The sequence below is a fragment of the Rutidosis leptorrhynchoides genome, chromosome 10, assembly GCF_046630445.1.
Source record: "Rutidosis leptorrhynchoides isolate AG116_Rl617_1_P2 chromosome 10, CSIRO_AGI_Rlap_v1, whole genome shotgun sequence".
Taxonomy (NCBI): Eukaryota; Viridiplantae; Streptophyta; class Magnoliopsida; order Asterales; family Asteraceae; genus Rutidosis; species Rutidosis leptorrhynchoides.
In genome coordinates, this window is record NC_092342.1 from 61,605,859 (window position 1) to 61,677,947 (window position 72,089).

Genomic DNA, 72,089 nt, shown 5'->3' on the forward strand with positions numbered 1-72,089 from the left:
ATTTATCTGTATGTTGCCATGATAGAAGTTTGGGTTAGCGTAATTATGTTAATTTAGTACGATTACTGTTATAATACTGAACTAGGAAGTCTGATAGATTTGTATGCTAGCATCTTAAGGATTGACCAACTTAGGTTGTGATCAGGACTTGTCCACCTATATGAAATTAGCTACTTCATATGATTAAGACCCCTGGTTATACTGTATCTGAAGATTCTATTAACTCGGTATGGCCGGAGTTCCCGAGAGGCCTCTAATGCACTTTTAGGACACGAAACCTAGGAATTGAGACATGAATGACCTAGTATGCCTATTGACTGTTTCGAAGAGACCTCTTAGGAGCTGTTAAGATCTAGTTAGTGCCTTTACTATATGACCCAAGCCTATTGCATGTTCTTGTCTGATTGTTGCCCTAGGTCTTAGTCATATCAACTGTTTAGGTATTCATTAGGTTTCTATCTGCTTTACTATCAGTATGTTAACTGTAATGCTGTATAATGTTTGATTTGTTGTGATCTCATTAGTATGATGGAATGGTTGTTAGTTTTCATTTAAGGTTTTGCCAACTTAAACCGACGGACTCCTTCGGTTTGTGATCAGTGTTCAATCAACACGACATGTTATTATTCAGTTACCTAAACTGATAACGAGGTTTAGGATTGGAGCTTAAATCACTAATAAACCTAGTACTCTACTGAGGATAACCTCTGAGGTATTGTTACACTTCAGTTATACGACCAAGTGACATACTTCTCACTGCTCAAAGAGAACTCCGAGAGTTCAGAGTTAAGTAGGTCTGTGTAATTGGCTCATCCAACCAGATCTACATCATTCCAAGCATAGTCTTAACATAAGCATGATTACCTTTACCTAACCCAACTCTGATATCTTGGTCAACATTTCCCTAATCTGCATACTCCGGATATCCTTCCACTTTATTTACTTTTCTGCATTTAGGACCTTTAGCTAAAATCAACTACTATCTTTAATCTAGGTAATTTAACTAAAAGACAGTTATTCACTTGATCTTCAATTCGTTAATCAGCATAAAATTCGACACTAGGTTAACTTACACCTTCTACACTTTAGAAAGTAAAAGTAAATTTAGGCCCCGCAAAATATAAATTAAAAGAAAATCTCTGCATGCTATACCGAATCTGACGCCCTGCGACCTAACGACACCGCACGAATAAAACCGTCCATTTTGGCTATATCAGAAAGACTTCTTCTTCTTTGGCACCACTGCTGGGGAATTCGAATATTTTGATAGAGAAAGATTTTAAACAGACAAAGTATTGTTTGGTGGTGTCTAAGAAAGACAATTATACACGGACTTGGTTATTGGATTTTTTGAACAGTCTCCAATTATATTGGAACCAAAAGGATCCTGCCTCTCCGTAGTCGGCCTGGCCACCTCGATACGAGTAATATGTGAGAAGTCCTATCAGTTAAGATATCCGATCTGGTTAGCGACCGAATTTCAAGAATAATTGTTTTATTAAATTATCAATCCTTTTAGTAAATTAATATTTTCTAAAAGTTACTTTTAAGTCTTTTTAAACAGAAAATCTAAAAAAAAAAAAATGAACCAACAAGACACCCTTGCTTCTATGCATAAGTCATGCTTAGAGGAAAGAGGAGGACCAATCACCTTAGGAACCGAAGGAATTCCTGAAATCAGTTCACACATGATTAAATTAGTCAGTATGATCTGTAAATTTCAAGGATTACCGACTGATGATCCGAACTTTCATATAAACAAATTTATCAGTCTGGTTGACTCTTTTAAGAAGGAATCAAATGAGAAAAACATTTTAAAACTTCATCTTTTTCAATATTCACTTTCTGCACACGCTTCAGCATGGTTTGACGCACTTAACCCGAATTCAATCCATACATGGGAGGAATTAGCCACTAAATTTCTAAACAAATTTTATCCACCCTCCCTGCAAACCTGTTTAAGAAATGACATCACGAACTTTTCTCAAAAAGAAAATGAGTCATTGTGTTTAGCATGGAATAGAGTAAAGATGATGCTTAAAAGATGTCCGAAATCATTCGTTAAGTCGGGCAAACATAATCTGTACGCTTTACAATAGTTTGACCAAGGATGATAAGTCTCTCCTAGACATGGCCTCGCAAGGCAATTTCATGTCTCGAACAGCAGATGAAGCATGGGATCTCTTGGACACAATAGCTGCACAGCAGGAAGATTGGAACAATGAAACTGCTGAGAAGGATGACGTCTTCGCTCATACGGTAAAAATGCTGGAAACCAGGTTACAAGATCTCACCCTCACTCTTCAAAGTTCACCAATTCCTAAAAACTCTGATGCTACTAGAACCAATCTAAGGTATCCTTACCCTAGATGGGCACACAAACAGCAAAATAGCTCGAATCATAATATAGTGTTCCCATTGCACAAACCTACTCTCCACTCTAAGGAAATTTTAGCTGAATTTATGAAAAAGCAATATATGATAAACCTTCAAGTCATAGAATGCCAGAACAAATTTGATACTTTGATAAAGACTTTTGAAGAATTAATCACTAATTTTCAGCTTACGCTTAAACGATTAACCGCTAAAATTGATATAGAGTGTAGTGAGTTTGATGCCCTAGTAATCACTAGAGGAGGGAAGGAAACAACTGTTAATATACCCATACAAGATTTTTCCGATAAGGAACCTGTGCCAATTGACCCAGTTGTCAATCCACCGGAACCTATCTCTCCTAAGGCACCGGAAATTATTCCACGAGCCCGCATACCTTTCCCAGGTAGGCTTAGGAAGGAAAAACAAGAAGCACAATTTGCTAAGTATTGGGATATTATTAAGAATTTGCATTTGAATGTACGTCTAGTTGATGCTTTAGTAGAGATGCCAAACTGCGCTAAATTTTTCAAAGAACTACTTTCAAACAAAGAGAGATTAAGAGAGAAAGTTAGCTTGCCCTTAAGTGAAGAATGCTCGTTAGTGTTATAGCATGGAATTCCCCCTAAGTTAGAAGATACAGGAAGATTTACGGTACCTTGCTACCTGCAAGATGTCCAAATTAGCAATGCGTTAGCAGACTTAGGAGCCAGTGTAAATCTAATGCCTTATTCATTATTCAAGAAGCTAGGATTAAATGACTTAAGGTCAACCAGAATGACTATCCAACTCGCAGACAGATCAGTTAAGATTCCTCGGGGAATAGCTGAAGATGTCCTAGTTAGAGTGGATAAGTTCGCGTTTCCCATTGACTTCGTCATTATGGATATTGAGGAAGACACGAAGGTCCCACTCATTCTTGGCAGACCATTCCTAAATACTGCCAAGGCCGTAATTGACGTTCACGAGAAATCTCTGAAATTAAGGGTTGGAGGAGAAGAAATCACATTCAATGTTGATCGCCTCATGAACCATCCTAAGGAAGAATATGTGAATCTCTCTGATTCTTTTCAAGAACTCGTCAACGAATACCTGGAAGAGACTATGGCTATATGCAGTCAAGATCAAATTTCTAAGGATCTGTTCTTTACACCTCCTGAAGGAAATCTCGACAAACATTCCGCCATAGACCTTAGTCAACACATATCTCCCCTCTCTGAAAGTAACTTTCTTGGCAATACTGTTCAAATAGCACCACTAGGACAAGGCATTCCTTTACCTCTATTAAGGAGAAGACCGAATGAAGAAACAGACTTCATTCCAGTATATCAGGAACCCAGTCAAGGGAAGACTGTGAGGAGTTTTCCGAACCTACCTTCGAAACTAAGGAAGGCATTTCTGAAGAGGAAGCATTAAGAAGGACAATTTCCAGAAATGAAGAACAGATAGCATCAGTGACCGTTACTGAAGAATCAGAATTCCAGGAGAGGTACGACTCGTTAGACCGAAAGGAAATAGTTAGGATGAAGCCATCTATCGAGGAGCCTCCGGAATTAGAATTGAAGAAGTTACCCGACAATCTGGAGTATGCATTCTTAGAAGGAGAATCGCAACTCCATCTAATCATATCAAAAGACCTCACGCCACAAGAAAAGGCAAAATTGATTCAAGTTTTGAAATCACATAAGAAGGCAACTGCGTGGAAGATCTCCGACATTAAAGGGATCAGCCCCAACTATTGCACCCACAAGATTTTCATGGAAGATGATTTCAAACCATCAGTTCAGAGGCAAAGAAGGGTCAACCATATGATTCAAGAAGTCGTCAAGAAAGAAGTAATCAAACTTCTAGACGCTGGTATGATATATCCCATCTCTGATCACCATGGGTCAGTCCTGTTCAAGTGGTACCCAAAAAGGGAGGGACAACCGTAATTCAAAATGAGAATAATCAGCTTATTCCAACACGGGAAGTCACCGGTTGGAGGGTTTGCATAGACTATCGTAAACTAAACGATGCAACTTGGAAGGATCATTTTCCATTCCATTTTATCGATCAAATGTTGGAATGTCTATCAGGAAATGAATTCTATTGTTTCCTTGACGGTTTTTCTGGCTACTTTCAAATTCCCCTCGATCCAAAGGACCAAGAGAAAACAACCTTCACCTGTCCTTATGGAACATTTGCCTATCGACGCATGCCCTTTGGGTTATGCAAATGCACCGGAAACATTTCAGCGATGCATGGTGGCAATATTCCACGACATGATTGAGCGTTGTATGGAAGTCTTCATGGACGACTTCTCAGTCTTTAGTAGTACCTTTGATTCGTGCCTTTCAAACCTTGATAAGATGCTTACCTGGTGTGAAGAGTCAAATTTAGTTCTGAATTGGGAAAAATGTCACTTCATGGTAAAAGAAGGGATAGTTTTAGGACATAAGATTTCAAAAGCAGGAATAGAAGTTGATAAGGCTAAGATTGAGACCATTACTAAACTTCCAGAACCTACCACAGTAAGAGCGGTTAGGAGTTTCCTAGGACCCGCCGGTTTTTACCGACGCTTCATTAAGGAATTTTCAAAGGTCACACGACCTCTCACTCATCTCCTAGGAAAGGAAGTCCCGTTTGTCTTCAATGAAGAATGTCGAAAAGCATTCAACTATCTGAAAGAACAGCTAACACATACGCCCATCATGATATCTCCTGATTGGAGTCTACCCTTCGAAATCATGTGTGATGAGAGTGATTTCGCAGTTGGATCAGTGCTTGGACAATGGGTGGATAAACACTTTCATCCAATCTATTACGCAAGAAAAACCTTAACCGGAGCTCAAGAGAATTACACTACCATGGAAAAGGAGCTGCTAGCCATAGTATTCGCCTTCGACAAATTTCGTTCCTATCTCATCCTGTCCAAGACTATAGTCTATACAGATCATTCAGCCCTCAAATATCTATTCACTAAGCAAGACACAAAGCCAAGACTCCTACGATGGATCTTACTCTTTCAGGAATTCGATATTGAGATTAAAGATAAGAAAGGAGCAGAGAATGTTGCAGCAGATCATCTTAGTCGTTTGGAGAACCCAGCGATGGAAAAACTTGCTGAAAAAGATATCAGAGATAAATTTCTGGAAGAACAGATTATGAGTTTAGGACAAACTCACATAGGATCAAAATTTACTGACACTCCTTGGTATGCTGACATGGCCAACTACCTAGTTGCCGGAGTAGTACAAAAGGGAATGAGTACCTCCCAAAGAAGGAAGTTCTTCAGGGATGGCAAGTACTACTACTGGGAAGATCCTTACCTGTTTAGAATTTTCCCTGATCAGATAATCAGGAGGTGCATCGATGAAAAGCAAGCAGCAGGGATTCTTCACCAGTGTCACCATGGGCCAACTGGAGGTCATCATGGAGCAAATTTAACCGCTAGAAAAGTCTACGAATCAGGATTATACTGGCCGTTTATATTCCGAGATGCGCAAGAGCTTGTAAAGCGTTGCGACGCATGCCAAAGGCAAGGTATTATCTCTATGAAGAATGAGATGCCTCGGACTAATATCCAAGCTTGCGAGATCTTCGATATATGGGGATTAGTGAAATGTCTCGTTCTTATTGATTAAAAACGTTCCATATTAATTGATTTCGTTGCGAGGTTTTGACCTCTATATGAGACGTTTTTCAAAGACTGCATTCATTTTAAAACAAACCATAACCTTTATTTCATCAATAAAGGTTTAAAAAGCTTTACGTAGATTATCAAATAATGATAATCTAAAATATCCTGTTTACACACGACCATTACATAATGGTTTACAATACAAATATGTTACAACAAAATAAGTTTTTTGAATGCAGTTTTTACACAATATCATACAAGCATGGACTCCAAATCTCGTCCTTATTTAAGTATGTGACAGCGGAAGCTCTTAATAATCACCTGAGAATAAACATGCTTAAAACGTCAACAAAAATGTTGGTGAGTTATAGGTTTAACCTATATATATCAAATCATAATAATAGACCACAAGATTTCATATTTCAATACACATCCCATACATAGAGATAAAAATCATTCATATGGTGAACACCTGGTAACTGACATTAACAAGATGCATATATAAGAATATCCCCATCATTCCGGGACACCCTTCAGATATGATATAAATTTCGAAGTACTAAAGTATCCGGTACTTTGGATGGGGTTTGTTAGGCCCAATAGATCTATCTTTAGGATTCGCGTCAATTAGGGTGTCTGTTCCCTAATTCTTAGATTACCAGACTTAATAAAAAGGGGCATATTCGATTTCGATAATTCAACCATAGAATGTAGTTTCACGTACTTGTGTCTATTTTGTAAATCATTTATAAAACCTGCATGTATTCTCATCTCAAAAATATTAGATTTTAAAAGTGGGACTATAACTCACTTTCACAGATTTTTACTTCGTCGGGAAGTAAGACTTAGCCACTGGTTGATTCACGAACCTATAACAATATATACATATATATATCAAAGTATGTTCAAAATATATTTACAACACTTTTAATATATTTTGATGTTTTAAGTTTATTAAGTCAGCTGTCCTCGTTAGTAACCTACAACTAGTTGTCCACAGTTAGATGTACAGAAATAAATCGATAAATGTTATCTTGAATCAATCCACGACCCAGTGTATACGTATCTCAGTATTGATCACAACTCAAACTATATATATTTTGGAATCAACCTCAACCCTGTATAGCTAACTCCAACATTCACATATAGAGTGTCTATGGTTGTTCCGAAATATATATAGATGTGTCGACATGATAGGTCGAAACATTGTATACGTGTCTATGGTATCTCAAGATTACATAATATATAATACAAGTTGATTAAGTTATGGTTGGAATAGATTTGTTACCAATTTTCACGTAGCTAAAATGAGAAAAATTATCCAATCTTGTTTTACCCATAACTTCTTCATTTTAAATCCGTTTTGAGTGAATCAAATTGCTATGGTTTTATATTGAACTATATTTTATGAATCTAAACAGAAAAAGTATAGGTTTATAGTCAGAAAAATAAGTTACAAGTCGTTTTTGTAAAGGTAGTCATTTCAGTCGAAAGAACGACGTCTAGATGACCATTTTAGAAAACATACTTCCACTTTGAGTTTAACCATAATTATTGGATATAGTTTCATGTTCATAATAAAAATCATTTTCCCAGAATAACAACTTTTAAATCAAAGTTTATCATAGTTTTTAATTAACTAACCCAAAACAGCCCGCGGTGTTTCTACGACGGCGTAAATCCGGTTTTACGGTGTTTTTCGTGTTTCCAGGTTTTAAATCATTAAGTTAGCATATCATATAGATATAGAACATGTGTTTAGTTGATTTTAAAAGTCAAGTTAGAAGGATTAACTTTTATTTGCGAACAAGTTTAGAATTAACTAAACTATGTTCTAGTGATTACAAGTTTAAACCTTCGAATAAGATAGCTTTATATGTATGAATCGAATGATGTTATGAACATCATTACTACCTCAAGTTCCTTGGATAAACCTACTGGAAATGAGAAAAATAGATCTAGCTTCAAAGGATCCTTGGATGGCTTGAAAGTTCTTGAAGCAGAATCATGACACGAAAACAATTTCAAGTAAGATTTCCACTCGAAATAAGATTGTTATAGTTATAGAAATTGAATTAAAGTTTGAATATGATTATTACCTTGTATTAGAAAGATAACCTACTATAAGTAACAAAGGTTTCTTGATCTTGGATGATTACTTGGAATGGATTTAGAAAACTTGGAAGTAAACTTGCAATCTTGGAAGTATTCTTGATTTTATGAAACTAGAACTTTTGAAATTTATGAAGAACACTTAGAACTTGAAGATAGAACTTGAGAGAGATCAATTAGATGAATAAAATTGAAGAATGAAAGTGTTTGTAGGTGTTTTTGGTCGTTGGTGTATGGATTAGATATAAAAGATATGTAATTTTGTTTTCATGTAAATAAGTCATGAATGATTACTCATATTTTTGTAATTTTATGAGATATTTCATGCTAGTTGAAAAATGATGGTTCCCACATGTGTTAGGTGACTAACATGGGCTGCTAAGAGCTGATTATTGGAGTGTATATACCAATAGTACATACATCTAAAAGCTGTGTATTGTACGAGTACGAATACGGGTGCATACGAGTAGAATTGTTGATGAAACTGAACGAGGATGTAATTGTAAGCATTTTTGTTAAGTAGAAGTATTTTGATAAGTGTATTGAAGTCTTTCAAAAGTGTATAAATACATATTAAAACACTACATGTATATACATTTTAACTGAGTCGTTAAGTCATCGTTAGTCGTTACATGTAAATGTTGTTTTGAAACCTTTAGGTTAACGATCTTGTTGAATGTTGTTAACCCATTGTTTATTATAACAAATGAGATGTTAAATTGTTATATTATCATGATATTATGATATATAATATATCTTAATATGATATATATACAGTTAAATGTCGTTACAACGATAATCGTTACATATATGTCTCGTTTCGAAATCATTAAGTTAGTAGTCTTTTTTACATATGTATTTCATTGTTAATACACTTAATAATATATTTACTTATCATTTAACATAATTAACCAAGTGTATCAATATCTTAATATGATTCATATGTACCTAGTAAGACGTTGTTATAACGATAATCGTTATATATATCGTTTTCGAGTTTCTTAATTTAATAGTCTCATTTTTATGTATATAACTCATTGTTAAAATACCTAATGAGATACATACTTATAATAAAATCATGTTAACTATATATATAACCATATATATGTAATCGTATAGCTTTTACAAGTTTTAACGTTCGTTAATCACCGGTCAACTTGGGTGGTCAATTGTCTATATGAAACCTATTTCAATTAATCAAGTCTTAACAAGTTTGATTGCTTAACATGTTGGAAACACTTAATCATGTAAATAACAATTTCATTTAATATATATATAAACATGAAAAAGTTCGGGTCACTACAGTACCTACCCGTTAAATAAATTTCGTCCCGAAATTTTAAGCAGTTGGAGGTGTTGACGTATCTTCTGGAAATAAATGCGGGTATTTCTTCTTCATCTGATCTTCACGCTCCCAGGTGAACTCGGGTCCTCTACGAGCATTCTATCGAACCTTAACAATCGGTATCTTGTTTTGTTTAAGTCTCTTAACCTCACGATCCATTATTTCGACGGGTTCTTCAATGAATTGAAGTTTTTCATTGATTTGGATTTCGTCCAAAGGAATAGTGAGATCTTCTTTAGCAAAACATTTCTTCAAATTTGAGACGTGGAAAGTGTTATGTACAGCCACGAGTTGTTGAGGTAGCTCCAGTTGGTAAGCTACTGGTCCGACACGATCTATAATCTTGAATGGTCCAATGTACCTTGGATTTAGTTTTCCCCGTTTACCAAATCGAACAACGCCTTTCCAAGGTGAAACCTTAAGCATGCCCATTTCTCCAATTTCAAACTCTATATCTTTTCTTTTACTGTCCGCGTAGCTCTTTTGTCGACTCTGGGCGGTTTTCAATCTTTGTTGGATTTGGATGATTTTCTCGATAGTTTCTTGTATTATCTCCGGACCCGTAATCTGTCTATCCCCCACTTCACTCCAACAAATCGGAGACCTACACTTTCTACTATAAAGTGCTTCAAACGGCGCCATCTCAATGCTTGAATGGCAGCTGTTGTTGTAGGAAAATTCTGCTAACGGTAGATGTCGATCCCAACTGTTTCTGAAATAAATAACACATGCTCGTAGCATGTCTTCAAGCATTTGTATCGTCCTTTCGCTCTGCCCATCAGTTTGTGGATGATAGGCAGTACTCATGTCTAGACGAGTTCCTAATGCTTGCTGTAATGTCTGCTAGAATCTTGAAATAAATCTGCCATCCCTATCAGAGATAATAGAGATTGGTATTCTATGTCTGGAGACGACTTCCTTCAAATACAGTCGTGCTAACTTCTCCATCTTGTCATCTTCTCTTATTGGCAGGAAGTGTGCTGACTTGGTGAGACGATCAACTATTACCCAAATAGTATCATAACCACTTGCAGTCCTTGGCAATTTAGTAATGAAATCCATGGTAATGTTTTCCCATTTCCATTCCGGGATTTCAGGTTGTTGTAGTAGACCAGATGGTTTCTGATGTTCAACTTTGACCTTAGAACACGTCAAACATTCTCCTACATATTTAGCAATATCGGCTTTCATACCTGGCCACCAAAAATGTTTCTTAAGATCCTTGTACATCTTCCCCGTTCCAGGATGTATTGAATATCTGGTTTTATGAGCTTCTCTAAGTACCATTTCTCTCATATCTCCAAATTTTGGTACCCAAATTCTTTCAGCCCTATACCGGGTTCCATCTTCCCGAATATTAAGATGCTTCTCCGATCCTTTGGTATTTCATCCTTTAAATTTCCCTCTTTTAAAACTCCTTGTTGCGCCTCCTTTATTTGAGTAGTAAGGTTAGTGTGAATCATTATATTCATAGATTTTACTCGAATGGGTTCTCTGTCCTTTCTGCTCAAGGCGCCGGCTACCACATTTACCTTCCCCGGGTGGTAACAAATCTCAAAGTCATAATCATTCAACAATTCAATCCACCTACGCTGCCTCATATTCAGTTGTTTCTGATTAAATATGTGTTGAAGACTTTTGTGGTCGGTATATATAATACTTTTGACCCCATATAAGTAGTGCCTCCAAGTCTTTAATGCAAAAACAACCGCGCCTAATTCCAAATCATGCATCCTATAATTTTGCTCGTGAATCTTCAATTGTCTAGACGCATAAGCAATCACCTTCGTTCGTTGCATTAATACACAACCGAGACCTTGATTTGATACATCACAATAAATCACAAAATCATCACTCCCTTTAGGCAATGACAATATAGGTGCCGTAGTTAGCTTTTTCTTCAATAATTGAAATGTCTTCTGTTGTTCATCCTTCCATTCAAATTTCTTCACTTTATGCGTTAATGCAGTCAAGGGTTTTGCTATTTTGGAGAAATCTTGGATGAATCTTCTGTAGTAACCAGCCAATCCTAAAAATTGACGTATATGCTTCGGAGTTTTTGGGGTTTCCCACTTTTCAACAGTTTCGATCTTTGCCGGGTCCACCTGGATACCTTCTTTGTTCACTATGTGAACGAGGAATTGAACTTCTTCCAACCAAAATGCACACTTTGAAAACTTAGCGTACAGTTTTTCTTTCCTCAATACTTCTAGCACTTTTCTTAAATGTTCTTCGTGCTCTTGATCATTCTTTGAGTAAATAAGTATGTCATCGATGAAAACAATGACAAACTTGTCAAGATATGGCCCACACACTCGGTTCATAAGGTCCATGAACACAGCTGGTGCGTTAGTCAATCCAAACGGCATAACCATAAACTCGTAATGACCATAACGCGTCCTAAAAGCAGTTTTTGGAATATCATCCTCCTTTACTCGCATTTGATGATATCCAGAACGTAAATCGATCTTCGAATAAACCGACGAGCCTTGTAGTTGATCAAATAAGTCGTCAATTCTCGGCAGTGGATAACGGTTTTTGATGGTAAGTTTGTTCAACTCTCTATAGTCAATACACAACCTAAATGTACCATCCTTCTTTTTGACAAACAAAACAGGAGCTCCCCACGGTGATGTGCTTGGTCGAATGAAACCACGCTCTAAAAGTTCTTGTAATTGGCTTTGCAGTTCTTTCATCTCGCTGGGTGCAAGTCTGTAAGGAGCACGAGCTATTGGTGCAGCTCCTGGTACAAGATCTATTTGAAATTCAACGGATCGATGTGGGGGTAATCCCGGTAATTCTTTCGGAAATACATTGGGAAATTCTTTTGCGACGGGAACATCATTGATGCTCTTTTCTTCAGTTTGTACTTTCTCGACGTGTGCTAGAACAACATAGCAACCTTTTCTTATTAGTTTTTGTGCCTTCAAATTACTAATAAGATGTAGCTTCATGTTGCCCTTTTCTCTGTACACCATTAAGGATTCTCCTTCTTCTCGTACAATGCGAATTGCATTTTTATGACATACGATCTCTGCTTTCACCTTCTTCAGCCAGTCCATGCCAACTATTACATCAAAACTCCCTAACTCTACTGGTATCAAATCAATCTTAAATATTTCGCTACCCAGTTTAATTTCTCGATTCCGGCATATATTATCTGCTGAAATTAATTTACCGTTTGCTAATTCGAGTAAAAATTTACTATCCAACGGCATCAATGGACAACTTAATTTAGCACAAAAATCTCTACTCATATAGCTTCTATCCGCACCCGAATCAAATAAAACGTAAGAAGATTTATTGTCAATAAGAAACGTACCCGTAATAAGCTCCGGGTCTTCCTGTGCCTCTGCCGTATTAATATTGAAAACTCTTACGCGGCCTTGTCCATTCGTGTTCTCCTGGTTTGGGAAATTTCTAATAATGTGGCCCGGTTTTCCACATTTATAACAAACTACATTGGCATAACTTGCTCTGACACTACTTGCTCCACCATTACTCATTCCGACACCATTTGTTCCTTTCGTTCTGTTAACCCCTGGTCCGTAGACCTCACACTTCACCGCGCTATGACCATTTATTTTACACTTGTTGCAAAATTTGGTGCAGAACCCCGAGTGATACTTTTCACACCTTTGGCATAGCTGCTTCTGATTGTTGTTGTTATTGCGATTGTTATTGTTGTTGGAACGATTGTTGTAGTTGCTGTTGTTGTTGTTGTTGTTGTTGTTGTTGGGCCGTTTGTTGTAGTTGCAATTGATGTTGCGATTGTTGGGATAATTTTTGCGATTATTATTGTAATTGCTGTTGTTGTTGTATTGGTGATTCTTATCACCGTTTTCCTCCCACTTTCTTTTGACTTGCTTCACATTGGCCTCTTCAGCCGTCTGTTCTTTGATTCTTTCCTCAATCTAGTTCACTAGTTTGTGAGCCATTCTACATGCCTGTTGTATGGAGGTGGGCTCATGTGAACTTATATCTTCTTGGATTCTTTCCGGTAATCCTTTCACAAACGCGTCGATCTTCTCGTCCTCATCTTCGAACGCTCCGGGACACAATAGGCACAATTCTGTGAATCGTCTTTCGTACGTGGTAATATCAAATCCTTGGGTTCGTAACCCTCTAAGTTCTGTCTTGAGCTTATTGACCTCGGTTCTGGGACGGTACTTCTTGTTCATCAAGTGCTTTAATGCTGACCACGGTAGTGCGTACACATCGTCTTGTCCCACTTGCTCTAGATAGGTATTCCACCATGTTAACGCAGAACCTGTGAAGGTATGCGTAGCGTACTACACTTTGTCCTCTTCAGTACACTTACTTATGGCATACACCGATTCGACCTTCTCGGTCCACCATTTCAATCCGATCGGTCCTTCGGTTCCATCAAATTCCAAAGGTTTGCAGGCAGTGAATTCTTTGTAGGTGCATCCTACATGATTTCCTGTACTGCTAGATCCAAGGTTATTGTTGGTATGTAGCGCAGCCTGTACTGCGGCTATGTTTGAAGCTAGAAAAGTACGTAAACCCTCTTCATTCATATTCACGGTGTGTCGAGTAGTCGGTGCCATTTCCTTCAAAATAGTCAAATGGAACAAGTTAATCATACAGAATATTAAGAGTAGTTAATAGTATTTCGTAGCATAATATGAACTCATTTATAAAAGCTTTTTCTTCATATTAGCCTTTTATAAGTTTAAATTCGGGTAGTACCTACCCGTTAAGTTCATACTTAGTAGCTAATATACAATTCAACTACTACAATTCTATATGAAAAACTGATTATAATAATATTTCGCATTCAAACTTTTATACAATATTTTACAAACTTACAATACCGCTTATTTTACATAAAGCATGAAATATAGCACACAATAACTTTGATACAAGATAGTTGTGAAGATAATTCTAGCTAGTACACAAGTCGTTCAGCAAAGGCAATAAAGACACGTAATTCATAGGTCCAGAAATAAGTCATGCATTCTGGTTTTACTAGGACTACTTCCCATCCTTGGTCTTGTGGAACATAACCGTTATGGCCGTTGATAAGACAGCGTGTAGTAACGTCGTCAAAGGGACGAGGGTTACGTAATGACCAACAGTCTCGTAATAACATAAAAACCTCATTTCTTACCCCAATTACTGACTCCGTCACTTGTGGGAACGTTTTGTTTAATAGTTGTAGCCCGATGTTCTTTTTCTCACTTTGGTGAGAAGCGAACATTACTAACCCGTAAGCATAGCATGCTTCTTTATGTTGCATGTTAGCCGCTTTTTCTAAATCATGAAGTCTTATATTCGGATACATTGAGTCAAAATAATTTCTTAACCCGTTGCGTAAAATAGCATTTGGGTTCCCCGCAATATATGCGTCAAAGTAAACACATCGTAACTTATGGGTTTCCCAATGTGATATCCCCCATCTTTCAAATGAAAGTCTCTTATAAACCAAGACATTCTTGGAACGTTCTTCGAATGTCTTACAAACTGATCTCGCCTTAAATAGTTGTGCCGAAGAATTCTGACCGACTCTAGACAAGATTTCATCAATCATGTCTCAGGGTAGGTCTCTTAAAATATTGGGTTGTCTATCCATTTTGTGTTTTTATACTGTAAAATAGACAAGAGTTAGATTCATAAAAAAAAATACTTATTAATACAAGCAATTTTTACATATATCATAAAGCATAAGCACACTATATTACATATATTACACCACACGAATACAACTATCTTATTCCAACTCGCTCGTTTCTTCTTCTTCGGTTTTGGTTCATTTTGCCAAGTTTCTAGGGATATATGATGTTCCCCTAATACTAGCTGTAGTTTTCCACAACGGTTTAGAAAAACCTGGTGGTTTAGATGTTCCCGGGTCATTGTTACAACTTAAGGACTTCAGGGGTTGACGATACATATAAAGTTCATCGGGGTTGGAATTAGATTTCTCTATTTTTATGCCCTTTCTCTTATTATTTTCTTTTGCCTTTTTAAATTCAGTTGGGGTAATTTCTATAACATCATCGGAATTCTCGTCGGAATCCGATTCATCGGAGAATTGGTAATCCTCCCAATATTTTGCTTCCTTGGCGGAAACACCATTGACCATAATTAACCTTGGTCGGTTGGTTGAGGATTTTCTTTTACTTAACCGTTTTATTATTTCTCCCACCGGTTCTATTTCCTCCTCCGGTTCCTCCTCTTCCGGTTCTGATTCTTCTTCCGGTTCTGATTCTTCTTCCGGTTCTGATTCTTCTTCCGGTTCCGATTCTTCTTCCGGTTCTGATTCTTCTTCTGGTTCTGATTCTTTTTCCAGTTCCTCTTCGAGAACTTGTGAATCAGTCCAATATATATTCGACTCTTCGTTATTATTAGGTGAGTCAATGAGATTTGTGCTAGAGGTAGACATCTATCACACAATATCAAACATGTTAAGAGATTAATATATCACATAATATATACATGTTAATAATATATAGTTTCCAACAAAAATGTTAAGCAATCATTTTTAAAGAAAACACGGTCGAAGTCCAAACTCACTAATGCATCCTAACAAACTCGATAAGACACACTAATGCAAATTTTCTGGTTCTCTAAGACCAACGCTCTGATACCAACTGAAATGTCCCGTTCTTATTGATTAAAAACGTTCCATATTAATTGATTTCGTTGCGAGGTTTTGACCTCTATATGAGACGTTTTTCAAAGACTGCATTCATTTTAAAACAAACCATAACCTTTATTTCATCAATAAAGGTTTAAAAAGCTTTACGTAGATTATCAAATAATGATAATCTAAAATATCCTGTTTACACACGACCATTACATAATGGTTTACAATACAAATATGTTACAACAAAATAAGTTTTTTGAATGCAGTTTTTACACAATATCATACAAGCATGGACTCCAAATCTCGTCCTTATTTAAGTATGCGACAGCGGAAGCTCTTAATAATCACCTGAGAATAAACATGCTTAAAACGTCAACAAAAATGTTGGTGAGTTATAGGTTTAACCTATATATATCAAATCATAATAATAGACCACAAGATTTCATATTTCAATACACATCCCATACATAGAGATAAAAATCATTCATATGGTGAACACCTGGTAACTGACATTAACAAGATGCATATATAAGAATATCCCCATCATTCTGGGACACCCTTCGGATATGATATAAATTTCGAAGTACTAAAGTATCCGGTACTTTGGATGGGGTTTGTTAGGCCCAATAGATCTATCTTTAGGATTCACGTCAATTAGGGTGTCTGTTCCCTAATTCTTAGATTACCAGACTTAATAAAAAGGGGCATATTCGATTTCAATAATTCAACCATAGAATGTAGTTTCACGTACTTGTGTCTATTTTGTAAATCATTTATAAAACCTGCATGTATTCTCATCCCAAAAATATTAGATTTTAAAAGTGGGACTATAACTCACTTTCACAGATTTTTACTTCGTCGGGAAGTAAGACTTAGCCACTGGTTGATTCACGAACCTATAACAATATATACATATATATCAAAGTATGTTCAAAATATATTTACAACACTTTTAATATATTTTGATGTTTTAAGTTTATTAAGTCAGCTGTCCTCGTTAGTAACCTACAACTAGTTGTCCACAGTTAGATGTACAGAAATAAATCGATAAATGTTATCTTGAATCAATCCACGACCCAGTGTATACGTATCTTAGTATTGATCACAACTCAAACTATATGTATTTTGGAATCAACCTCAACCCTGTATAGCTAACTCCAACATTCACATATAGAGTGTCTATGGTTGTTCCGAAATATATATAGATGTGTCGACATGATAGGTCGAAACATTGTATACGTGTCTATGGTATCTCAAGATTATATAATATATAATACAAGTTGATTAAGTTATGGTTGGAATAGATTTGTTACCAATTTTCACGTAGCTAAAATGAGAAAAATTGTCCAATCTTGTTTTACCCATAACTTCTTCATTTTAAATCGGTTTTGAGTGAATCAAATTGCTATGGTTTCATATTGAACTCTATTTTATGAATCTAAATAGAAAAAGTATAGGTTTATAGTCAGAAAAATAAGTTACAAGTTGTTTTTGTAAAGGTAGTCATTTCAGTCGAAAGAACGACGTCTAGATGACCATTTTAGAAAACATACTTCCACTTTGAGTTTCCATTTTAGAAAAATAAGTTACAAGTCGTTTTACGGTGTTTTTCGTGTTTTCAGGTTTTAAATCATTAAGTTAGCATATAATATAGATATAGAACATGTGTTTAGTTGATTTTAAAAGTCAAGTTAGAAGGATTAACTTTTATTTGCGAACAAGTTTAGAATTAACTAAACTATGTTCTAGTGATTACAAGTTTAAACCTTCGAATAAGATAGCTTTATATGTATGAATCGAATGATGTTATGAACATCATTACTACCTCAAGTTACTTGGATAAACCTACTGGAAATGAGAAAAATAGATCTAGCTTCAAAGGATCCTTGGATGGCTTGAAAGTTCTTGAAGCAGAATCATGACACGAAAACAATTTCAAGTAAGATTTCCACTCGAAATAAGATTGTTATAGTTATAGAAATTGAATTAAAGTTTGAATATGATTATTACCTTGTATTAGAAAGATAACCTACTGTAAGTAACAAAGGTTTCTTGATCTTGGATGATTACTTGGAATGGATTTAGAAAACTCGGAAGTAAACTTGCAATCTTGGAAGTATTCTTGATTTTATGAAACTAGAACTTTTGGAATTTATGAAGAACACTTAGAACTTGAAGATAGAACTTGAGAGAGATCAATTAGATGAATAAAATTGAAGAATGAAAGTGTTTGTAGGTGTTTTTGGTCGTTGGTGTATGGATTAGATATAAAGGATATGTAATTTTGTTTTCATGTAAATAAGTCATGAATGATTACTCATATTTTTGTAATTTTATGAGATATTTCATGCTAGTTGCCAAATGATGGTTCCTACATGTGTTAGGTGACTCACATGGGCTGCTAAGAGCTGATCATTGGAGTGTATATACCAATAGTACATACATCTAAAAGCTGTGTATTGTACGAGTACGAATACGGGTGCATACGAGTAGAATTGTTGATGAAACTGAACGAGGATGTAATTGTAAGCATTTTTGTTAAGTAGAAGTATTTTGATAAGTGTATTGAAGTCTTTCAAAAGTGTATAAATACATATTAAAACACTACATGTATATACATTTTAACTGAGTCGTTAAGTCATCGTTAGTCGTTACATGTAAATGTTGTTTTGAAACCTTTAGGTTAACGATCTTGTTGAATGTTGTTAACCCATTGTTTATTATAGCAAATGAGATGTTAAATTGTTATATTATCATGATATTATGATATATAATATATCTTAATATGATATATATACAGTTAAATGTCGTTACAACGATAATCGTTACATATATGTCTCGTTTCGAAATCATTAAGTTAGTAGTCTTTTTTTTACATATGTATTTCATTGTTAATACACTTAATAATATATTTACTTATCATTTAACATAATTAACCAAGTGTATCAATATCTTAATATGATTCATATGTACCTAGTAAGACGTTGTTATAACGATAATCGTTATATATACCGTTTTCGAGTTTCTTAATTTAATAGTCTCATTTTTATGTATATAACTCATTGTTAAAATACCTAATGAGATACATACTTATAATAAAATCATGTTAACTATATATATAACCATATATATGTCATCGTATAGTTTTTACAAGTTTTAACGTTCGTGAATCACCGGTCAACTTGGGTGGTCAATTGTCTATATGAAACCTATTTCAATTAATCAAGTCTTAACAAGTTTGATTGCTTAACATGTTGGAAACACTTAATCATGTAAATAACAATTTTATTTAATATATATATAAACATGGAAAAGTTCGGGTCACTACAATTAGACTTCATGGGCCCATTCCCAAAGTCTAACAGGAAAGAATATGTCCTTGTAGCAGTAGATTACGTCTCCAGATGGGTCGAAGCCCAAGCATTTCCGACTAATGATGCCAAAGTCATCACAAATTTCCTGAAGAGACTCCTCTGCAGATTTGGAGTTCCCCGTGCGATAATTAGTGATAGAGGCACACACTTCTGTAATACTCAGTTTATGAAGGTGATGGAATAATACGGAGTTACCCACAAGATGTCCACTGCCTATCATCCGCAGACCAACGGACAAGCAGAGGTCACGAACAGAGCACTCAAAAGAATCTTAGAACGGACTGTCGGCCATTATGGAAATAAATGGGCCGAGAAGCTAGATGATTCTCTATGGCCATTCCGGACTGCCTACAAGAATCCTCTAGGAACTATACCCTACCGCATGATCTATGGAAAAGCTTGTCACCTTCCGCTGGAACTTGAATACAAAGCACTCTGGGCACTGAAGACCTACAACCTCGATCCCTCAATTATCGGAAGACATAGGAAAATGCAAATGAACGAACTCACCGAATTGAGAGACCAAGCATATGAAACGTCATACATCTACAAGGAACGAACGAAGCTTACGCATGATGCAAAACTGATTCCTACAAAGTTCTCCCCTGGAGATAAAGTTCTTCTCTTCAATTCTCGGTTTAAGAAGTTCGCGGGAAAATTTAGATCAAGAAGGAGTGGCCCATACAAAGTTGTACATGCTTTTCCTCACGGAGCCGTGGAATTAGAAGGACCTACTGGTAACTTGAAAGTTAATGGACACCGGTTGAAAGCTTATCTAGAAGACCATGATAAGGAGGAGAACCTCTTCTCCTTTGATCCATTCTGAAGATCTGACAAAGAAAAGTCGAGCTGTAACGACTTGATAAACAAAGTGCTCTTGGGAGGCACCCCTTGCTTATCCTTTTTATTACTTATGATTTTCTTTTCAATTACTTTCAGTCTTAAGATATTATCTCTGTGTACTAACAACTAAGCGCCATACTTGCGCTTAGTGCTTACAAGTTTGTTGAATGTGTTTAGGCGAAATGCCAAGTTCAGGAGCATCAGCTTACATTCCAGTTCGCAGGAGGAGGACTCCTATAGTTTACTCTTTCGGAAGCAGTGTTGATCAGAATAGGCCATCAACAGGACAATTAGGCCCAAGGCGTTTGTTATTAGAGAGTGTTGAGGAGGATATCGGCACAGCACCGCCAGCTCCTCCCGTTCCACGATCTAGACGTTTAGCCAGGAGACCAGCCGAGCACACACAGTTGCCAGATACGCATGAGCCAAAGAAATTGATACACTACGGAGCCACATTGAGTGACCCTGATGTTGCATGGGCACTACTCAGAGATCAGCAGAGACTCTACAAAGCTCTGAGAGCATACCTCCAGCACGAGGGGATGCCACGCAGTACTCTGGGCCCATCTTCATTTAGGCTAGCACGCCGTGTTCAGCCGACATGACGAGCTACGCCCAGGCATTCCACACAGGCCTCAGTTCACTCAGTTCACTCAGCTGCCATGCCTGTATATGATACTCCTATTCCCATCACGCTGCCTGCTCCAGTCACCGAGCCAGTTCCAGTCACTGAGTTACCAGAGGGTTGTCATCTAGTCACTATTCCCATTTCAGTAGAGCCACCAATGGCCGAGGCATTTGAGATCACTGGGAGCATACCTGATGAGGAGCCTTTCCCAGACTTATCCCACCTGGAGCTGCCATCAGACTTATGTCTGGATTCACTACTAGGCCCGGAGTTGGATATAGGGCAACCTCTTGACTACATACCGAGCCTAGAGGATGATGATGATGAGATCTGCAGATATTTCGCAACGCCAGCACGGCATTGACCAAGATAGTATCCCATAGACTACTTTATCTTTATTTTATCTTTTAGTTTTTATCTTTTTGAAAGCATTGTACTGAAAAATTATATATAGTGGAAATGCTGCCTTTCTCTTTTTGTTCTTCATGCAGAAATATTATCAAAAGAGACTGGTCCCTAGGAGATTGACCGTAGGAAGGCCCAACACTAAGAAAGTAACACGACCGTAGGGAAGTAATCCTTCCTTAAACCTATTTCAATTATAACACACTAAAACCTCTAAGTGTGGCGTAACCCCCGCAACTAACTTAGAATTTTAGAAGTCAATGTCCTTAATTTATAAAGTATTAAAATATTCTTTCTAGAGAACATTAAGGACAATGTTCTTCTAAGTGTGGGGTAACGGGTAAGGTTTTTAAAGGTCGAAGTTTTAAAGTCAAGTAACCATAAAACGCCAAATTTTGAAAAATTCTTTTGTCCAAAAGTAATTAAGCAAATGATATTGGATAATTTTGAAAAATTCTTACTTTGTTTTTGCCCAAAAGATCTAATAAAATTGCTAGAAATCGGTTTTTGGAACATTTATTAGAATGGAACGATTAAGCTGAAACTTATGATTTGTGTCAAAAGATTTCTTTTAAGAAAATATGTGAAAGGCTACGCATGATCAAGCACGACCCCCACTCTAAAAAGTGAGGAATATTGGACCCAAAGTATCTGTATGACCCATCAAATCTGCAGTACTTTGTTATTTCAATTGATGAGCGTGCCGGTGTACGGTTCAAGTTAGAACTTGGTTTAGTCATACATTTCAAGGCCAATGGTTAGTGAGCGCCATACGTGGTGCAGGTACGATTCTCCTTCCGAAATCATTATGAATAGAGAAGACAAAAAGCCATCTGTTTCCGTTTCCACTTCACGCAATTTAAACCGACCAACTCACACAAAGAGTTGATGAATCAGAAATATTCACCCCAAATTCACCCCAAAATACACCATTTACCATTCACTTCCCTTTCCATTCACCAAAAGATCTAGAGATTAATGAAGAGATAGATCAATCAAATTCGCTTCAAAAGCACTTGTTGAAAGATTCCGAATCCCTGATTGTTTTTGATGGGTCAAAGACCTATTTTCAGTGGATTATCACTTCCTCTCTGGGCACCAGGAACGAAAGACAAAAGTTATGAAGAAAGGGTATTTTTTCGATGAAAAAAAAATGATGAAAGAGCAAAGTCTCTAATAAGGCAAAAAGAAACCCAAGGAGATTCCCTGAAGAAGAATGCTGGAAGAGCAAAAGAAAATTCTAGACAAAGCCTTAGCAGAATCCGCCTCTTCTGAAGAAAACCTTTATAGAATTCTCAGCCATTATCTATCCAAAATGGATACTCTGAAGAATCAAAGTCTATCAATTCTCTCAAAAATCAAGAGATCTGGATCTCTTTCACCAAATTCATAAATTTCCAACCAAACCCTATAACCCGTCTTCCTCTTGAAAGAATGCCTAGGAAGAAGATCAGTGCTGTCCTTACTTAACCGGTGGAGATATCGATGCTTTACCAAGCCTATGATGAGAACTGTTACACGACTGACTTCTGAGCGACAATACAATTAGAATAGGACACCCTAAACACTTGAGTGATATGAGTGATCCGCTTGTGAGGAGGCTGATCATGTATACTCTACATCTGAGAGTTGGAAAGTACGCCTTTTCCACTATGGACGCGATTGAAATCTGGCGACCGAATCATTGAAGCTCGAAACTTTTTCTAATACTTTCAAAAGATGTGCCGACTTCTGATGAAGGCATAATAAAAAGATCTACGGGTAGGGCAGGGGAGAATCTATTAGAAAGATCCTTATATTCCCGCTTTCTTGCTTGAGACAAGCAAAGCTAAGTGTGGGGTATTTGATATCGGGCAAAAAGTCACGTTTTTACCCCCTAAATTGAGCCCCAAAACAATAAAGATTAAAACTTTGTCAGCAAAATTATCGATTTTTCGGTTGATTTTGTAGATCAAGTAATTACAAAGGCGATGCAAAAAGAATCAAGTAAAACGGAGCTAAAACGAAGATTCTAGAGCGAAAACGGTGAAAGACAAGAAATCAAGTTATGATCCAGTGAATCAGACTGACCAGGCACCAAAAACGGCCTGCCATACGCCCTGCCAGTATGTAAATGGCCTGCAAAATACAGCTCACCAAATGGGCTGCCAAACGGCTTGCCATGAAAACGGCCTGCCAAATACGAGCCACCAAATGGGCTGCCATACGGCCAGCCAGCCGTATTTTGGCAAAAACCTGGTCTATTTAAAGAGCCTTCTCCATCCATTCCAACACACACTCAACTTGCAATTCAATTTATATTTTCAATCTTTTAGTTAGTTTTAGTAGTAGTTAGCTTAGCTTTTATTTTCCGGAGGATATTCCCGCGAGTCCCTACGATCTCGGGCAGATTTGTTTGGCCTTTTCAGGTTTTTATCCGAAATGCTTGTCTTTTGTATTAAACATGTATGCTTACCTTTTATGTTTAATAATGCGTTCCGATATTGCCATGATAGCTTAATTTATCTGTATGTTGCCATGATAGAAGTTTGGGTTAGCGTAATTATGTTAATTTAGTACGATTACTGTTATAATACTGAACTAGGAAGTCTGATAGATTTGTATGCTAGCATCTTAAGGATTGACCAACTTAGGTTGTGATCAGGACTTGTCCACCTATATGAAATTAGCTACTTCATATGATTAAGACCCCTGGTTATACTGTATCTGAAGATTCTATTAACTCGGTATGGCCGGAGTTCCCGAGAGGCCTCTAATGCACTTTTAGGACACGAAACCTAGGAATTGAGACATGAATGACCTAGTATGCCTATTGACTGTTTCGAAGAGACCTCTTAGGAGCTGTTAAGATCTAGTTAGTGCCTTTACTATATGACCCAAGCCTATTGCATGTTCTTATCTGATTGTTGTCCTAGTTCTTAGTCATATCAACTGTTTAGGTATTCATTAGGTTTCTATCTGCTTTACTATCAGTATGTTAACTGTAATGCTGTATAATGTTTGATTTGTTGTGATCTCATTAGTATGATGGAATGGTTGTTAGTTTTCATTTAAGGTTTTGCCAACTTAAACCGACGGACTCCTTCCGTTTGTGATCAGTGTTCAATCAACACGGCATGTTGTTATTCAGTTACCTAAACTGATAACGATGTTTAGGATTAGAGCTTAACTCACTAATAAACCTAGTACTCTACTGAGGATAACCTCCTAGGTATTGTTATACTTCAGTTATACGACCAAGTGACATACTTTTCACTGCTCAAAGAGAACTCCGAGAGTTCATAGTTAAGTAGGTCTGTGTAGTTGACTCATCCTACCAGATCTACATCATTCCAAGCATAGTCTTAACATAAGCATGATTACATTTCCCTAACCCAACTCTGATATCTTGGTCAACATTTCCCTGATCTGCATACTCCGGATATCCTTCCACTTTATTTACTTTTCTGCATTTAGGACCTTTAGCAAAAATCAACTACTATCTTTAATCTAGGTAATTTAACTAAAAGACAGTTATCCACTTGATCTTCAATTCATTAATCAGCATAAAATTCGACACTAGGTTAACTTACACCTTCTACACTTTAGAAAGTAAAAGTAAATTTAGGCTCCACAAAATATAAATTAAAAGAAAATCTCTGCATGCTATACCGAATCTGACGCCCTGCGACCTAACGACACCTCACGAATAAAACCGTCCATTTTGGCTATATCAGTATATTATATGTAATTGAGATAGTGGGTAATGCACTGGATTCATATATCATGATATATATATATATATATATATATATATATATATATATATATATATATATATATATATATATATATATATAAATTAGATAGTGTGATGGAAAGCAAAACAGTAATCATATAGTAATCATATAATAATAAAACGTGTGAAACAAACAGTCAGCATCCATAATATTTGTAATTACTCTACTGACAGTTTTATTATGGACTGTCATATCGTGCTCCGTTGTTAATTAGTGGCGGATAAAAGTACACAGAAAAATTCCATATTTTTAAATTAAATATATTTATTTATTTTAGTCATTAATTGTTTGAAACGTGATCAAAAAGGTTCGTCTAATATTTGTTTTTAATTCCAAGTAATATGTACGGAATAATAAATCTCATATTAAGAAAGTAAAAATATTTTTATCCATTCTAAAATTTACATAATCTATTAACGTACCATCGTTAATTTTTATATTATCATAAGTTCATATTAAACTTGTTTAATATCAATCGAATGATCAGCGTTCTAATATCATCTAAAAATTAAATTCAAAATACATTATATTTATATAAATATGTTTTTAATAATAGTTTAATTATATCTTAATGTTATTTTTCATAATAATTAAGTCATAGAATAGTTTATTAATATATTTACAATTATTATATAATTATTTTTATATAATTATATAATTATATATATATATATACATATCTATTTACAAATAATTGTTCATGAATCGTCGGAAATAGTCGAAGGGTAAATGAATATATAAAAATAGTTCAAAAATTTTGAGACTCAACAATACAGACTTTGCTTATCGTGTAAGAAATATTAAATCATATTGAGAATTGACTTAAAAATAAGTCAAAATTTTTCGGGTCGTCACACTTTCAGCCACCACATTAGCGACACCCCTATATTCGGCTTCGGTACTAGACCAGGATAATGTCACTTGACGTTTTGAAGACCAGGATAGTAAGTTATCTCCTAAAAAGACACAGTAACCAGAATTGGAGCGGCAAGTGGTGGGACAACCGCCCCAATCAGCGTCTGTATATCCAACAAGATCATGTGACTTGGATTTGGAAATGTGTAAGCCAAGATCGGAAGTCCCTTGAATGTAATGTATGATTCGTTTAAGAGCTAAAAGATGAGCTTCACGAGGATCATGCATGTGAAGCCAGACTTGTTGAACTGCATTAGAGATATCTGGACGAGTAAAAGTCAAATATTGTAATGCACCGGTGAGGCTGCGGTATTCGGTTAGATTGGAAATTGGTGGTCCATTAGAGGAATGTAATTTACCAAACGTGTCAACGGGAGTTGCGACTGTGTTACAAGATTTCAAACCTGTTCTATTAATAATATCAAGTGCGTATGCCTTTTGAGTTAGAAACAGTCCATGTTCATGGCGAGTGAGAGATATCCCGAGGAACGAACTCAACAGCCCGAGGTCCTTCATAGCAAACTCGTGAGAGAATAGAAACATGAGATTTGTATGCAGTTTTTCGGATGAAGTGGTGAGAATAATGTCGTCAAAATATAATAGTAAATACGTGACGTCTTTCCCTCGATGATAGCTAAACAAGGAGTGATCGCATTGACTAGGTTTAAACCCAATAGAAAATGCAAAATCAGCAAATCGTTGATACCAGGCTCTTGGAGCCTATTTGAGCACGTAGAGAGAATGTTTCAATAAGCACACATGATTCGGTTGTTGAGGATCTCTAAAACTAACCGGTTGATACATATATACAGTCTCATTCAACTTCCCATGAAGAAAGGCGTTTTTCACGTCTAGTTGATGAATTGGCCATGATTTAGAGGTTGCAATGCTAAGAACCGTTCGTATAGTAGCCGGTATGACGACCGGCCTAAAAGTTTCATAACAATCAATACCAACATGTTGTGCACGCCCATCCCCTACAAGCCGTGCTTTGTACCGTTCGAATGCACCATCTGATTTAACTTTGTGGCGAAAAATCCACATAGAGCGTATAACCTGCATGTTAGATTCACGAGAGACTAAAACCCATGTATTATTATCAACTAAAGCCTTATATTCCTCTATCATAGCATGTTTCCAATTAGGGTCGTTCAAGGCTTGGATAGGAGTGGATGGAAGAGGAGAAATAGAAGTAGAGGTAGAGAGATTAAATGTAGCTTTTGGTTTAAAAATGCCGGACACAGCCCGAGTAGTCATGGTACGAGTGGGAATATTTTATGAAGTTTCGGTTTAGGCAGTAGACGTGTTAGTAGAGGATGGAGATTGGGTTTGAGTTTATTTGTAGAGGACTGAGATGAGTTTGGACCGAATAGTGGTGAGTGGACATTGGATAGTTCAGTGGGAGGATTGGGCTCAGAGGACCGGTTAATAGATGAAGGCCCATATAATGAAGGATTAGGTTGTGGATTATTTGGAGTGGGTTCAGTTGTCGTAGGGGAATGTGCCATAGTGGACTGAGTGTAGTACAATGGGTTAAATGGTTCATGAAGAAATTTGTAAGTGTCGCTAGAGATATTATGATGAGAGGAGAATGGAAACTTTGTTTCATCGAAAACAACGTGGCGAGAGATTCTAATTTTGTTGGAGGATAAATTGTAGCATTTATAACCACGGTGATTTTGTAGATAGCCGAGAAAGACACATGGAATGGACCGTGGTTGGAGTTTATTTAGTGAGGTGGCAGGAATGAGAGGATAACACAAGCATCCAAAGATTCGCAAGTGTTGATATGTGGGTGTGCAATGATATAGAATTTGAGTAGGAGAGAAATTTTCAAGGCTTTTGTTTGGAAGTATATTAATTAAGTACCTACCCATGGAAAGAGCATGATTCCAAAATTTTGCGGGAACATGAGAGTGGGCGAGTAAGGTTAGAAAAATATTGTTAATGGCACGGATTTTACGTTTTGCTTTCCCATTTTGAGATGAAGTGTAGGGACACGAGAAAAGGAAAGTCATACCGTTTTGTGTGCAAAAATTATGGAACAAATTATTGTTATACTCCGTACCATTATCACATTGAAAAGTTTTAATGGACTTTTGAAATTGTGTACGTATGTATGTATGAAAGGATGTGAAAATAGAGTAAACTTGGTTTTTATGTCTAAGTGGAAAACTCTACAAATAATTACTAAAATTATCGAGTAGTAAAAGGTAGAACTTATGACCTTCATGACTAAGTATAGGGGAGGTCCATAAGTCACTGTGTATTATATCAAATGGTGCAAAGGTGGTAGAAGTAGAAGGATAAAAAGGCAACTTTGTTTGTTTGCCAAAAACACACGATTGACAAATTTTATTGCTAATGTTTGAATTACAAGAGATGTAATTTTTATTTTGTAATGAATTTAAAATACTAGCACCTGGATGACCAAGGCGTTTCTGCCATAAATCTGAAGTAGAAGCAAGAAAAGCAGACGGAAGTTGTTGGAGGAGCTTGGAAATTTTGATAGGATATATATCACCGGAACTGTTACATCGCATGATTGGGGTCCCCTTCGGAAAATCCTTCACAGTAAAACTAAAAGGATCAAATTCAAGAGATATGTTATTTTCAGTTGATAAACGACGAACATATACAAGGTTTTTGATTAAATTGGGTTCATGAAGAACATGAGATAAGTAAAGTGGTCGATTAATAGAGGGAAAAGAAGTATGACCATACCCTTGTATTGGAATGCTATTACCATTGCCAACAAATATATTACGAGGAAGACTTAGTTAAGAATAAGACATGAGTTTACCTACAGAACCTATCATGTGGGATGTAGCTCCAGTATCCATGTACCAATTATCGTCAGGAGGATGAAGACTCATGGTGTACATGGCGGACTCAATGTCTGTAGGCGTGGCAGAAGTACCAGAATGTGCATAAGATGAAGAGGGACGTGAGCCTGGAACTGGACCTAAGATACCTTGTTGGGCTGAGTGATTGTAGTTGGGCCTAATGTTTTGTACAGAGGGATACGGCAGTGGAGGTGAATGCCATTGTGGGCCCTACCAAACCCATGAACCATAGGGCCCTTGATGTTGTCCATTATGCCCGTGATATTGTCCAGTATACCCACTATTTGAATGCCGACCTCGTCCCCTATTTGAGTAACCACGACCATAAAAACTTCCTCGATTGTTGCTGTGTCCACCTCTATTGTACTGATTAAAATAACGATTTCCACCAGAATTTGATCCACCAGAAGTATTTGTAGAAGATTGTTTTGATTGAGGAGTTGTAGTAGCCGAAAGTGTCGTATCAGATGAATCTGATGAAGGTGTGTTTGTCGATTGTTGTTGCTTGCGAGATTCTTCAAGAATGAGAGCTGAGCGAGCTGCATAGAATGATGGAAGAGGAGTGGTGTGCGCAAGCTGTGAACCAATGGTGTCGTAGTTTTCATTGAGTCCCGTGATCAGTTGTAAAACAATAGTATCTTCTTCTAGTGCAGGTGCAACGTTAGCTAATTGATCCGCGACTATTGTGGTTTCTTGACAGTAGGCTGATATGTTGAGAAAGTTATCAAGACGAATGTTGGTAAACATGTGTTGAAGATGAATAGCCCGCGTGTTTTTATTGTATTGAAAAATACCTTTAATCCGATCCCAAGCATCTTTTGCGGTGGATCCGGGCTTCATGATAGTGTTTAGGAGACCAAGAGAGATAGTTCCATAGATCCATTGTAGGACTATGGTATCTAAATGATCCAACGATTCATTTAGGAGGTTAGCAGTGTTTGTTGTAGTTGTGGTGGTGGTAGAAGAGGATGTGGCGTCGGGTGGAGTTATGATGTGATCAAGAACTTGATATGCCCTACAATGAATTTGAAAGAGCTCCGCCCATGACCCGTATTGACTTGTATCGAGATCGAGAGTTATGGGGATTGCGGTTTTGATGTTATGAACGGTGATAGCAGGATGGTACTTGGTTGTGTCGGCCATTTTTATGTGATACAGAGATGAAGAACTAGAAGAGTTTTTGAGAAAAAAGAGAGAAAGATCGTATAAGAGGGTGATACCATGTAAAATATAAGCCGTGCTCTTCTCATAGATATTTCCAATATTTATACAAATTACATGAATTGGCCTCCAAGAAAACTAACAACCTATCCATATATTTTTGGATGAGGTTTATACAATATTCACATACTAAAGATAATCTATAATGTGTTACATATTTAAACTAAGAAATAAGTATAATAAATATAATAAATTGTCTATTAGATATAGAGATTATATATATATATATATATATATATATATATATATATATATATATATATATATATATATATTATCAATTCTAGAACATAGGTTTGGGGTGAGGTGGCAAGCGCCCAATGGCCCTCCAGCTTCGGGTTTACTATTAACATTCGAACCTAGTTTTTTTTTTGGCGAAATTTCAATTTTAACCCTCAAATATGTTTTGTCCAATTTTATCCCCTACAATTTTCATTTTTGCCTCTTACCATTTTTAAAAAAAATGTAGTCATCCCACACTCCTACATAATTTTATTTTGAACCTTTTAACCGTATTCTATTATTCTTTCATCAACATTTTACAATGTTTTTAAAAAAAATTTAAATTTCTTTACTCACATTATATCATACATATAATAGTTTTGTACATAATCATAAGTAAAAAATTGAAAACTATTATAAGAGGTGCTCGGTATGTTAAAACATATTATTATCTTGGATTATGTTATGCTAATTAACGTTAAATTTTTTATTAAAAAATATATAGCTATGTACTACAAAAAGTTTCCCATAAACAACTAAGAGGTGATCGTCGTAACGCGCGACTGACCATCCTACTTGTTGAATTCATAGATAGATACTCAAGAGTTGTTTTGTTATTTTAAAAAAAAATTATATACACATACTGATAGGTCAGATCATGTTGAGATTAAGATAAATGATAAGATAATGAGAGACTCGGTATTAGAGAGAATCGGTAAAATTACATTTCACAGCTTCTAGAACTCGGTTACAATGCAATGGCTATCTAATTAGGACTACTTAGGTTCCTTATATAGCCCTCTTCTAAGGAACCTTTATTTAAGCTTATTTCACATTAACACTATACAACTTCGGGGTCCTAACAATCTCCCCCTTAGTGTTAAATGTGAACTTTACAACATAATCCTATTTAAAACATCTAAAGAAACTTTGTTCCTCTGAAGTGAACTTTGGATTTGAAACCCTTGAGATTCTCATATCTTCATATGTTCACTCTTGTTTTGAGATGACTTTTTAATCTTGTGAGAATGTATTTGACAATCTCAATATCTTCAGTTGAATAGCAGTTATTGATTAATCTCCATCTCATGTACTTGAAAGCATACATCAACGTTCCGTCTGAGTATCTTCTGAAATCTGAGACTCTGATGAAGATCTTAGTATAGTGAGAATTGACAAATGCAAACCCATATGGACAGTCGCTCACTTCAAGTAAGGACATGTATCTTAGCTCTTCAATCACTTGATTTGGTAGTTTGATTCCGAGCTTTTTGTGTCCAGATTCCAATCCTAACTGAAAATAATGAACTGACATCCATCTCATCGAATCAAGAATAAATCTGTAGACTGCCTTCATTGCAGTAGCATGATAAATTGTTGCAGATTCATTCAAGTTAATCAGATAGTTGTAAATGAAAATAATGTCATCCATCTTCAGTTTATCAAAATCCGCTTCTGAGAATTGGTAATCCTCATCATCCATTCTTGTAACTTGAAACAATGGCATCTTCACTCCATCCTTATTAATCATCAAAACCTTATTTATGCTTTTAATCTCTGAACTCCGCTGAATTTGAAGTTTCTCTTCATTCTTCAATTTGAATTTGTCACGAACACTCAGATAATTTTTGAGATATTCTGGTTTCTTATGATATTTCCATGCACCCAGAACACTCATTGATGCAGAAAGGACGAGATCAGAATCACCATAAATTCTATATGCTTATTGTTCAATGAATGGTGAACGAAGAATATCTTTCTCTTCATCCTCACTCAGTTGGTAATTAGCATCATGTTCAAAAACAATCTCTGCAATTTGAAAAGGAACATTCAAATCGGGAGGAGTCGTGGTATCTTCTTTGCCATTATAGAAAATCTCCTTTTCGAAGTGTATTCCAAATTCGTCAGTTGGAGATGTCAAATTAACAAATTGATGATCATTGAATTCATTGGCGACACTCGATGACCCCTTCAAAATATCTTCAATGTTGTCAAAGTTTTGATTGTCCTCTTGAGTTAACTTTTTCTCTGATTGATCAGCTGAATCCATAATCATTAACATCCCTGAGTCACCCTCTCTCTGACTTTCCAATTCATCTAGAAAACTTTCACACTGAATTTCTTCAATTTCATCACTGGAATCAGATATATCAACAACATCTTTATCCTTCTTTTGACTAGATGTACCAGCTTCATACGTTGATCTTTGAAAAACACTGGACCGATAACCACCTTGTCTATTCTCCCCCTCATGAAGATTGTCGGAATCGAAATCATCATGATCAGGCATGTGAATTGGTCCAGGTTACTTGCATGGAGATAAAGGATACACTATCCTTGCTTGCTCAAGATAAATCATCATAGTTTTGCGAACTTCATCAAGATCAGTTCGTTTAGCAAACTCAGCAAGATAGAGCTCCTCTACCTCATTGTCAGAGAGATACTGTAATCCATATCTATTTGAACTTCGAGAAGGTGACCCAGTTGGTGAAACAACAGTGTAACCATGAACAAAAGCAGCATCAGCAGCAACTGTTGAAGGCGATATTGGTGGAAGTGTTTGAGTTACCGTGAGGGCAGGTAAGGATGATTGTGCGGTATTATTCTTATATGTAGGGCTATACATACTACTAGTCAGATTCGTGATATCCCCTTCTGATGGAGGTTGGGTAACAACCGGAGTTGTCACCGGCGAAGTTTCTTTCGAAGCATCCGCCTCCATGACTTTGGTCTCATGGGACTCTGACAGAGTAGTAGAACTACCCGTCTGTTTAGTTCTCGCAGAGATATTGCTATCCCCGACTCCTGAAATCATTGATATACCATGAGGTGGCACATCTCTTTCAGTTAAAGACTCTTCCTCCAGACACTGAGATTCAGAATCCGGAAGAGAAGTGGTTTGAACCAATGGATCACTTTCATGAACCAAGGGAACAGTCTGCTGGAAGTCTGATAAATATCCCGAAGGATTGTCATGTTGACTCGTTTCCTTGGGACGCGGCAGATCTTCCTCATTAAGATAAGCCGGACCTCGAGACCCTGTTGTACGTTGAGGCACAGGAGGATTTCCAGCCGATACGCAGGGTGCCTTTTCAAGATTTTTCGGCTCCCCTTCGGCCGTTCTGGACTTCAATGATTGAGTGTCCTCAATCGATTGAGTCAACGCAGACTTTACTGCAGAGGAAGACTTTACTTCCTTAGATGTCGAAGCATCTTGCTTTATGGGATTTATTCTTAAGTCCTGTTTAGATTGGATGGGCTTAGTGGTCTTTTTACCATCCGTGCGTTTAGATCTCTTGCCTACCGAAGCTTGCGCTTCATTTAGTGTAGGGCTTACTGTTATTCTTGGAGGTGATACGGAGATGGGTGAAGGTGATCTAATTGGCTCTAGGTCTTGGTCCGTATCACCAATGGTTGGAGTAACTGTTTGGTGGACGATGGGTGTCGAAGTCCTAGATCTAGTTACTCGTTGGGTTGGCGGAGTCTGAATCATCTCATCAGGCATGTATCGAGTTCTCTTAGGAGAATGTTCAGGAGATGATTTAGATGCTGTTGCTGAAGTGTCACTGCTTACTTCAGGTGTTGTGGAATGGGTTGGTTCAATCCTAGTTAAACTAGGTTCCCTGATCCTCACGGGTTGAGCTTGGTGTGCTACCCTAGATCATTTGAGGTTCACCCTAAGTGGAGGATTAGCTGGCCCAGGTGGTTGAACTACAAGTTCCTCTACAACCTCTGGGGCTGGAACCACGGCAGGTTCAACTTGTTCTTGTTGTACCGAGTTCGGAAGAGGTATTCCTACAACCTGAAAATAAGAATGCATACGAGCGTCTTGGGGTTCAGCTAGCCTCACTAGCCAATTTGGAATTGGCGCAGTGAATTGATTTTCAGACACCATAGGGGTGTTCATCTTCAGCTCTCCAAACCTTTTCATCTGTAATCCTTGTGTACCTGGTACAAATATATTTGCATTTTTGCAAGCATTTATAGCATCATGGATAAAGATACAGAAAAACCTTTCGCAAGGGATGTATGAACCCCTTAGCTTTTCAACCTGTGCCTGAACCAAATCCCATATAAGTTCTGCATAATCAGGATTCTCTACTCTTGTGAATGAGTAGAAAAGTTTGAGCATCGGCACAGTTAAGCTATCAGATCCACTTCTTGTCATCAACAAGCATCTGTTGATGATTGAGAATATCACATACCACCTGGAGTGCAGATACTTCTTTTGAAACTTAGCAGGTGGAACATTAGTTGCTCCAACATATCCAATAGAAAAGATTGAAGACATCATCTGCTGTGTGGCAGGAAAAGCAGGAGCATTCTGTACAAGAGGAAGTCTGAATATCCTCCTGAAGTCTGCTTTTGTGATACTCCTGAATCCTTGTACTCCCCTCAGCCTAAATTCAAATATGGCTGGTTCACCCTGTGGATTAGTAGCATTTGGTTATGTGGCCTCCATAAATCTGATTGATCTGTTAAGAATATCCAAGTCTGTTTCTGGCACACTAACTGTGGAGCTCAGAGCAGGCCATAAAGTATGCCTCTCTAGAATTGCAGTCCAATAATTGCAGGGAATATTGGTTTCAGAATTGATAAAGTGATTATTCGCCATTTAGCTGTATACATAAGAAATAGAAGACCACAAAATGTTATCATAAAGCACATTTCTCTATTCTTATTTCCTTTGAAATCCTTTTTATATTTTTCAAATTTTATAATTTTTATGACTTTTCTAAGATATAAAAATCATTTATTCCAAATATGAACAAATAATTGACAACCATGACATTCATATGATATTCATCTCAGTACAAAATCATCATGCAAAGTCAATTATATAACACAAGGAATCAGAACAACACTTAGTCAATTTTCAGCACAATTCAAGCAGATTCGGTATTTATGAAAACTTTAGATTCTGTAACCAAATAAGCTTGAGTTTTCATATCAGAAAGATATAGAATAAACATGTTAAGTGTTTGAAGATAAAAATCAGAAAATTTCAAGGTACCAAATTTCAGACTCGGTATCAAGAAAGAAAACCAGATTCAGTATCTTCAACAATTAACAGAAAGTCACTCAAACATGCATATTCTATCACATATCATGTAATTTCACAACCATGACCAATTAACCATTCAATTACAAGCATATTAACATGTTAATTGTATGAACAAACTCGGTATCAGGATAAGAACACATTCGGTAGATACAGAATTCATCAAATAAGCAATTAAACATGTAATCAGGCTCGGTCAAATGATAGATCAGTCAATTTAACTCAGATTAGACAAGATTTCATGTTGATTTTCCAAATCAATTGAGTTTAATCAAAGATTAATTGAAATCGACTCAGACTCGGTATAATCAACAAGATTTCAAAAATTAAAGGTCATAATCCAGTTATTTTTGATCTTTTCTGGATGATAAAAACTTAATTATCTCAGATCTACAATTATATATCTTAAACATTGATTAAAATGAACAATTACCAAGAATTTGAAGAAACAGAATGACGGACTCGGTAGAATTAGGCAGATTCGATAAAATCAACAGACTCGGTAGGTAATTAATAACAGTAAGAGAGTAATGTTTGACTTTGACTCTCTTTTTAAAGATACCGAAGGTAAAATACCGAATGGGCTTTACAGAATGGGCCTAATATACCGAATACAGTCCAATTTTTCAAAAACTTTAACAATTTAACTCCAAATCTTGACAAATTGATTTTTCCTCTTGAAATCCATTTCAATCTTTTCATGAAAAACAATTCTGAGACAATTTTTGAAAACTTTGAACTTACCGAATCTGTACTGTTGGTTGTCAGACTCGGTAAAATGCTAAAAATAGCATTTATTCAGTAAAATTTAAATATTTTTTGGATTTTATCTTTTCCAATTTTTATGAATTTTTTAAAATAAGATTTGTACTTAAAAGAACTTTGAATTTTATACAAAGTACAAATCTTCAGTGATACCAATTGTTGACACGGGTTGCATACTGAGTTGTATACAAGCCATAGTGAATTATTTCAGATAAAAACAAAGAAATTTTGAATTCACTTTTGAAAAACAATATTTTTGAATAATTTTCTCATTTTCTCCCCCTCAAAATGTGATATACAAGAAAGTAAATCAGCATTTTGATTATGTTCCCAAGAAAATGAATTAACTCCCCCTTGAAATAGGATATCAATGAGTTACCTCCCCCTTGCGTAACCATTGAACAAATATATCTGGGAAGTTATCATTAATCTAAAGGCAGTCCTTTAAAGAAAAATTATCTAAAGCACTGAAACTTAGTTGCTCCCCCTAGAAAGTATCTACTCCCCCTAAACACAAGATCCCAAAAATAAGTCCCAACAGATCTAAGGAATATCAAGCACTATACTCTACCATCCCAATCTCTTTGATCAAGAATTTTAGCCTAAGTTCATCTAAAGGTTTAGTGAACATATCAGCTAATTGCACTTTAGTAGGCACAAAGTATAACTCTACATCCCCTTTCTCTACATGGTCCTTAATGAAATGATAACGAATATCTATGTGTTTAGTTTTAGAATACTGAACCGGGTTGCTTGTTATTGCAATAGCACTTTGTGAATCACAATAGATCGGGGTCTTAGAAATCTTAAAGCCATAGTCCAAGAGTTGAGTTTGCATCCACAAAACTTGTGAACAACAGTGAGCTGCAGCAATGTACTCAGACTCAGCTGTTGATAAAGACACACAGTTCTGCTTTTTGGATGACCAACCAACTAGCCTATTCCCCAACATCTGAATTGATCCAGATGTGCTTTTTCTATCAACATGGCAACCACCATGATCCGCATCAGTATAAGAAGTGAGATTGAAATCGGATCCATGAGGATACCAGATCCCAAGGTTAGGTGTACCTTTAAGGTATTGAAAAATCCTAACAACCGCTTTGGAGTGAGATTTCTTAGGCTAGGACTGAAAGTGGGCACAGACAGTTACGACAAGTGTAATGTCTGGTCGACTTGCAGTCAGATACATTAAAGAACCAACCATGCTTCGATAAAGCGTAATATCAAAGGGTTCCCCATTAGTATCAGCATCCAGTAAAGTCCTCATTGGGGTTGTCATTGGTTTTAAAGCAGTCATTTTAAAACGTTTTAGCATATCATTGATATACTTTGTTTGACTGATAAAAATCCCATTTGGTAATTGTTTTACTTGTAACCCCAAGAAGAAAGTTAACTGGTCAAGCATGCTCATTTCGAATTTGCTGGCCATAAGGTCACCAAATTCTTTGCATAAGGCTGGGGACGTGGAACCAAAAATAATATCATCAACGTAAATTTGAACCAAGAGAATGTGACCGTGGTTTTTACGGATGAATAGCGTTGTATCAATCGTTCCATGAGAGAAGTCATTGTCCAGCAAATACTTTGTTAAGGTCTCGTACCATGCACGCGGTGCTTGCTTCAGACCGTATAAAGCTTTCTCCAAGTAGTAAACGTGGTTTGGATGAATGGGATCGACAACGCCTTCTGGTTGATCAACATAGACTTCCTCTTGAAGATAACCATTCAGAAAAGCAGTTTTGACATCCATTTGAAACACCGTGAACTTCATATGAGAAGCAAATGCAAGGAAAAGACGAATTACCTCAATCCTAGCAACCGGAGCAAACGTTTCGTCATAATCAATGCCCTCTTGTTGTCGATATCCTTTGGCCACAAGACGTGCCTTATTTCGAACCACAATTCCATCAGAATTACCTCAATCCTAGTTAACTTGTAACTTTAGTTTCGTTGAGACGTACGTTGGAAAATGGTTTATGACTCGTTTTCGGATTTTCGAATGACGTTTCGTACGCTTAGAAAACTTGTACTTTACATTTCGTGACTCGTACCCTTGTCAAAATATAACCTTAAATCATTGATAAATTATATTACACAAAGTATAACTTATACATTTGGGTGTCTTGGTCATTTACTTCTATAAATCAACTTCTCGTTGTTTGTTAAAATATATTTAATAATATATTTAAAATATTACTTAAATCAAAATGTTTTATAACTATATTAATATTACATTGTAAAATATATATGTATATATATATATATATATATATATATATATATATATATATATATATATATATATCTTTATTTAGGAATATAATTTATATATAAAATTGGAATATTTATTTAGTTTTCAAAACCAATTATATTTCAAAGTCCGTTTTATATAATTTAAACTCGTTTAAATAATTGAAGTTATTATATCAAATAACGTTTTTAGTATTAGGAAAACTAAATAGTTAATTTACCCAGGGTCACGAGGCAATCACTGTAAAGTATGCTTTTGACAATTAAATGGAAATCTCCACCAACTTTTGACTAACTCACGTTAATGACACTTTATTCCAATTTGTAAAATCAATTTACCAATTATTCCGAATATCATTAAAAAATGAAAAGTTTCTAAATCAAAGTGGACCTCTCAACAGAGACACGTAAATCATGTCATAATGAATCTTGATAACTCAATCATTTGATATCATCTTTTAATTCCATCGGTAAATGCGATCATGTAACGTATTATACCTAATACTTTGTTTACGTTTTCAAGTTATAATATACATACACATATATATACAATCATATCCATTTGTATAATAGTTCGTGAATCGTTAGAATTTGGACGAGGTTAAATGAATGTATGAACACAGTTTAAAATTCTTGAAATTCAACTTAACAAACTTTGCTTATCGTGTCGGAATAATATAAAGATAAAGTTTAAATTTGGTCAGAAATTTTCGGGTTGTCACAGTACCTACCCGTTAAAGAAATTTCGTCCCGAAATATGATTGGGATGGTCATGGCTGACAATAAGTATGTTTTCATGACTCATATGAGTTGGAAATTAGAGTTTTATCGTCATAGAGTAATATGGATAAAACAATTCATTTATGTGAAGAGTACGAGTGAAGTTATCACAAAAGAGCGAAATGAGTAAATGCAGGTTCGTCTTAGCCGGTGAGTCACGGTTGATTTCTGAAATTTAAGGGATTTTAGAGGAAATCTTCGTAATAAAATTTGGTTCTTCGGGAATTAAGGAAATTAGAATCCTCTTTGGTTAAATGCGATGATCTGTCTCGATTGCTCTGTCTGACATTTCATTATAAATCCACCCTCTTCATTTCCTTGTTTCCACACTCCCACCTTCTATACTTCCTTTCATACTTCTAAAACATTCGTCAATATGCTCCATCCGGTTCTAATTCGTGATATACTCCTATCTTTAATATCTTTCATTCCTATTTTTCATCTACCGCCAGAAGAATCTATTTACTTCTACTATACTCTTGGTTTTATAGTGTTTTTAGTTCTCCCGTGTCTTTATCTTGCTATATGCATCGATATATATGGTTTGTAATTTCTGGGTTGTTGTTGGGCTTTATATCTTCCCTTATATTTCAAAGTCTCTGCTTCTGTCTTCTATAATCATTGTCATCCACAGTTAATGCTCTCTCCTATTTGCTGCAATTTATACTCCAATTTCTATTTCAGAGCTTCATTCTTTTGTTTTCTCTTCTTGCTATTAAACACCGTATGTAATGGTCCAGAATTCGTAGATATGAATTTCAAAATGAACATAGTTAATGTTCTAAGAAGGAAATTGTAATGGCACGATCTTGATTTGTCAAATTACCAGAATATCCGGAAAAAACCGAATCATCATGAAAAATATTTTTCTTGATAGTTTATTAGAATGAAAGAGTTATGTAACATGGTACATGATGACGTTATTATCTGTGAATCATCACGTTCCATTAGAAACTTAGCATGACTTACTATAATATAATCACGTTGATCAAGTGTCATTATATTATACTAACTCATGCTTCAGTTCTCAACATTACTTCAAAAACATTCATATTTTAAACTCGAAGGTTTCAAAATTTAGAAACTAAAATAGTTTCTGTCATGATGTAATACATATATCGCGAAGAGATAAGTGATTTTAGATAAGAATAGTTATGAAAATATCTTCAAAAATATCGAGAATATTTATAATGAAAGATATGATGACATCTTAGAATTTCTAATATCGATGGATGATGAAGAAGATTTGTCCGTAAGTTTTAGAGTCAGGAGCAAGGTATTGGTTAATGACTTCAGTAGATACTGAATCATTTGGATTCTTTGAAGGCAGGTTTAGTCTTTGTGATTTGTCCACAGCCTCCTTCATGGTTTGCTTAATCTGTTTTCCAGTTTTAACATTTCTGAGCTTTGTCAACATACTATTCCTTATCATCAAACTTTCGACGGTTATGGTCGTTTACAGTTTTTGCAGCTTCATTCAGTGTTTTCCAAAATTCGAAGAACTAGTTCGCAGTTTAGGGTGTTTTTCAGAAACTTCACATTCGCAGTATGTAAGTCTAGGAGATAGACGTTATAGGTATATATATAACTGTTGGCGTAGAATTGCTGCGAGATTCAAAATACTGATTATTGATTCTCAGTAATTGGTATGGCAATTCTTGTTATAAAATGCGGAAGAGATTCCGGAGGGGGAAATATTAGGAACCACAGAAAAATAGATAAAAAAAAAAAATCCTCAACCAATGGACCAAAGTTAATAATGGTCAATGGTGTTTCCGCCAAGGAAGCAAAATATTGGGAAAATTACCATTTTTCTGATGAATCGGATCCCGATGAGGATTCCGATGATGTTATAGAAATTACTTCGATCCAATTTGAAAAAGCAAAAGAAAACAACAAGGGAAAGGGCATCAAAATAGAAAAACCCAAGCTCAAAACTGATGAACTTTATGTTAACATGAAGTACCCTGATGGGGTGTGCCGTAAACACCCGTATTTCTTCAACTTTTACTATAACCCGGGAATATCTAAGCCACCAGGTTTTTCTAGACCATTTGAGAAAAGAACGGCTCGTATTAGGGGAGCACCATATATCCCTAGGAAATTATTGAAATGAACCAAGTCCGAAGAGGAAGAAACGAGTGAGTCGGAATAAAGAATTGTAATCATATTGTGTAATATATGTATTGTAGTGTGCTTGTATTTTCATGTTATATGTAAAAATTGCTTGTATTGTTTGTTAATTATCTTTTACGAATCTAATCCTCGTCTATTTTACAGTATAAAAAAAACACACAATGGACGTTAAGGATAGACAACCGAATATTTTAGAAGACTTACCCGGGGACATGATTGATGAAATCTTGTCTAAATTCGGTCGGAATTCGTCAGCACAATTATTTATGGCGAAATTAGTTTGTCGAACATTTGAAAGACATTTCAGGCATGCCTTAGCTTATAAAAGGCTTTCCTTTGAAAGATGGGGTATATCACATTGGGGAGACTTTAAGTTACGTCGTGTTTACTTTAAAGCATTAAATGCGGGGAACCCAAATGAAATTTTATGCTACGGGTTGAGAGCCTATCTTTACTCCACATATCCCAACATAGGAGTTCGTGCTTTAGAAAGAGCTTCAAACATGCAACATAAAGAAGCATGTTATGTTTACAGGTTAGTGATTTTTGCCTCTCACTAAATTGAGAAAAAGAACATCGGGTTGCAACTTTTAAATAAAACCTTCCCACAAGTGACGGATTCAGTAGTTGGGGTAAGAAACAAGGTTTTTAGATTGCTACGGGGCTGTTGGGCATTACGAAACCCTCGTCCTTTTGACGACATTACAACATGCTGCCTAGCCAACGGTCATAACGGTTATTTTCCACAAGACCAAGGATGGGAAGTAATCTTAGTAAAACCAGAATGCATGACTTGTTTCTGGACTTATGAATTATGTGTCTTTATTGCCTTTGCTGAACGACTTGCGTACTAGCTAGAATTATCTTCACAACTACCTTGTATCAAAGTTATTATGTGCTATATTTTATGCTATATGTAAAATAGCGGTATTGTAAGTTTGTAAAATATTGTATAAAAGTTTGAACGTGAAATATTATTATAATCAGTTTTTCATATAGAAATGTAGTAGTTGAATTGTATGTTATCTATTAAGTATGAACTTAACGAGTAGGTACTACCCGAATTAAAACTTATAAAATGCTAATATGAAGAAAAAGCTTTTATAAATGAGTTCATATTAAGCTACGGAATACTATTGACTACTCTTAATATTCTATATGATTAACTTAATTCTTTTGGCTATTTTTGAAGGAAATGGCACCGACTACTCGTCAGAACCTGAACATGAGTGAGGAAGACTTCCGTGTTTTTCTTGCTATCAACATAGCCGCAGTACAGGCTGCAATGCAAAACAATAATAATAACTCTGAATCTAGCAATGCAACTAACGCCACAAGAAATCGTGTAGGATGCTCCTACAAAGAATTTACTGCCTGCAAACCTTTGGAATTTGATGGAACCGAAGGACCAATCGGATTGAAACGGTGGACCGAGAAGGTCGAATCGGTGTTTACCATAAGTAAATGTACTGAAGAAGATAGGGTGAAGTACGCCACTCATACTTTCACAGGTACTGCATTAACATGGTGGAATACCTACCTAGAACAAGTGGGACAAGATGCTGCTTACGCACTACCGTGGTCAGCATTCAAGCACTTGATGAACGAGAAGTACCGTCCCAGAAACGAGGTCAATAAGCTCAAGGTAGAGCTTAGAGGATTATGAACACAAGGTTTCGACATTACCACTTACAAACGAAGATTCACAGAGTTGTGCCTATTGTGTACAAGAGCGTTCGAAGATGAAGAAGAGAAGATCAACGCGTTTGTGAAAGGGTTACCAGAAAGGATTCAAGAAGATGTGAGTTCACTCGAGCCCGCCTCCATACAAAAGGCAAGTCGAATGGCTCATAAACTCATAAATCAGATTGAGGAAAGAATTAAAGAACAGGAGGTCGAAGAAGCCAAGACAAAATAAGTCAAAAGAAAGTGGGAAGAAACCAGTGACAAGGGTCACCAATATAACAATAACAGTAACTATTGCTTCAACAACCACAACCATAATTGCACCATTTTTCGTACAACAAAGGCAACAAAAACCATCCCAACAACAACAACTACAACAATTGTCCCAACAACAATACCAACCGCAACAACAACAACAATCCCAACAACAATCTCAATAACAACACTGGCAATCAAAACTAGAAAATTCCGTGCCTAAGGTGTGAAGGGTACCATCCAACTACTTTTTGTTCGGCATCATGTATCAAATGTAATAGAAAGGGGCATGATGCAACGAAGTGTGTAATTTATGGACCAGCAGGTAAAGGAACAAGTAATGCCCACATTATTTGTTATGGATGCGGGAAGAAGGGCCACTACAAAACTACGTGCCCAAACCAGGGAAATAATAAATTTTTGTGCTAAATTAAGTGGTTCATTGACGCCTATGAATAATAAATTTTTACTCAATTTAGCAAACGGTAAATTAATTTCGGCAGATAAAATATGTCGGAATCGAGAAATTAAACTGGTTAGCGAAACTTTTAAGATTGATTTGATACCAGTAGAGTTAGGGAGTTTTGATGTGATAATTGGCATGGACTGGTTGAAAAAGGAGAGAGCAGAGATCGTATGTTACAAAAATGCAATTCGCATTGTACGAGAAGAAGGAAAACCCTTAATGGTGTATGGAGAAAAGAGCAACGCGAAGTCAAATCTTATTAGTAATTTGAAGGCGCAAAAGCTAATAAGAAAAGGTTGCTATGCTGTGCTAGCACATGTCGAGAAAGTACAAACTGAAAAAAAGAACATCAATGATGTTCCCGTCGCAAAAGAATTTCCTGATGTATTTCCGAAAGAATTACCGAGACTACCTCCACACCGATCCGTTGAATTTCAAATAGATCTTGTACCAGGAGCTGCACCAATAGCTCGTACTCCATACAGACTCGCACCCAGTGAAATGAAGGAACTCCAAAGCCAACTACAAGAACTATTAGAGCATGGTTTTATACGACCAAGTACATCACCATGGGGAGCTCCTGTTTTGTTTGTAAAAAAAAAAGGATGGTACATTCAGGTTGTGTATCGACTACCGAGAGTTGAACAAACTTACCATCAAGAACCGTTACCCACTACCGAGAATCGATGACTTATTTGATCAACTACAAGGCTCGTCAGTTTATTCGAAGATTGATTTACGTTCTGGGTATCATCAAATGTGAGTGAAGGAGGACGATATTCTGAAGACTGCTTTCAGAAAACGTGAGTTTATGGTTATGCTGTTTGGGTTGAGTAACGCACCAGCTGTGTTCATGGACCTCATGAACCGAGTGTGTGGACCATACCTTGACAAGTTTGTCATTGTTTTCATCAATGACATACTCATTTACTCAAAGAATGATCAAGAGCACGAAGAACATTTGAGAAAAGTGCTAGAGTTACCGAGGAAAGAAAAACTGTAAGCTAAGTTTTCAAAGTGTGCATTTTGGTTGGAAGAAGTTCAATTCCTCGGTCACATAGTAAACAAAGAGGGTATTCAGGTGGATCCGACAAAGTTTGAAACCATTAAAAAGTGGGAAACTCCGAAAACTCCGAAACATATAAGCCAATTTTTAGGACTGGCAGGTTACTACAGAAGGTTCATCCAAGATTTTTCCAAAATAGCAAAACCCTTGACTGCATTAACGTATAAAGGGAAGAAATTTGAATGGAAGGATGAACAGGAGAAAGCGTTTCAATTGTTGAAGAAAAAGTTAACTACGACACCCATATTGTCATTGCCTGAAGGGAATGATGATTTTGTGATATATTGTGACGCCTCAAAGCAAGGTCTCAGTTGCGTATTAACGCAACGAACGAAGGTAATTGCTTATGCGTCCAGGCAATTGAAGATTCATGAGCAAAATTATATGACTCACGATTTGGAATTGGGCGCTGTTGTTTTTGCATTAAAGACTTGGAGGCGCTACTTATATGGGGTCAAAAGTATTATATATACTGACCACAAAAGTCTCCAACATTTATTTAATCAGAAACAACTGAACATGAGGCAGCGTATGTGGATTGAATTGTTGAATGATTATGATTTTTAGATTCATTATCACCCGGGGAAGGCAAATGTGGTAGCCGACGCTTTGAGTAGAAAGGACAGAGAACCTATGCGGGTAAAAGCCATGAATATAATTATTCGTACTAACCTTACTACTCAAATAAAGGAGGCACAACAAGGAGTTTTAAAAGAAGGAAATTTGAAGAATGAAATACCCAAAGGTTCGGAGAAACATCTTAATATTAGAGAAGACGGAACCCGGTATAGGGCTGAAAGAATTTGGGTACCAAAGTTTGGAGATGTGAGAGAAATGGTATTTAAGGAAGCACATAAAACTAGATACTCAATACATCCCGGAGCGGGAAAGATGTACAAAGATCTCAAGAAACACTTTTGGTGGCCGGGTATTAAAGCTGATATTGCTAAATACGTAGGAGAATGTTTGACGTGTTCTAAGGTCAAAGCTGAACATCAGAAACCATCAGGTCTACTTCAACAACCTGAAATCCCAGAATGGAAATGGGAAAACATTACCATGGATTTCATTACTAAATTGCCAAGGACTGCAAGTGGTTATGATACTATATGGGTAATAGTCGATCGCCTTACTAAGTCAGCACACTTTCTGCCAATGAGAGAAGATGATAAAATAGAGAAGTTAGCACGACTATACTTGAAAGAAGTCGTCTCCAGACATGGAATCCCAGTCTCTATTATCTCTGATAGGGATGGCAGATTTGTTTCAAGATTCTGGGAGAGGTTGCAACAAGCATAGGGGACTCGTCTAGACATGAGTACTGCCTATCATCCACAAACTGATGGGCAGAGTGAAAGAACGATACAGACACTTGAAGACATGCTACTAGCATGTGTTATTTATTTTGGAAACAGTTGGGATCGACATCTACCATTAGCAGAGTTTTCCTACAACAACAGTTATCACTCGAGTATTGAGATGGCACCGTTTAAAGCACTTTATGGTAGAAAGTGCAGGTCTCCAATTTGTTGGAGAGATGGTCATGCTTAAGGTTTCTCCTTAGAAAGGCGTTGTTCGATTTGGTAAACGGGGAAAATTAAATCCAAGATACATTGGACAATTCAAGATTATTGATCGTGTCGGACCAGTAGCTTACCGACTTGATCTACCTCAAAAACTCGCAGGGGTACATAACACTTTCATTGTCTAGAATATGAAGAAATGTTTTGCTAAAAAAGATCTCACCATTCCGTTAGACGAAATCCAAATCAATGAAAAACTTCAATTCATTGAAGAACCCGTCGAAATAATGGATCGTGAGGTTAAAATACTTAAGCAAAATAAAATACCAATTGTTAAGGTTCGATGGAATGCTCGTAGAGGACCCGAGTTCACCTGGGAACGTGAAGATCAGATGAAGAAGAAATACCCGCACTTATTTCCAAAAGATGCGTCAACACCTTCATCTGCTTAAAATTTCGGGATGAAATTTATTTAACGGGTAGGTAGTGTAGTGACCCGAACTTTTCAATGATTATATATATTAAATGAAAACTATTTTTTTTGCATGATTAAATGTTTCCAACATGTTAAGCAATCAAACTTGTTAAGACTTGATTATTTAAAATGAGTTTCATGTAGACAATTGACCACCCGAGTTGACCGGCGATTCACAAACGTTAAAACTTGTAAAAACTATATGATGATATATATATATATATATATATATATATATATATATATATATATATATATATATATATATATATATATATATATATATATATATATATATATAGTTAACATGATATTATGATAAGTAAGTATCTCACTAGGTATATTAACAATTAGTTAAATATATAAAAATGAGATTACTAAGTTAAGAAACTCGAAACGATATATATAACAATTATCATTATAACAACGTCTTACTAAATACATATGTATCATATTAAGGTATTGTTACACTATATTTAACATGATAAAATGATAATTATATATATATATTTATGTATCTTAACAATGAACTACATATGTAAAACAAGACTACTAACTTAAGAATTTCGAAACGAGGCATATATGTAACGATTATCGTTGTAACGACATTTTAATGTATATATATCATATTAACATATATTCAGACATCATAATATCATGGTAATGTAATAATTTAACATCTCATTAGATATAATAATAATGGGTTAACATGTAACACCCCGTTTTTCCCCGTATATGATTTATATGTGTAAAGTGTACGTGCGACTAGTGTATGAAAGGTTCGAGGCGTATTCGTATGTTGAAGTTTGTATGCGAGAAAATGAATCAGGTGGTACAGAATGTCGCGGCACGACCAGGGGAGCCGCGGCGCGGTGTTTCGAATAAATCAAGATCAGAAGTTCGATAAAAAGTGATCCCAGACCACGGTTAAAGTCGCGGCGCGACGATTAAGGCCGCGGCGCGGCATTCTGGGCGGGCTGGTACCCGATTTTTGTAATATTAAAAGATATTCAAGGGTGTTTTGGTCTTTTCACATATGAGGTAGATTATAGCCTCAAATCTGGTCCATTCATTTCATTTCCTTATTTTCTTTTTCCTTTTCTTTTCATTTTCCTCTCAAAAACTCAAACACCCATTTGATTCAAAAGGATTTTTGGAAAGGAAGAAGCGGGTTTTGATCTTTGGCGTAGTTGACAAGTTTGTTCTCCTCGTTCTTGGCTACACGGTGATACTAACGGTAAGCTCTAACTTCGAATTTCATTTTCGTGTTCATCATTCAAATTTGGGGCTTTTGGTTGTATGTTCATAGATGGAACCCATTTAGTTGTTAATTGGAGATTAACACCAAGATTCGGGTTTATAGTTGTTATTGGCAGGTTTTGGGCTTGGTGTGCAAGTTTATGCTTGTAAGACTTGCAAATGGGTGTAATCACTAGTATTTAGTGATTATTGAGGTGTTGGAAGCAATTAGGGTTCATGAGGTTGACTAATTTTGACTAGAGTCAAAATTAGGGTTTGGTGTTGATTATGACCTAATTGTTGATTTAATAAGGTTTATAAACTTAAAATAGATTAAGTTGAAGTATAAACTCGAGTTAAATATGTCTTGGTGTCAAAACTTGTAAATGGTGGGATTTTAACTATTAAGGGTCAAAATTAGGGTTAATGAGCGATTTTGAGAATAATAAGTGTTTAACACTTGCGTTTGGGTTTAAATGGCATATTAGGACCTTTGTCACTAGTGTTAGTGATTATTGGTTAGTTTGGGCGCGGTTTGTACTTGGAAGTGCATTTGGGTCGAATTTGTACTAAGTGTCAATTTGGGTTGGTTTGAAAATCCACCCTAATTGTGTTGTTTGTTATGTGATTAATGGAATAGGTACTTAACATTGGCGTGTTGCGGATTATTTGGTTGCATTCATCAAGGCTTAAGGTGAGTCTTAATATCCTATGTGCATATGTATGTGTAGGATGGGTGTGGGTCGGGTGAAGTGGTTCTCAGTTATAGAGCTCACTTCACATATAGGTGGATTTGATGGACTTGTGTATAGGTCCAATTGGCACGGTTGTGCATTTTGATTGACCACCTTGGCGAGGTGCACACTTTGTGTGTACGTTATCACATGGGCGTGTGATGTGGATTATATAACCCCAATGGCGAAGGGTTAATATTGTGAGTGGAATAATTATGCGTGTACGTATATAATGTATTTAATTGTGTAGTATGAATGTGGAATTGTCGCGGTGTTCAAGACACCACATTCTAGGAACGAGTAGTATTGTCGCGGTGTTTAAGACACTACTCATTGTTGATTGACATGTGGTATTGTCGCGGTGTTTAAGATGCTATATTGTCATGGGAGTGGAACTGTCGCGGTGTTCAAGACACCACTCATTGTTTTGATTGACGTGTAGATTTCGTCGTGGTGTTTAAGACGCCACATTGTCGTGAGGGTGAGTTAGTCACGGTGTTCAAGATTAGTGAATACGCGGAGTAATGTACACTAATGGATGTTATGAACTCCGACGGTCTTTCAAGTACCGCTTCCTTGTTCGATTGGTTAACCATGGTTATTGCGTTGTAAGCGTAAGCAATTATGTTATTCGAGTTATATATATATATATATATATATATATATATATATATATATATATATATATATATATATATATATATATAAATATATATATATATATAAATTTTGTATACGTATAACGTTGTTTTGTCGTGATATAGCTAACCCTCCGGGTGTAGTTTATTGGCATTGCTCACATCGTTGTTGGTGAACTTATATTTTGTTGATGTATCTTTAGCTCGTTGCTTAGTGATCTTACGGTATGCTTAGACTAGCTTGCCTTTATGCTTGAATGCTCCGGTATGCGGTATTTGGATATTTGTGTGGCGTGTCCATTTTATACATATATATGTATGTAGTATATTCTCACTCACTAAGCGTTAGCTTACCTTCTCGTTGTTGATATTTTTATAGGTTCTCATGCTTGGCGGCTCGGGTAAGCTTGGGGATTAGAGATCTTGGCTAGGTTGCTTAGAAGATCTTGCTTTTGTACTCGATTAGGATTTGGGTAGCGTAGTCCCAAATCACCATGCTCGGTTTTGTGTAAATGTAACTAGTCGGGTCATAATGATTATAACCGGTTTATGATTTAACTACGTATTATTGTATTGAGAAGTTTAAATTATTAATGTATGCTTTAAGTTCGTTGAACTTACTTTGGTAACAAATATGTTGTGGTAAATGTGTAATAGGACCTAAAGTATTATTTAACGTATATTAAAAGGAAAAATTTTTATGGGCCGGTTTAATACGGGTTGGGTTGTTTCAAGTGGTATCAGAGCATGGTCTAAGGGATTTAGGCGACTTGAGATAGGTGCCTAGACTTAGACTTTTGTGTGTGCTTATTTGCTGCGGGACTTGTAGGTGAGCGGGTCGGGATAGGGACTTGGTTAGTGCCTTAGCGTGTAGGTGAACTAACTAGGATTGTGGTTTGTGTTGTGATATTATATTCTTGCGTATGTTTATATCGTGTAGAATTTTTGTTGGTGTTGGTTAAATCATCGAGTGAGGCGGTCGTTGTACTAACTAGCCGATACGGTATGTATGCGTAATAAGGACTTGCAAACCTTATTACGGGTGCAGATCATGTCTAGTAAGTAATGTACGATGAGTGCTTAGCAAGATGGGGCGGTGTTGTGTGTGTGCTTTATACGTTCGTGATCTAATCGCTTTGCATTCCTTAGAATGGCGACGGGAAATGGGATCGAGACGAACGATGCGGAGTTTAATGCTAGAGTTGCGGCCGTCGTTGCGGAGCAAATGTGTGCATTTCGAGAAGAAATGGATAGGAAGTATTCCGAACATTAAAGTAGTGGTGAAATGGAGCGTTGTCTTAAGAGCTTCATGAGGACTAAACCCCCGATGTATGATGGAAAACCGGATCCTTTGGTAAGCACAACTTGAATCTCGGATGTCGAAGGGTGTTTTTGCACTATTGAATGCCCTCCCAAGAAAAAGACGAGACTCGCTACTAATTTGTTGCGGGGTAGGGCGAAGGACTGGTTGGATGGCAAGATTTACCTTGTCGGTGGTGAGCCGTTTATGGCGTTATCGTGGAACGAATTTAAGGAGGAATTCTTTGAGGAGTTCCGGACTTCAACTGATTTGTTGGAGTTGCGTAAGGAGTTGCGAAATTTGCAACCGGGTTCTATGGATTTAAATACTCTCAAGACGACCTTTATGACGAAGGCTCGTTTTTGTCCGGAGTATTTGGGATATGATCGTTTGTTGATGGGGGATTTCTATCGGACTTTGAATGATGACTTGAAGAACAAATTAGTTGGGGTCAAGCGAAATTGTTTGCGGAATTATTTCGACTTGGCTAGGGGTTTCGAGTCGTATTCACGATCGAAGAAGGGTGAACCTTCAAGTGGGAGCATGATTGTTTCGTATGGTGCTCCGAGTAAGAGGACTAAGGGTCCGAGTGTGAGCACGGGTGGTACGCGAATGGGTATACCGGATTCTAGTGCATCTAGATGTTACAATTGTGGCATGAGGGGTCACAAGTCTTGGGAATGTTCGGTACCAAAGGGAGATGGTATGGTGTGCTTCAATTGCCAAGAAGAAGGACATCGTAAGTCGGAATGTCCCAAGTTAGCGGGGATGGGTGCGGCAAGGAGACGTTAAGGTATGTTTCGTTTAAATAAATATGTCCTTTGACTATTTATTAAGTGCCGTTTGAGTTTGTGTTGTAAAATGCCTTGTGTTGTGCATATTGTTGTTATGGGTGACGTTCCTAATGGAAGTACCCTATGGTAACGTTTGATTGTTGGGCGAAGGGCGTAACAATTGGTGCAACCAAGCGTTCCTTAGTATTGGGAAATGTTTCTACCAAGCCATGGAAATGGGTTTTGGTGTTCGGTTGTTAAGCGCGTGTTCGCTTTTGTGTTGAAGTTGATGAACCATGAGGTTCGACGGGTGGGATGAAACCCGAGAAACCGAGTGTTGATCTCGATGTATGTTGGTAAGGGAGTCTACGTGACGTGACATTAGGTGCCTCTTTCATACCTACTAGCGTGGTGTTCGACTCCGATTGTGTTGCGGTTACATTGTACTTGGGGTACCGGAGAGAAACCCTTAGGTACATGAGTGACCGGGTGAAATTTGACAAACTAAAGCAATTGGATGATTGCGATGGTATAGTTTGTGTAATTGGTGGTGCACTTTTTGTTCGAAGTGTTTAAGGATTGATTGAAATCCTTCGTGTGCTCAAGGTTGGAGCAAGATGTGGTGATGGGTCGTGTGAGCCCAATTGTTGGTAAAGTCTACCTTTGGTAGCACTGTACGGTTGTACGAGTTGTGGATATGGAACGTAGTTCCAAGTGGGGGAGTTACACTCTCGCACGAGGAGACCTTAGGGTGAGAATTCGGATAATGCTTAGGGTAGATCCGAAAATTTTGTTGGGACCTAGTTTTGGTCGATTTGTGGTAGAGTACAATTTCGGTTAAATTGTACTTATGGTTTTGGTTGTAAATTATCACCGAGGTGATAATGTGGTAATCTCGTTGAGAGATAATGGAAGTGTTAGACGAGCAAAGTGAAATCCCTCGGTTAAGGGATGTGTGTGTCGGGTTGTCTTCTAGAGAATTATCATTTGTACCTATGTTTGATATAGGTGGTTCTTGCTCGATTGTGTGAATGGTTAGTGGTATCCGTCAGGGTTCACTATAGTGTAGCAGAGCGCAATGTTGCACTACACGTTGTTCGAGGCTAAAAGTGCGTATGTGATTGGTGAAGCATGACCTTCGGGGTCCGCTAACTTCATCATGGTATGTGATTGGTGAAGCATGACCTTCGGGGTCCGCTGACTTCATCATGGTATGTGATTGGTGAAGCATGACCTTCGGGGTCCGCTGACTTCATCATGGGAGTACGTGATTGGTGAAGCATGACCTTCGGGGTCCGCTGACTTCATCATGGGTGTAGTGTTATATCGGTGGAGCATGACCTTCGGGGTCCGCTGACTTCATCCGGTGTCGAGATTTGGGAATGTGGGTCGCGTATAGTTTTCGGCCAGCCTTCATGATGTGTGATCTATCGGTTATTTTATACACCGACAGTGGGGTCGTAAGGACCATGTCGTTTGATCTATTGGTTGTTTTATACACCAATAGTGGGGTCGTAAGGACCATGATGTGTGATCTATCGGTTGTTTTATACACCGATGGTGGGGTCGTAAGGACCATGTCGTTGGATCTATTGGTTGTTCTATACACCAATGGTGGGGTCGTGAGGACCATGTTGTATGTTTAGTGATGCGATAGCCGTGTTTCGCTCATATGTTGTTACGGGTGTGACAATAGTCGATTTTGTACGCCTTGGGATTTGCGTTGCCATAGTCATTTTGGGCACTATTGGTTTTAGCCGTTGCTTATGATGTTATGATAGTGGCGTATTGGTTTTATTGCGCACTACAAGGGATGTTTGGTGGTAAGTGTTTTCCGTAAGGATTCACTTTCATTCGGTCTTCATCGATTTGATGGTTGATTTCATCTTGGTTTGCGGTTGTTACTAGCAATGTACTTGTTATGGTACGCTAGGAGTTGATATCTCGGTACGAGATTGGTTGGGTTTTTCCCGATATGAGGGATTAAGCAAGTTTAGTGCTCGAATTTGTGGTTTTGATAAATCGCGGGTGACGATTTAGTTGTCAAAGGCGATTCATTGGGAAGAATTGCTTAGGAAAGTCGGTTTGAAACGCATGTTCGAGGACCATTGAGTGTGGGTCCGTTTGGGTTCGTGACTAGGATCATGAGGACGTGATTGAATCTAAGTGGAGGAGAGTTGTAACACCCCGTTTTTCCCCGTATATGATTTATAGGTGTAAAGTGTACGTACGACTAGTGTATGAAAGGTTCGAGGCGTATTCGTATGTTGAAGTTTGTACGCGAGAAAATGAATCAGGTGGTGCAGAGTGTCGCGGCGAGACCAGGGGAGCTGCGGTGCGGCGTTTCGAATAAATCAAGATCAGAAGTTCGATAAAAAGTGATCCCAGACCACATTTAAAGTCGCGGCGCGACGATTAAGGCCGCGGCGCGGCATTCTGGGCGAGCTGGTACCAGATTTTTGTAATATTAAAAGATATTCAAGGGTGTTTTGGTCTTTTCGCGTATGAGGCAGATTATAGCCTCAAATTTGGTCCATTCATTTCATTTTCTTATTTTCTTTTTCCTTTTCTTTTCATTTTCCTCTCAAAAACTCAAACACCCATTTGATTCAAAGGGATTTTTGGAAAGGAAGAAGCGGGTTTTGATCTTTGGCGTAGTTGACAAGTTTGTTCTCCTCATTCTTGGCTACACGGTGATACTAACGGTAAGCTCTAACTTCGAATTTCATTTTCGTGTTCATCATTCAAATTTGGGGCTTTTGGTTGTATGTTCATAGATGGAACCCATTTTGTTGTTAATTGGAGATTAACACCAAGATTCGGGTTTATAGTTGTTATTGGCGGGTTTTGGGCTTGGTGTGCAAGTTTATGCTTGTAAGACTTGCAAATGGGTGTAATCACTAGTATTTAGTGATTATTGAGGTGTTGGAAGCAATTAGGGTTCATGAGCTTGACTAATTTTGACTAGAGTCAAAATTAGGGTTTGGTGTTGATTATGACCCAATTGTTGATTTAATAAGGTTTATAAACTTAAAATAGATTAAGTTGAAGTATAAACCCGAGTTAAATATGTCTTTGTGTCAAAACTTGTAAATGGTGGGATTTTGACTATTAAGGGTCAAAATTAGGGTTAATGGGCGATTTTGAGAATAATAAGTCTTTAACACTTGCGTTTGGGTTTAAATGGCATATTAGGACCTTTGTCACTAGTGTTAGTGATCATTGGTTAGTTTGGGCTCGGTTTGTACTTGGAAGTGCATTTGGGTCGAATTTGTACCAAGTGTCAATTTGGGTTGGTTTGAAAATCCACCCTAATTGTGTTGTTTGTTATGTGATTAATGGAATAGGTACTTACCATTGGCGTGTTGCGGATTATTTGGTTGCATTCATCAAGGCTTAAGGTGAGTGTTAATATCCTATGTGCATATGTATGTGTAGGATGGGTGCGGGTCGGGTGAAGTGGTTCTCAGTTATAGAGCTCACTTCACATATAGGTGGATTTGATGGACTTGTGTATAGGTCCAATTGGCACGGTTGTGCATTTTGGTTGACCACCTCGGTGAGGTGCACACTTTGTGTGTACGTTATCACATGGGCGTGTGATGTGGATTATATAACCCCAATGGCGAAGGGTTAATATTGTGAGTGGAATAATTATGCGTGTACGTATATAATTTATTTAATTGTGTAGTATGAATGTGAAATTGTCGCGGTGTTCAAGACACCACATTCTAGGAACAAGTAGTATTGTCGCGGTGTTTAAGACACTACTCATTGTTGATTGACATGTGGTATTGTTGCGGTGTTTAAGATGCCACATTGTCATGGGAGTGGAACTGTCGCGGTGTTCAAGACACCACTCATTGTTTTGATTGACGTGTGGATTTTGTCGTGGTGTTTAAGATGCCACATTGTCGTGAGGGTGAGTTAGTCGCGGTGTTAAAGACATCACCCGAGGGATTAGTGAATACGCGGAGTAATGTACACTAATGGATGTTATGAACTCCGATGGTCTTTCAAGTACCGTTCCCTTGTTCGATTGGTTAACCATGGTTATTGCGTTGTAAGCGTAAGCAATTATGTTATTCGAGTTATATATATATATATATATATATATATATATATATATATATATATATATATATATATATATATATATATATATATATATATATATACACACACATTTTGTATACGTATAACGTTGTTTTGTCGTGATATAGCTAACCCTCCGGGTGTAGTTTATTGGCATTGCTCACATCGTTGTTGGTGAACTTATATTTTGTTGATGTATCTTTAGCTCGTTGCTTAGTGATCTTATGGTATGCTTAGACTAGCTTGCCTTTATGCTTGGATGCTCCGGTATGCGGTATTTGTATATTTGTGTGGCGTGTCCATTTTATGCATATATATGTATGTAGTATATTCTCACTCACTAAGCGTTAGCTTACCCTCTCGTTGTTGATATTTTTATAGGTTCTCATGCTTGGCGTCTCGGGTAAGCTTGGGGATTAGAGATCTTGGCTAGGTTGCTTAGAAGATCTTGCTTTTGTACTCGATTAGGATTTGGGTAGCGTAGTCCCAAATCACCATGCTCGGTTTTGTGTAAACGTAACTAGTCGGGTCATAATGATTATAACTGGTTTATGATTTAACTACGTATTATTGTATTGAGAAGTTTAAATTATTAATGTATGCTTTAAGTTCGTTGAACTTACTTTGGTAACAAATATGTTTTGGTAAATGTGTAATGGGACCTAAAGTATTATTTAACGTATATTAAAAGGAAAAATTTTTATGGTCCGGTTTAATACGGGTTGGGTTGTTTCATAACAACATTAAATGAGATCGTTAACTTAAAGGTTTCAAAAAACAACACTTACATGTAACGACTAACGATGACTTAACGACTCAGTTAAAATGTATATACATGTAGTATATTAAGAAGTATTAGTACACTTTTGAAAGACTTCAAGACACATATCAAAGTACTTATACTTAACAAAAATGCTTACAATTGCATTCTCATTCATTTTCATCAACAATTCTACTCGTATGCAACCGTATTCGTACTCGTACAATACCTAGCTCCTAGACATATATACTATTGGTATATACATATAATAATTCAGCTCTTAGCAGCCCTAGATAGTCAACAAATATGTGGAACCAACCATTTGGCAACTAGCATAAAATATCTCACAAAATTACAAACTAATGGAGGCTATATGTCAAGCCTCCATTCACGTTTTCAACCATCACCAATAACACTCTCATTTTGCAACTTACATGCATCAAACTACTCTCTCTCAAGTTCTCTCATATTGTTCTAAGTGTTCTTCATCATTTTCTTCATAATCTAGCTCAATCTAGCTCATAAATCCTAACCTAGATCAACATACAAAAAAAACAACTCAAGAACACATCAAGAACACTTTCAAATTTACTAACTTACTTCCAATCTTGCAAATCCATTTCAAGTAATCATCCAATCTCAAGAAATCTTTGTTATTTACAGTAGGTTATCTTTCTAAATCAAGGTAATACTCATATTTAAACTTTGATTCGATTTCTATAACTATAAACTATCTTAATTCGAGTAATAATCTTACTTGAAATTGTTTTCGTGTCATGATTCTACTTCAAGAACTTCCAAGCCATCAAAGATCCATTCAAGCTCAAGATTATTTTTGTTATTTACAGTAAGTTTACCTACTATATTTGAGGTAGTAATGATGTTCATAACATCATTCGATTCATATATATATATATATATATATATATATATATATATATATATATATATATATATATATATATATATATATATATCTTATTCGAAGATTTGAACATGTAATCACTTGAACAAAGTTTAGTTAATTCTAAACTTGTTCGCAAACAAAGTTAATCCTTCTAACTTAACTTTTAAAATCAACTAAACACATGTTCTATATCTTTATGATATGCTAACTTAATGATTTAAAACCTGGAAACACGAAAAACACCGTAAAACTGGACATACGCCGTCGTAGTGAAACCGGGGGCTGTTTTAGGTTAGATAATTAAAAACTATGATAAACTTTGATATAAAATTTTTCCTTCTGAGAAAATGATTTTTCTTATGAACATGAAACTATATCCGAAAATCATAGTTAAACTCAAAGTGGAAGTATGTTTTTTCAAAATGGTCATCAAGACGTCGTTCTTTCGACTGAAATGACTACCTCTTACAAAAATGACTTGTAACCTGTATTTTCGACTATAAACTTATACTTTTTCTGTTTAGTTTCATAAATTTTAGTTCATTATGAAACCATAGCAACTTGAATCTCTCAAAACGGATTTAAAACGAAGAAGTTATGGGTAAAACAAAATTGGATATTTTTGCTTGTTGTAGCTACGTGAAATTTGTAACAAATCAATTCTAACCATAACTTAACTAACTTATATTGTATTATACACGTACTCTAACATATTATGTAATCTTGATAGACCATAGACACGTATACAATGGTTTTACATATCATATCGACGTCATCTATATATATTATTTGGAACAACCATAGACACTCTATATGTTGTAATGCTAGAGTTCGCAATACAGGGTTGAGGTTGATTCCAAAATATATATACTTTGAGTTGTGATCTAGCCTGAGACTTTACACACTGGGTCGTGGATTGATTCGAGATAATATATATTGATTTATTTTTGTACTATTAGCTATGGACAATTAGTTGTAGATTACTAACGATGGACTGCTAACTTAACAAACTTAAATCATTAAAAAGTAATAAAAATGTTGTGAATATATTTCGATCATACTTTGATATATATGTATATATTTGTTATAGGTTCGTGAATCGACCAGTGGCCAAGTCTTTTTTCCGGCAAAGTAAAAATCTGTAAAAGTGAGTTATAGTCCCACTTTTAAAAATATATTATTTTTGGGATGAGAATACATGCAATTTTATAAATGTTTTACAAAATAGACACAAGTAATCGAAAATACTTTCTATGTTGGATTATCGAACCGAATATGCCCCTTTTTAGCTTGGTAGCCTAAGAATTAGGGAAATGGCCCCTAATTGAAGCGAATCCTAAATGATAGATCTATTTGGCCCAACAAGCCTCATCCGAGTTACGGATGCTTTAGTGCTTCGATTTATCATATCCGATGAGAGTCCCGGAATGATGGGGATATTCTATATGAATCTTGTTAAGGTCGGTTACCAGGTGTTCAACATATGAATGAATTTTATCTCTATGCAGTTTGCGAAATGCCTGATATGAGATGTATATTTATGGAAAAAAAATGAAATCTTGTGGTCTATTGTTACAAATTGATAAATATATAGGTTAAACCTATAACTCACCAACATTTTTGTTGACGTTTTAAGCATGTTTATTCTCAGGTGATTATTAAGAGCTTCCACTATTGTATGCTAATGTATGGATAAGAGTTGGAGTAAGTATGCTTGTATAATATTGTTTAAATACTGCATTTGAAGACTTAAGTTGATGTGTAATATTATTGTAAACCATTATGTAATAGTCGTGTGAAAACGCTATATTTTAGATTATCATTATTTGATAATCGTCGTAATATTTTTAAAATCTTTATCGATAAAATAAAGGTTATGGTTTGTTTTAAAATCGAATGCAGTCTTTGAAAAATGTCTCATATAGAGGTCAAAACCTCGCAACGAAATCAATTAATATGGAACGTTTATAATCTATATGAACGGGACATTTCAGTTGGTACTCCTTGGTATCTACGGTGCGTATGACGTTGATGCTTGTGAGATAGTTTATGATGTTGAAGCATGGAATGTGGATGTTGTTGGTGGTGGTAATGGTTATGTTGGCGTTGCTGATGGAGGTACTGTTGATGCCGGTGATGCTGCTGGTGCTTGTAACCTTTGCACCATATTCTCCAAAGACACTACCCGAGCGCGAAGCTCGTTGACTTCTTCTATTACACCGGGGTGATTGTCGGTTCGGACGAGCGGATGAATATGATCTAAAATTCGAGATAGTATATAGTAATGACGAGATACTCTGGAAATGAGAGAGAAAATGGTGTCTCGAACTGGTTCGCCGGTAAGTGCTTCAGGTTCTTCACCAAGAGGGCAATGCGGTGGATGGAAGGGATCACCTTCTTCTTGTCTCCAATGATTAAGTAGACTACGAACCCATCCCCAATTCATCTAGAATAGATGATGGCTAATTAGTTGATCCATTCCGGTCACACTGCTTTCAGAGCTTGAGTGGAATTCCATATCGGAGTCCGAGGGACTTGAACTAGTGACGAGTTCCATTTCGTACGATTGAATAAAGGATTTTTTGATATGAAATGATTTCCGGTTATCAGATGGTATTATAATTATATAGAATATCTATATATATAGAGCAAAAGATTTCGTAGATTACAGAGGAATTTACGGAATATGTTAGGCAAGGTTTACAGTAACAAATACGCTAAGATATGAATTAGCAGATACGCTAAGATATGAATTTTGTCTATACACTATTCATGTAATCAATGCAGTAAGATGTGTCTAGACTAAGAATGATAAGCAGGTAATTTTCTAAGAGTGATAAGCAGATGATTTCTGACTAGAAATGATAAGCAAAACTTTTGACATGCAGTTAAGGTCAAAGTCCAGACTCACTAATGCATCTTAATAATTATCAGTTAGATACACTAATGCAAGACCTGTTTCGCTAAGACCACCGCTATGATACCACATGAGATGACACATCCTAATCCATAAGGACGAATACAGTAACATATGGTTACATTGCGAGGTATTTGACCTCTATATGATAAGTTCTACAAACATTGCATTCGCTTTTAAAAGACAACCTTCATTTCATCGAAAGTTGACAAGCATGCATACCATTTCATAATATATCCAAACTATAAATGACTTAATAATAATCTTGTTGACTTCAACAACTTGAATACAACATCTTTTGAAATATGCCATGAATGACTCCAAGTAATATCTTTAAAATGAGCAAATGCACAGCGGAAGATTTCTTTAATACTTGAGAATAAACATGTTTTCAAGTGTCAACCAAAGGTTGGTGAGTTCATTAGTTTATCATAAACAATCATTTCCATTAATTTAATAGACCACAAGGTTTTCATTTCCATTTCTAATAAGCATCTTCTCATATCATGGCATTTCGCACTGTATAGAGATAAAAATCATTCATATGGTGAACGCTTGATAACCGAACTAACAGGATGCATATAGAATATCCCCATCATTCCGGGACTCTCATAGGATATGATAAATCGAAGTACTAAAGCATTCGTAACCCGAATGGGACTTGTCAAGGTCCATAGATCTATCTTTAGGATTCGCGTCAATTAGGGGCCATTTCCCTAATTCTTAGGCTACCAAGCTAAAAAGGGGCATATTCGATTTCTATAATCCAACCATAGAATGTAGTTTCGATTACTTGTGTCTATTTCGTAAAACATTTATAAAACAGCGCATGTATTCTTAGTCCCAAAAATATATATTGCAAAAGTATTTAAAAAGGGAGCAAATGAAACTCACAATACTGTATTTCGTAGTAAAAATACATATGACCGCTTTGAACAAATGCAAGGTTAGCCTTGGATTCACGAACCTATATTAATTATATATTTATATGTTGGTCAATATATGTTTAACAATTTAGGTCAAGTCATAGTGTATCACAATCCTAATGCTCGAGCTTATCATGCAAAAGTCAACAAAAGTCAACTTGACTCAAAATGATTTCCAAAATCTATACATGTTTATTATATAACCTAAATATAAAATATATTTATCAGATTTTATTAAAGTAAATAATAAAAGTCATCTATTAATAAAATTTTATATTAAAATATATATATGATAAAAAATATACTTTTATATATCTTAAGTAATAAACTTTATAAAGTTCACTTAATATCATAAAAATATAGTGGTATGTATTATTAATGTTATTATATTACGTGTGGTAAAAATATCTTTGTATTACATATTTATTTGATAAAATAATATTGATAATAATAATAAAAGTTGTATTATTTTTTAATAATAATAATAATTATTATTATTCTACTAATAATAATAATGACAATATTTATGTTTACTAATGATGATATTAATTATAATAAAGTGATTATTCTAATCATGATAATTTTAATAATAATGATATTTTTTATTATTAACTAAAATGATAATTTTTAATAATAATAATAATAATACTAAAATGATAATAATAATGATATTTTATAATAACAATGATATTTCTATTAAATGATAATTTTAATAAAAATGATAGTTTTAATATTAATGATACTTTTAAAAATAATATTAATGAAAAAAATAATAAAATGATAGTTTTGATAAAAATATTAATTATTTTAGTAATAATAATAATAATAATAATAATAATAATAATAATAATAATAATAATATTGATAATATTAATAATAACCTTAATGATAATAACGATAGTAATAATAATAACAATAACAATTCTTAATGATAATACTTATATTAATAACGATAATGATAATAATAATAACAATATTAATTATTAGATAATAATAATAATAATAATAATAATAATGACGATAATAACGACGATAACGATAACGATAACGACGATCGTAATAATAATAATAATAATATTAGAGTTAACGATAATTCAGTTGACCAAATCTTTAAATTCGTTCATCGAAAGCACACGACTTCTAAATGAAAAGTTAATAATTTTTCGCCAGCTTTCCAACGACATGCATATCATATACCTTAACTCAGTAGCATATGTATAAAATTCATAATTTATCATAAACTAACTAACGATGAAACTAAGTATACAAGCATGCATAATCAAATATACTCGAGTAATAGTCAGGGATACACTATTAATATATAAAAGATAAGATATGAATGCTCACGTATCAATATTGAGATTCAATATTGCAGGAAAGTACATAGACGCGACGGAGATGATAAACACTAGATTGACCTCATGGGCATACCCCCGAACATTACCCATAACCTCTATAGCTATAACCCATAATTTCCTTAGCTCTATCCCACTCGGAAAACCCGTTTGAAAATACGCGAGCAAAACTTCGTCGTAGAATTTTATGTATAATAATACTAATACTACTAATAATAATATTAGGATTAATTACAATAACAACAACAAAAACAACAATAATAATAATAATAATAATAATAATAATAATAATAATAATAATAATAATAATAATAATAATAATAATAATAATAATAATAATAATAATAATAATAATAATAAATATACGGAGTAATATTTTTGGTGCAATGAATCGCAGAAGAGCTCGAGCTTTATAGCCCCGTTTGGTGAACCACAGCTCCGCGATTGCGGAGGAACTATGCCCAACTGGCTCGTGAGTGCGGTCTTCCCAGATCCAGCTCACCATTCAATGATTAATGGCTGCCGACAGTTTTATATATATATATATATATATATATATATATATATATATATATATATATATATATATATATATATATAATATATATATATTATATAATTAATTATATATAATATTATATTTACGTGCATAGTTAACTTGTAACTTTAGTTCCGTTGAGACGTACGTTGGAAAATGGTTTATGACTCGGTTCCGGTTTTTCGAACGACGTTTCGTACGCTTAGAAAACTTGTACTTTACATTTTGTGACTCGTACCCTTGTCAAAATATAACCTTAAATCATTGATAAATTATATTACACAAAGTATAACTTATACATTTGGGTGTCTTGGTCATTTACTTCTATAAATCAACTTCTCGTTGTTTGTTAAAATATATTTAATAATATATTTAAAATATTACTTAAATCAAAACGTTTTATAACTATATTAATATTACATTGTAAAATATATATATATATATATATATATATATATATATATATATATATATATCTTTATTTAGGAATATAATTTATATATATAATTAGAATATTTATTTAGTTTTCAAAACCAGTTATATTTCAAAATCCGTTTTATATCATTTAAACTCGTTTAAATAATAGAAGTTATTATATCAAATAATGTTTTTAGTATTATGAAAACTAAATAGTTAATTTACCCAGGGTCACGAGGCAATCACTGTAAAGTATGCTTTTGAAAATTAAACGGAAATCTCCACTAACTTTTGACTAACTCACGTTAATGACACTTTATTCCAATTTGTAAAATCACTTTACCAATTATTCCGAATATCGTTAAAAATGAAAAGTTCCTAAATCAAAGTGGACCTCTCAACAGAGACACGTAAATCATGTCATAATGAATCTTGATAACTCAATCATTTGATATCATCTTTTAATTCCATCGGTAAATGCGATCATGTAAAGTATTATACCTAATACTTTGTTTACGTTTTCAAGTTATAATATATATATATATATATATATATATATATATATATATATATATATATATATATATATATATATATATATATGTATACAATCATATCCATTTGTATAATAGTTCGTGAATCGTCGAAATTTGGCCTAGGTTAAATGAATGTATGAACACAGTTTAAAATTCTTGAAATTCAACTTAACAAACTTTGCTTATCGTTTCAGAATAATATAAAGATAAAGTTTAAATTTGGTCGGAAATTTCAGGGTTGTCACAATAATAATCATCTACAATAGTAAGAATATGCTTAAACCCTTCTTTACTTTTTACTTTATATGGTCCCCACACATCCAGATTAATAAGTGTTGGTCCCCATATTAACAACATGAGTATTGTAGAGGGGGTGAGTACAATTCGTTTGTTTATCTTAACAGTTTAAGCAAATTAGTATTCATGCAAGTAAACTAAATAAGAGTCAAAGGTAATTTTCCACGATTATTCTTTATTGATATAAATCACAAAGAATCACAACTATCCTTAGTGAAATGATAGTTAGTTGATACAGATTCACCTAAGTTATAGCTATTGAGGTTAGCTAAAGCTATTACACGTTTGGACTCTTAATAAATAAAACCCACACCACTAGTTGTTACAATAGTGGAAACATCAATTTATAATAGTCCTATTAACCGTGTAATTGTTCTATTGTCCACTTGTACATAGGATGTCTGTACTTGTGGGGACAATTGTGTCAGAGTGCGTGCTTCCTTCTTTCCTCTTTGGTAGCAGGAACACTCCAATTCGGTTTGGCACCACTATTTGATTAAACAAATAGAATATTATGTTTCCTAGGCATTGACAAAGGATAACATATGTCTGCACATTCATTAAACTTCTGCATTCCCACGTGGTCTTGTAAGGTCACTTGTCAGCCGCCGACGCGTGTCATTTTCTGTTCAACTTTGTCTTTGACTTCTGTTGAATAGTACAATTGATGTAGACCACTCAGAAAACTACTATGCTTGTAATGGAGCATATATGTCTTGTGTTGTATGCTGCTTTCCAGCCATGCTGGTTCTTCTATGCTGAGTCACTTGATATTCTTGAATTGCTGGGTACACATCCTGTGCTAATCGAAGAATACTGTCTACCTTGTGCTGGTAGACTAGGCAGCATACTAGACACTCGACATAGCAATATTTACTGTCTATACATAAACAAACTTATGCTGGCTGTACATTACATTTTAGTAAAAATAAAATTCTGTTTTGTCATAATTAAATCCTTAATTATTTTGGGGACTCAACAATCTCCCCCTATTTGATGATGACAAAACCTATGACATATAAAGAAAATACTAAAGGCATCACTAAGGAACCTAATGAAAAATAGGCAGTAAATTTGTCCCTTTTTGGTTTGTTTTTGGGATCTTTTGTTGAGTTATCTATATCTTATAAATTGATATGATTTTGAAGATAAACTCATTTCATGTTTACTACAACTTTTATATACAATAATTACAAGACAGTATAATGAAACATGAAATAACAAAAGATACAAATTAAGCACTAGAAGGCTATCTGTTTTTATCCTTTTCTTTATCTTGTTCATTATCTGATAGCTCTTCTTCCTTCACTTTTACAGCTATCCTGGCTTCAGGAAACAGGATAGGTAGCTCAACAGGATCAAACACTGGTATTTGAGGAGGTAGAATGATGGGATTTCTTCTGTGTGGGCCAGTACCAATAGATTTCTTCCTTTTAGGCTTCTGTGAAAGAACTTCTTCGACATTCACTTCTGGTGCATTCCTATACTTGACTACTTTGTTGAAAAGTTCTTGAAGTTCAGGTTTTAGTGTATCTTTAATAGCTTTTTTACCTTTAACAATGAAGTACTGCAGTATCTCCATCCATTCACTGAATCTAAAAGTTCTTAGATTCGTGTAATCTACCATCTCATAGACATTATTTGTAGTGACCCGAACTTTTCCATGTTTATATATATTAAATGAAATTGTTATTTACATGATTAAGTGTTTCCAACATGTTAAGCAATCAAACTTGTTAAGACTTGATTAATTGAAATAGGTTTCATATAGACAATTGACCACCCAAGTTAACCGGAGATTCACGAACGTTAAAACTTGTAAAAACTATATGATGACATATATATGATTATATATATAGTTAACATGATATAATGATAAGTAAGTATCTCATTAGGTATTTTAACAGTGAGTTATATACATAAAATTGAGTTTATTGAATTAAGAAACTAGAAACGATATATATAACGATTATCGTTATAACAACGTCTTACTAAATACATATGAATCATACTAAGATATTGATACAATATGTTTAATCATGATAAATGATAAGTAAACATGTCATTAAGTGTATTAACAATGAACTACATACGTAAAAACAAGACTACTAACTTAATGATTTCGAAACGAGACATATATGTAACGATTATCGTTGTAACAACATTTAACTGTATATATATCATACTAAGATATATTAATATATCATAATATCATGATAATGTAATAATTTAACATCTCTTTAGATATAATAAATAATGGGTTAACAACATTTAACAAGATCGTTAACCTAAAGGTTTCAAAACAACATTTACATGTAACGACTAACGATGACTTAACGACTCAGTTAAAATGTATATACATGTAGTGTTTTAATATGTATTCTTACACTTTTGAAAGACTTCAACCACTTATCAAAATACTTCTACCTAACAAAAATGCTTACAATTACATCCTCGTTCAGTTTCATCAACAATTCTACTCATATGCACCCGTATTCGTACTCGTACAATACACAGCTTTTAGATGTATGTACTATTGGTACATACACTCTAATGATTAGCTCTTAGCAGCCCATGTGAGTCACCTAACACATGTAGGAACCATCATTTGGCAACTAGCATGAAATATCTCATAAAATTACAAAAATATGAGTAATCATTCATGACTTATTTACAAGTAAACAAAATTACACATCCTTTATATCTAATCCATATACCAACGACAAAAAACACCTATAAACACTTTCATTCTTCAATTTTTTTCATCTAATTGATCTCTCTCAAGTTCTATCTTCAAGTTCTAAGTGTTCTTCAAAAATTCTATAAGTTCTAGTTTCATAAAATCAAGAATACTTCCAAGTTTGCTAGCTTACTTCCAATCTTGTAAAGTGATCATCCAACCTCAAGAAATCTTTATTATTTATAGTAAGATATCTTTCTAATACAAGGTAATACTCATATTCAAACTTTGATTCAATTTCTATAACTATAACAATCTTATTTCGAGTGGAAATCTTACTTGAACTTGTTTTCGTGTCATGATTCTGCTTCAAGAACTTTCAAGCCATCCAAGGATCCTTTGAAGCTAGATCTATTTTTCTAATTTCTAGTAGGTTTTCCTACTAAAATTAAGGTAGTAATGATGTTAATAACATCATTTGATTCACACATATAAAACTATCTTATTCGAAGATTTAAACTTGTAATCACTAGAACATAGTTTAGTTAATTCTAAAATTGTTCGCAAATAAATTTAATCCTTCTAACTTGACTTTTAAAATCAATTAAACACATGTTCTATATCTATATGATATGCTAACTTAATGATTTAAAACCTGAAAACACGAAAAACAGCGTAAAACCGGACATACGCCGTCGTAGTAACACCGCAGGCTGTTTTGGGTTTGATAATTAAAAACTATGATAAACTTTGATTTAAAAGTTATTCTTCTGGGAAAATTATTTTTCTTATGAACATGAAACTATATCCAAAAATCATGGTTAAACTCAAAGTGGAAGTATGTTTTTCAAAATGGTCATCAAGACGTCGTTCTTTCGACTGAAATGACTACCTATTACAAAAACGACTTGTAACTTATATTTCTGACTATAAACCTATACTTTTTCTGTTTAGATTCATAAAATATAGTTCAATATGAAACCATAGCAATTTGATTCACTCAAAACGGATTTAAAACGAATAAGTTATGGGTAAAACAAGATTGGATATTTTTTTGATTGTAGTAGCTACGGGAAATATTGTAACAATTCTATACAAATCATATCCTAGCTAACTTATATTGTATTATACATGTATTCTAATATATTATGTAATCTTGGGATACCATAGACATAAATACAATGTTTTGATATATCATAATGACCCATCTATCTATATCTATATATATATATATATATATATATATATATATATATATATATATATATATATATATATATATATATATATATATATATATATATATATATATATATATATATATATATATATATATTTTGGAAAAACCATAGACACACTATATACTGTAATGTTGGAGTTAGCTATACAGGGTTGAGATTGATTCCAAAATATTATATACTTTGAGTTGTGATCTAGCCTGAGGCTTGTATACATGAGGTCGTGGATTGATTCGAGATATTATATATTTCTTATTTCTGTACATCTAACTGTGGACAACTAGTTGTAGGTTACTAATGAGGACAGCTGACTTAATAAACTTAAAACAGTAAAACGTATTAAAAATGTTGTAAATATATTTTGAACATACTTTGATATATATGTACATATTTGTTATAGGTTCGTGAATCGACCAATGGCCAAGTCTTACTTCCCGACGAAGTAAATCTGTGAAAGTGAGTTATAGTCCCACTTTTAAAATCTAATATTTTTGGAATGAGAATACATGCAACTTTTTAAATGTTTTACAAAATAGATACAAGTATATGAAACTACTTTCTATGGTTGAACGATCCAAGCCGAATATGCCCCTTTTTACTTGGTAACCTAAGAATTAGTAAACCAGTCTACTAATTGACGCGAATCCTAAAGATAGATCTATTGGGCTCAACAAACCCATCCATTGTAGCGGATGCTTTAGTACTTTGAGTTTTTATATCATGTCCGATGGATATCCCGGAATGATGGGGATATTCTTATATGCATCTTGTTAATGTCGGTTACCAGGTGTTCACCATATGAATGATTTTTATCTCTATGTATGGGATGTATATTGAAATATGAAATCTTGTGGTCTATTATTATGATTTGATAATATATAGGTTAAACCTATAACTCACCAACATTTTTGTTGACGTTTTAAGCATATTTATTCTCAGGTGATTATTAAGAGCTTCCGATGTTGCATACTAAAATAAGGACAAGATTTGGAGTCCATGCTTGTATGATATTATGTACAAACTGCATTCAAGAAACTTATTTTTGATGTAATATATTCTTATTGTAAACCATTATGTAATGGTCGTGTGTAAACGGTATATTTTAGATTATCATTATTTGATAATCTACGTAATGTTTTTTAAACCTTTATCGATAAAATAAAGGTTATGGTTGTTTTAAAAATGAATGCAGTCTTTGAAAAACGTCTCATATTGAGGTAAAAACCTCGCGACGAAATCAATTAATATGGAACGTTTATAATCAATATGAACGGGACATTTCAGTTGGTATCCGAGCATTGGTTTTAGAGAACCAGAAATTTTCATTAGTGTGTCTTATCAAGTTTGTTAGGATACATTAGTGAGTCTGGACTTCGACTGTGTTTTCTTTAAAAACGATTGCTTAACACTTTTGTTGGAAACTATATATTATTAACATGTAAATATTATGTGATATACTAACCTCTTAATGTGTTTGATATTGTGTGATAGATGTCTACCACTAGTACAAATCTCATCGACTCACCTAATAATAATGAAGAGTCGAATATAATTTGGGAAGATTCACAAATTCCCGAAGAGGAACCGGAAGAAGAGGAACCGGAAGAAGAGGAATCAGAAGAGGAGGAACCGAAAGAGGATGAACCGGAAGAAGAAGAGGTTCCGGAGGAAGAAATATTGATACCTACAATAAATCGATTAAATAAAAGAAAATCATCAACCAACGGACCAAAGTTAAAATTGGTCAATGGTGTTTTCGCCTAGGAAGCAAAATTTTTGGAAGATTATCAATTTTCCGATGAATCGGATCCCGATGAGGATTCCGATGATGTTATAGAAATTACCTCGACCCAATTTAATAAAGAAAAATAAAATAATAAGGGAAAATGTATAAAAAATAGAGAAACCTGATTCCAACCCCGATGAACTTTATATGTATCGGCAACGTCCGTATTTCCTAAATTGTAACAATAACCTGGAAACATCTAAACCACCAGGTTTTTCTAAACCATTTTGGAAAACGACGGCTCGTATTAGAGGAACACCATATATCCCTAGAAAATTAGGAAAACGAACCAAGTCCAAAGAATAAGAAACCAGTGATTCAGATTAGAGGGTTGTAATCATGTTGTGTATTATATGTATTGTAGTGTGCTTGTACTTTTATGTTCTATGTAAAAATTGCTTGTATTATTTAATAATTATCTTTTACGAATCTAATCCTTGTCTATTTTACAGTATAAAAACAAAATGGATGTTAAGGGTAGACAACCGAATATTTTAGAAGACCTACCAGAGGATATGATTGAGGAAATCTTGTCTAGAGTCGGTCAGAATTCATCAGTACATTTAGTTATCGCGAAATTAACTTGTCAAACATTTGAATGACTTTCCAGAAATGCCTTAGTTTATAAAAGGCTTTCCTTTGATAGGTGGGGTATATCACATTTGGGAGACCGTAAGTTACGTCGTGTTTTCTTTAATGCGTTAAATGCGGGGAACCCAAATGCAATTTTACGCTACGGGTTAAGAACCTATTTTGACTCAACATATCCCAACATAGGATTTCGTGAGTTAGAAAGAGCTTCTAACATACAACATAAAGAAGCATGTTATACTTACGGGTTAGTGATGTTCGCTTCTTACCAAAGTGAGAAAAAAAACATCGGATTACAACTTTTGAATAAAACATTCCCTCAAGTGACGGATTCAGTAATTGGGGTGAGAAACAAGGTTTTTAGATTATTATGGGGCTGTTGGACATTACGAAACCCTCGTCCTTTTAACGACATTACAACATGCTGCCTAGCCAATGGTCATAATGGTTACTTTTCACAAGATCAAGGATGGGAAGTCGTCTTAGTAAAACCTGAATGCATGACTTGTTTCTGGACTTATGAATTACGTTTCTTTATTTCTTTTGCTGAACAACTTGCGTATTAACTAAAATTGCCTTCATAGCTGCCGAGTAGCAAAGTTATTATGTGCTATATTTCATCCTATATGTTTATTAGCGGTATTGTAAGTTTGTAAAATATTGTATAAAGTTTGAACGCGAAATATTATTGTAATAAGTTTTTCATATAGAATCGTAGTAGTTGAATTATATAATAGCTACTAAGTAAGAACTTAACGGGTAGGTACTACCCGAATTAAAACTATAAAATGCTAATATGAAGAAAAAGCTTTTATAAATAAGTTCATATTATGCTATGAAATACTATTGACTACTCTTAAATTCTATATGATTAACTCAATTCTTTTGGCTATTTTTGAAGGAAATGGCACCGGCGACTCGTCAGAACTTGAACATGGGTGAGGAAGATTTCCGTGTTTTTCTTGCTGTGAACATAGCCGCAGTGCAGGCTGCGATGCAAAATAACAATAACTCTGGATCTAGCAGTGGAACTAATTCCGCAAAAAATCATGTAGGATGCTCCTACAAAGAATTTACTGCCTGCAAACCTTTAGAATTTGATAGAACCGAAGGACCAATTGGATTGAAACGGTGGACCGAGAAGGTCGAATTGGTATTTTCCATAAGTAAGTGTACTGAAGAGGACAAAGTTAAGTACGCTACGCATACCTTCATAGGTACGGCATTAACATGGTGGAATACCTATCTCGAGCAGGTAGGACAAGATGCTGCTTACGCACTACCATGGCCAGCATTCAAGCAATTGATGAACGAGCAGTATCGTCCCAGAAATGAGGTCAATAAGCTCAAGGTAGAGCTTAGAGGATTACAAACACAAGGTTTCGATATCACCACGTACGAACGACGATTTATAGAATTGTGCCTATTGTGTCCCAAAACGTTCGAAGATGAAGAAGAGAAGATTGACACATTTGTAAAAGGGTTACCGGAAAGAATTCAAGAAGATGTGAGTTCACACGAGCCCGCCTCCATACAAAAGGCAAGTCGAATGGCTCACAAATTAGTGAACCAGATCGAAGGAAGGATTAAAGAGCAGGCG